Source organism: Trachypithecus francoisi, unplaced genomic scaffold (genome assembly GCF_009764315.1).
Source record: "Trachypithecus francoisi isolate TF-2019V2 unplaced genomic scaffold, Tfra_2.0 Contig01566, whole genome shotgun sequence".
In the NCBI taxonomy this organism is placed as follows: Eukaryota; Metazoa; Chordata; class Mammalia; order Primates; family Cercopithecidae; genus Trachypithecus; species Trachypithecus francoisi.
The window spans coordinates 209,524-270,471 of record NW_022681441.1 but is presented as its reverse complement, the minus strand read 5'-3'; the positions used below and the strand labels follow the sequence as shown (position 1 = coordinate 270,471).

General features: G+C 38.2%; 2 protein-coding genes across 2 annotated transcripts; one reads left to right on the top strand and one right to left on the bottom strand.

Moving 5' to 3' along the window:
• Positions 1-213: 213 nt before the first annotated feature.
• On the bottom strand, positions 214-36,982 carry CUNH4orf17 (chromosome unknown C4orf17 homolog). Its single transcript, XM_033178172.1, has 9 exons — positions 36,714-36,982; positions 34,772-34,991; positions 28,205-28,414; positions 26,600-26,664; positions 17,516-17,659; positions 4,758-4,839; positions 3,156-3,363; positions 2,083-2,126; positions 214-607 (listed from the first exon to the last, which is right to left on the bottom strand). Exons 2-9 carry the CDS (start codon positions 34,902-34,904, stop codon positions 408-410), a joined length of 1,086 nt encoding a protein of 361 aa, XP_033034063.1. The 5' UTR covers positions 34,905-34,991; positions 36,714-36,982; the 3' UTR covers positions 214-407.
• Positions 36,983-40,940: 3,958 nt separating this feature from the next.
• LOC117064072 (histone H2A.Z-like) lies at positions 40,941-41,813 on the top strand. The gene has a single exon (XM_033178161.1). It carries the CDS (start codon positions 41,056-41,058, stop codon positions 41,440-41,442), a length of 387 nt encoding a protein of 128 aa, XP_033034052.1. The 5' UTR covers positions 40,941-41,055; the 3' UTR covers positions 41,443-41,813.
• Positions 41,814-60,948: the final 19,135 nt, after the last annotated feature.

Below are 60,948 nucleotides of genomic sequence, written 5' to 3'. Positions count from 1 at the left end.
TTTGTTTGTTTGTTTTTGTGGTGATGGTGGTGTTTTGTTTTTTGTTCTTTGTGTTTTGTTCCCCCCAACAGAGTTTGGGGTAGATGTCAAAGTGTAACTGCCTAATTCTGATTATGGATGATTTTTCTAGTATCAAGGCTGTATGCTCATGTACTAATAGTGCAAGACTGGAAACATAGTATATAAATAAACATATTTCTTTTACACATAGTATTAACTACAAATGGAAATATCATTTCCAGTAATATTTATTTGTAGCATTACATACAGGTATTTTTAGATTTACATGTGCTACCATAAAGAGGACCACTTGATTCCTCAATACCAAAAATATACATTTGAAAAATAATTCGATGATGTAAATGGTAAGCTCGTATTCATGAAAGAATTCACCCAGTCTAGAACTTCTACCTTCGGTATGTTGAGGGATAACCTGCTCTTTGGGGACAGAAGTTGTATTCTTGTATACTCCTTGCTGACACTGGTTTTGCTGATCCACTTTCCTGAGTGTTAGGCCTGGGAGGAGACTTTGGTTTGCTGAAATATTCTGCAACAGGTATTTTCATATTATTTCTTCTTATAAATGATGGAGGCTTGTGCTCAGCCTCTGAAATAGAGAAAAAATCTAAATAAGACCATAATCAAGACACTGAATACAGCTTCTCCATGTTTTAGTAGTAAATTATCTACAAAAAACTATGTGAAGTTTAGGTACATCAAATATACCCAAAACTCATAAAATAATATATTCCTTTTTTTTTTTAACCACTTACTCATCTTTAATGAGTTATTTGTTCTGTAACATGCAGGATATGTTCCTTCACTCTCAAAAGTAAACATGATTTCAATTGCAATGATATAGAGTTGGTTATGGGTAAGAGTGATGGGTGAGAATGGGACAGTGAGAGAAAGAAGGAAGATCTATGGTCCTGATGGATGCAACAAAAGAAGAGACAAGCAGGCTAAAACAAGTTAATTGTGCTCATAAGGCCTACATAGTTGCACCCAAGCAGGAATAGGGATGTAAGGAGATGCTGAATATCAACAGTGGAGAGAAAGGGGCATGATTGGGGAATTCTTATACAAAAAAGTTCCAAATATCTAAATGATAAAATATGTGTGGGCCTTACAGGTAAGACATCAAGTTGAATAATAGAAACCATCACTGTCATGATGTTATAGTCCCAGGATGAGGAGTTTGGTAGGAGAGGCCAGAAACAATAGGCTGTTCTTGGGGTCTAAGTAGGGGAGTACTTTGTAATTTTTAAACTATACTTACTATTGGCTGTTAGCAGATAGTGCCTCTTTTGGGTTTGGTTAATCACAGTGGAACTTGCTGGTGTCTAGGGTGACCCCAGTGAGCTCTAATTGACTATATATCATTCCTGGTGTAAAGGGAACTTGTAGAAATGACAAGACAGATTTTTGTATAAAGCTTGTAGATACGCTTCATAGTTGTTGCTCTGTAGTCATGAGTGCTCTGCTTGTTTTAAACCTAGAAACTGCCAAACCTACAAGGATACTTTGTTTGGGCTATTTTGGACCAAGGTAGGACTTTCCACAATTCTTGATTCTCCCTGGTGCCCCTATAGACTGGAGCTGGGCTTCTGGTGGGACACAAAACTGCTCTTTTCTATTGTATTTTTGCTGTCTCGTAGGTCACCTGCTTGTGGCTGATTGCCATTTTGCCCTTCTCTCTGGTTAACTTTGTTTCCAGTGAAATTATTTAGCTCCATTAAGCTCTGAAGAACCAAAACTCTGAGATCATTATCCTTTCGTTAGGTCAATGTAGGGTTTCCCTTTTCACTGACTTGCTATAACCAAACCTATAGTTCCTGTTGTCCTGCTGACTTGCTTCTCAAAGAATGTCTGTCCCTGATCAGGCACTTTGCCTTTCAAAACAAAGGTAAATTTATCTTTATGAGAAAGTCAGCAGATACTCTCACAAGAGTTGATCTGGAAATTACTATTGTATTTTTCTGTTTTTTTAAAAGCACTGATCCTTAAAATCTGTTCCCTAGGTCATTAGTACTTACTGGTTTCTTTATACCAACTCAGTAGCTACCAAAAACTGTACTTAACCTTTTGGTACTTCCTTGCTTTCTGCAGATCCTTGACTTGACACTCTAGATCAGTTGGAGAAAGAAAAAAGTGAGTTTCACAGATACAAAAAAGTATTTTCTATAGACTACACTGTCATCAATAAGTTCAGTGTGTATGTATCTTAAATATGCTACCCCAATTCTTTGTTTTTTTTTTAATGCATACAGTGCTAAATTTACTTCCCAATGAAAACTTCTTCTTACTTTGAGTAAATATCTAACTATTGTATCATATATTAAGGTAGAGATTACCTTACTATCTTCCAGTTTCAGATTTTATGGAAACTTTAAGATAGCGACAATTAGTAATATAATTTTTTTATCTTAATGCTTTTTAAATTGACATATTTATATTTTCAAAAATGTGTTTTTCCTCTAACTTTAAGCTTTACTCAACTTTTAATTTTAAAGCAACAAGATTTTCTCTCAAAGCTTAAATAATATCCTACCATACATTCTTTCACCATGATTCTACATAAATATGTATTTTTCTTCTGTTATTGAAATTACAGCATTTAAGAAAAATTTCTCCTTCAGTAATTTCAATTATTTTAGTAGTTATTTTTCTCTCTAGGGGGCCCCAGTAGTAAATCAGAGAAAATTAAGTGAAGCAATTTATTTTAACCTTGCATTGTTCTACACAAAAAAAGTGAAACCTGTGTGATACACATTTAACAAAATATACACTAACTGTAACAATACAATTTTGATTTCCTTAATTGCATCTATTTTTAGTTAAACTATAAAAACCTTTATTATCTTAGATTTCTAGGTAGCCGTTCTTGCTTTTCCCTTAGTGGAAAAATAATTTTTCTTAAAAAGAAAGGTTACCAGATAAGAAACCAAATGCCAAAATGTTCTAAACAATAGAATTGAGAACAATTCTTATATTACATATATGAAAATGAAAGCAAATATATATTGCAGTCATTTACTGAATAAAGTGGAGCTTTAGAACCTCCTGTTTAACATTTTGAAAGGTAAATAACAAGATAATTCAAAATCTTCATATACCATAGGCCCTCCCTCTAGGAGGCCATTATATCTAATTACCTGGTTGGTTGATGCCCTTCTGTATCTCTGGTCAGCACTTTTGATTTTGCAAGTACATTTTGGGGCAATTTAACTGTGGGTGGTGATTTAACTGTGGTTGGTTTCCCAGTCTCTGGTGCTGGTTCCATTGAGGTGTTTCTTCTGTGATGAGTCAACAGGTTTATCTCAGCAAGCTCAGAATGAATCAAAGCTGAGACCCACTCTTTTTCTGTTTTAAAAGATAAAAAAGGGTGGGAGAAGTAAAGGTTGCAATTGTCATTTTGGCTAGAAACACAAGATTATCCAGCTCCTGAGTATGAAAGACTGGTCATCTATTTTCTGGATAGTTACCTATGTGGGAGTAAAGACTTCTGCAGAAAAGTTGGTTCATTTTAACATGGTTTCTGTTGACCTGTGACACTGTAGAGTGCCCAGAGTAGTTAACTCACTGAGGCACTTGTCCCTGAATAGCAGTGGAATAGTTTTAAAATATTGAGTACAATAGCCAGTCTTACAGGCTGCCACCAAAGATATAAGGATACCTATACAAAAATAAGTACAATATGATTCTGTTAAAATACAGACTAATAGGTAATAAATAGTTACAAGCATATCTAGGAAGATATACACCAAAGTATTCACTTAAATGATGTCTGTGGTGATTTTATTGATTATTTCTATTCTGTCTCGTCTCTTTTTTTCTTTCTTGTTCATCTGTTCTTTCTCCCAACAATAAGGATTTATTACTTGTATAGTTTATTAAATGTTACATTCTTAAAAAGGAAAAATAATGGAAGATAACTAAAGACCCATTGCCTCTAAGCACTTTTCAATTGCCTAAAAAGTAGTATTGAATTCCTAGAGCAAGGTAATATTTCCAAAATGCTTCCTACTTTAAAACATTAGACTGTTCCTCACACATTGGTACTTCCTAGCATTGATCAGTGCAGTGATTCTCAAAGAGTGGTCCTGAGACCAGCATTATCAGCAACACCTGGGAACTTGTCAGACCTGCAAATTCTCAAGTCCACTGCAGAGATTTTGCCTCAGTCAGTAGGATGACCAGCTACATTTGAAGATAGCTGCTCTCTGCCACTTATCAGTGTCTCGATTGGGAATGGCATGTGTTTTCATGAAACAGGACAGGAAGGGCCCAAAAGAGGTTAGGAGATGACTGAGTTGATGGTTTTGCTGGGCAACTGGAAGAGCTGTTGCAGGTTGGGTAGCTGTTCTACTGTTCTCCTTACCAAAGGAAAGAAAGAAGCTTTGTGTTCAGAGTTAACAACAGGTCAGAGGATGTGCTCAGGGAGGCCCCTGGGTGTGTGGACTCTAGAGGAGCACAAACCAACTCCAGCTGAGAATAATACCGCCCTTGGACACAAGTGTTTCATGTCACCCAAATGAGTTCAATTTAAGGCATACTGAATTTTGGGTTCATTGAATGACCCACATGCATGCAGCTGGATATGCAGAACAGCAATTACCTTATACTGAAACATTGCGGAAATAGTACTGCAACATTATCTTTGCAAACCCAACGTACAAAACTTCAGATATTGGCATATTTCCAGTTTCTGACAATAAATTGAGCTCAGTGTTTTAAAATGTGTATTTTAGTCGCACCTTTTGAACTTGCATGAAGCAGCCACTGTAAAACTTCTGCCAGAGAATCAGTATGCAAAATGTCACAGAGCTTTGCCAGGATCTGACAGAGAACATTAGAGTTACATATGAGCAAATAAATAGTACAAGGTTTATCAGTTTTCCTTTACCTTCTCCAAATCCCATCTTCCCAAATATCACTCTGTATATGATGTGCAATTAAGTCAATTGAGATTTTTAACTCAGGAGCTAAATTTCAAATAGCCCACAGTAGAATCCTAGTGAAAACAACATTTCCAGCACAATTAACAGTTTAGGGTAGGCTATGGAGTGTGTTTGTCTGAGGTTTTGCTCCTCATAAGAGGGCATTAGCTGTGGGAGTCTGCCCGCAGACCCTGACCTAAACGACGGATGAATAAAACCTACATTGACACACAGATATTCTGTCTTGCCAGTAAAGCCAAGCATCCGACTGCCTGCACACCAAGAGAGGTTTGTCACTGCGGCTGGCCCTGAGCAGCTCGCACTCCAGGCATTTATTTGATAAACAATTCACAACAGAAGCTTTGAGTAAACACACTTGCGGATAATTAACATGGTTATGAGAGTTCTAGGAATGATTAAAGCTCAGGTACCGAGGTCTAAGGTAAATATCATTAGGGGGCAATATCCCTAGTCGACCTCCCCCAAGAAGGCCATCTGGGTCAAAGGTTAGTTAATGGAGGTAGGGTAAACAGACAACTGGGGAAGCCTCTATTGTCCCTAGTATTTACCCGATGACCTAATGGTCCAAGGTAAGAACCAGCTGCCTTCAGTCTGTTCAATTATTACAAGCTATGTAACCTTCTGACCTTCCAAAAGGTTTGTGACTATTCCCTATAACTTTCCCTAATATTTCCCTTTAATATTTCCACCACCATCCTGAGTGAATCCCAGCATTTGTCTTGCTTTGTCTATTCAATACCAATGTCTTCTAGTAGGAATATACTTGTGGTGAATTTATCCTTCCCACTGTACCATAGGGTTCTAATGATAATCCATCAGTCACAGAACTGGCCCCATCTGCCCTGCTCCTCTCCATAGTCTGAGAGAGAGGGATGTGATCTGGGCTCAAGTCATCGTTGTACCTCAGTTTCTTGAACACAGTGATTGGCCCAATGGGATAGGAATGTAATTCCCTTTATTCAGAATGCTTCCTTGAGATTTTTTTAAAAACTCTGGAGCTACAGGCTTAAATGTAGGTGACAGTAGAGATAGAAATATGGAATAATTAATTCTCATAAAAATGGACTATCATAAGTATTAAAATAAAAGTACAATGTGTTAAGTAAGCACAGGTAATGAAGTTTCCTAACTGAGTCTTAATTGTGTCTGCTGTTAGAATTTAGACATATCTGATATTCATATCTATCTCCTGAACTTCAGTCCTGTATATCCATCTGCCTACTAGATGTATTCACTTAGCTATACTATAGATATTTTGGACACAAAATATATAAAACAAAATCCACATTTATTTTCCTAAAACCTGCTCCAAACTTACTTTTCCTCCTGGTTCCCCTGTCTCAATGAACAGCACCAATACATTTAACTGTCCAAACCAGATGCTGAGATTCATCCTGGACAACTCCCTTGCCCTTTTCTAAAACATAATGTCAGACAAATTCAGTAAAATCTACCTTCTAAATACTACTTTTTTTTTAAATGTTTTAAATTTTTAAATTATTATTATACTTTAAGTTCTAGGGTACATGTACATAACGTGCAGGTTTGTTACATATGTATACTTGTGCCATGTTGGTGTGCTGCACCCATCAACTCGTCAGCACCCATCAACTCGTCATTTACATCAGGTATAACTCCCAATGCAATCCCCTCCCCCCTCCTCCCTCCCCATGATAAGCCCCGGTGTGTGATGTTCCCCTTCCCCAAATCACTCCTTTTGTCTTCATCCTCATTGTCTTGAGGCAACCTAAAGCAACATCAAATCTGGTTTGAGCTACTGCAACATTCATTCTCTTAGTATTTCTGCCTGAAGTCTTAAATTATTATTAATTTAACAAATATTTGTATTAGTAATTGATCTAGATGCTGAAGATAGAGAAGCAAAATTAAATGGCTGAAAAATCAACTGCCCTGTATTGAACTTTGTTATTATATTAAGATTTCTGTCTTTGATAATGACATATTCTAAAGAGAGAAAGTTAGATTTGCTCCTAATTTCACAACAAATCAACAACTGTGGCAAAAATAGAAAAAAAGCCTCATGGTATTTTCTAAGCCACTCTGCCTCTGTGCATTTTTCATCAATATAGTGATTGCACATCACTCTTAGCTGCTTCTGTCATAGATCACTAGTTGATCAACAACATCCTAGATAATATAATTATCCTTTCAGTGAGAGGATGTAGAATATGTCTTCCTGGGAAACCTCCTGCATTCTCTGTTACAGAAACCTATGCAGATGCACAATGAACACAGTAGCTTCCAATCTCTTCAGAAAAACATTTGTTTCTGCAGCTTGGGGCAGGGATGATGACTACACCTGTAAACCAGGCTTCTTGAGCGTCAGAGATATTATAGCTTTTCCAATGGGTCACAAATCGAATCTTGATCAGATCTCTGGAGAAACGGAAAAGCATCCAATGAGTAGATTCTCTCTGTTATTCCACCTGTGGAAGTTTATTGAACTCACTCTTTGGAATCCCTCAAAAAACTTTTCATCAATGATCTCATGATTTCTAGAGGCAGAGAAACCTTAATTCCTCAAGGCAACCCCATGTTTCTTTTGCTATAGTGGTAACTGAAAACGTATATGTAGGGTTCTCTGTATCATCTTGATAGGCAAAAACTCAGAGCGGACTACCTGAAAGGTTTCTGGAATTGAAAACTTCTCTTCCAACTCCAGAGGATAGGTGCTCAGCATCAGAGATATCCACCATTATCCAGCAAAGATTCTGGGGATTCCAGCCTTGGTACCTACCATAAAAGTTGTCCTGATATCCTGTCTTTGTAGGACTTTCCAATTCTCATTCTAGCAATCATATTTTCCAAAATGGTTCTTGACCTTGAGTTCTGAGTGCCTGTCCTGAACATATTTCATGAAGTGGCATAATGTATATGATTCATATCTTCCCATCTTTATTGGCATTATTCTGTACTCACAAGTCTATGTGCTGTAAGGATGAGTGCAAATTTTAACACATGTGGAAATTCCTTAAACTTGAAATGGAACTTTTTCAATTACTCCCAATAGAGGGAAGCTCCCTGGTCATTGAACCTATTCAATTAGAAATCAAAGTCAAGGATCCATCCTCAGTTTTTGTGTGTTGTGGCTTGAAAGGGAGTGTACAAAAAACATGGTTCAGCACTTCTTTAACAATATATTTGCCCTCCCAAGTCATAAAAGGTCAGGTCTGGCAGGATTTAGTGACTTCGAATCTCTGTAAAGAGTGATCACAGGGAAAAAAAAATGATGGTATTAATGCACATTACCAGAAGAAACTACCCAAACCAGACCTGGGATTAGAGATTTGAGTGGCAATGAACTGGATTTCTAAGAAACTGTCTTCTCTGGTCAAAGAAAATTGGTTTTGCCAGGTTCTGGAATAGGAGACTTCTATCCTTATGTTTGTCCAAATTTTTTTATTTTTTTATTTGAAAACCTAGGCATGAACTATCTGACATTGTTTATTCATATTTATCCCTTAAAAGACATGTTAAATTATTTGTTTGCTGATTACTTAACTTTTGAAATGAAGGAGTTACCATTTACTCTGCACATCAGTATTAAAATAAATAAATCTAAATATATTCATTATCAACTCCAAACATTTAAAGAAGCTGAAACAATGGCCCTTGTTAAAAATTATTATCAAACTTATCAATCCTTGTCTTTTTCTTGGAATTTTTATTCTACTTGTCCTTTTGCATAGTTTTTGAGTGTACCATCTTGCTACTTGTTTTTTATTTTTTCCTTCTGTTACTGTTCCCCTTATTCTTTCCTCTGTCTCCTTTTGGATTAATCAAGCATATTTTAATATTCCACTTTATCCTCTCCATTGGCTTTTTAGCTATACTTTTTTTGTTGTTCAAGGGATTAAAATATGCATCCTTAATCTAATATAGTGTTCCTTGAATTAATATTATACCACTTAATGTATAGTGTTAGAATCTTATGAGTTATACTTCCATTTATCCCTCATCTGAACGTTGTGTTATTGTTGTTTTACATTTTACCACTCTGTTTTCTTTATAACCACACTTACCTCCCTCTCACCTATTCCTTTACTTCCGAATGACAGAACTATAAAATGTCAGCTTATCTTTAAATTTTAAGAGCTTTAAAATGTCATTTCATTGTCTTATGGCTTGCATATTTCTAGTGAGAAGTCAGCTGTCATTTTTATCATTACAGTCATGCACCATATAACAATGTTTTAGTCAACAGTGGACCACATATACAATGGTGGTCCAATAAGATTATCATACTGTATTTTTACTGTATCTTTTCCTGTTTAGATATACAAATACTTACCATTGTGCTACAATTTCTATAGTATTCAGTATAGTAAAATGTTGTATAGGTTTATAGCTCAGGAGCAATAGGCTATAGCATATGGCCTAGGTGTGTAGTAGCTGTAACATCTAGGTTCATGTAAGTACACTCTGTGTTGTTTATACAACAATGAAACTGTCTGACACATTTCTCAGAATGTATTCCTGTCATTAAGTGATGCATGACTGTATATGTAATATGTCTTTTTTCTCTTGCTGATTTCAAGATATTCTCTTTGGTTTTCTGCAACTTTATTATGATGTACCCAGATGTAACTTCTGTGTTTATCTTTCTTGGGTTTTGTAAGGTTTCATTAAATTTAGAAAAATATTAGCTATTAGCCCTTCAAATAATTTTTATGCTCTAATCTCTCTTTCCTCTTCCTCTGAGACTCCCATTGCACATGTGTTAGATCACCCAATATATTCTCACAGGTCAGTAAGCTTTTGTTTACATATTTTGAAGTCTTTTTACTTTAATTTGGATTTTTTTTAATTGCCCTCTCTTTAACTCCACTTACATATTTTTTTCTGCAGTGCCACGTGTGCTGCTAATCACATCCAGTGAAATTTTGGTTTCAAATATTGTACGGTCATGCATTACTTAATGACAAGAACACGTTTTGAGAAATGCATCATTAATGATCCAATCATTGTGTGGACATCATACAGTGTGCTTACATAAACCTAGATGATACAACCTACTATACACTTAGGCTATATGGTATAGCCTCTTGTTCCTGGGCTACAAACCTGTACAGCACGTTACTGTACTAAATACTGTAGGCAATTGTAACACATTGGTAAGTATTTGTGTATATAACTATATCTAAACATAGAAAAGGTACAGTAAAGATACCATATTATATACCTATGGTACCACTGTCATATTTATGATCTGTTATTGATGGAAACATTGTTATGCAGTGCATAGCTGTATTTCTCAATTCTAGGGTTTCCTTTTGGTCTCTTTTTAATTTCCATTTCTCTTGAGAGATGCCTCATCTATTCACTCATTATGTCTTTTTTTCCTAGAAATCTTTGAAAATCTTTAAAAACAATCTCTTTTACAGCCTTTTCTACTAATTTCCACATCTGTGCCATTTCTGTGTCTGTTATTATGAATTCTTTTTTTCCTTCTGCTTATGGGTTGTAGTTGCTGCTCTTTGCATGTCTAATAACTATTATTTGAGGGACTTTGTATATGCTACATTGTGGAGAGTCTACATTTTGCAACCTGTGGATCAGGAGGTGCCCTCATGAGCCCATGCCACAGGGCCCTGGGCATGAAACACAGAGCTATGTGGAGTCTCAGCAGAATAGCCACTCAGGTACACACAGAAACATACTCCAGCTCAGGAATCCTGGCAAGACAGGAAATCTATCTGTACATATCCCTAGGAAGGGGACTGAATCCAGGGAGCTAAGCAGCATCATTCTGTTTGCCCCACTTACGGGGGCTCTCACAAGTTAAGACCCACTGGCTTGGAATTCCAGCCAGCCAGTGGCAACAGGCTGGAGACTGCCTGTGATGGGACCGAGTTCCCAGGGGAAGGGGCAGCCAGCATCTCTGTGTTTTGGTCAACTCAGCTGTTCTAGCCTGCTGGCTCCAGGAAGTGCAGGCCATCCGGACAGAGAGGAGTCCCCACCAACAAGGCACAGCTGCTGTGCCAGATCATGCCCAGACTGCTTCTTTAAGTGGGATCCCAATCCATTCCTTCTCACTCGGTGGGGCCTCCCTGTGTTCAGCAACTCCAGCCAGGGTCATATGCACAGAGCTCTGATCTCCCCCTGGGACAGAGCCCTCCGGGGGGAGGGGCAGCTGTTGTCTTAGCATTTCAGTTGACTCAGCCATTCCAGCCTGCCAGTTCTGGAAAGTCCAAGTGGTCTGGACGAGGAAGAGATCCCCCCAATCCAGCATACCTGCTCTCCCCAAAAGCAGCCAGACTGCTTCTTTAAGTGGGTCCCTGATCCCATTCCTCCTGACCCGGTAATGCCTTCCAATAGAAGCCTCCACACACCTCATCTAGGAGCATTTGAGCCAGCAACAGGTCAGTAGCCCCCTAGGATGGAGATCCCAGAGGAAGGAGCAGGCAGACATCTTTGCTGTCTTGCAGGCTTCACTGGTGATACCTCCAGGTATGGGAAAACTCAAGGCAACCAGGGTCTGGAGCAGACCCCCGGCAAACTGCAGCAGCCCTACAGAAGAGTGCCCTGACTGTTAGAAGAAAAACAAACAAACAGAAAACAACAGCAACAAAAAAATAGATGCCACAAAAATCCCATTTAAAGGTCAGTAACCTTAAAGATTGAAGGTAGATAAGCCCACAAAGATGAAAACGAATCAATGCAAAAACGCTGAAAACTCAAAAAGCCAGGGTGCTTTTTCTCCTCCAAATGACTGCAACACATCTCAAGCAAGGACACAGAACTGGGCTGAGGCTGAGATGGCTGAATGAGAGAGGTAGGCTTCAGAAGGTGGGTAATAACAAACTTTGCTAAGCTAAAGGAGCATGTTGTAACTTAATGTAAAGAAGCTAAGAATCATGATAAAACAATACATAAGCCAATAACAAGAATAGCCAGTTTAGAGAGGAACATAACTGACCTGATGTAGCTGAAAAACACAACACAAGAACTTCACAATGTAATGTAATTGTAAGTATTAATAGCAGAAAAGACCAAGTAGAGGAAAGAATCTCAGAGCTTGAAGAGTATCTTTCTGAAATAAGACAGGCAGACAAAAATAGAGAAAAAAGAATGAACAAAACCTCCAATAAATGTGGGATTATGTAAGAAGACTGAACTTAAGACTGATTGGAATACCTAAAAGAGATGAGGAGAATGGAACCAAGTTGGAAAGCATACTTCAGGATGTCATCTAGGAGAACTTCCCCAAACTAGCAAGACAGGCCAACATTCAAATTCAGGGAATCTGGAGAACCCTAGTAAGATACTCCATGAGAAGATCCATCCTCAGGCACATCATCTTCAGATTCTCCAAGGTCAAAATGAAAGAAAAAACATTAAGGGCAGCCAGAGAGAAGGGTCAGGTCACCTACAAAGGGAAGTCCATCAGACTAATACCACATCTCTCAGTGGAAACCCTACAAGCCAGAAGAAATTGGGAGCCAATATTCAACATTCTTAAAGAGTTTCCAACCCAGAATTTCACATCTGGCCAAACTGAGCTCCATAAGCGAAGGAGAAATAAGATGCTTTTTAGACAAGCAAATGCTGAGGGAATTTGTCACCACCAGGCCTGCCTTGCTCCTGAAGGAAGCACTAAATATGGAAAGGAAAACTTTTACCAGCCACTACAAAAACACAGTTAAGTACACAGACCAGTGACACTATGAACCAACCACATAAACAAGTCTGCAAAATAACCAGCTAGCATCATGGTGACAAGATCAAATTCACACATAGCGATACTAACCTTAAATGTAAATGGGCTAAATGCATTAGAGAAATGCAAATCGAAACCACAATAAGATACCATCTCACACCAGTCAGAATGACGATTATTAAAAAGTCAAAAAACAGCAGATGCTGGCAAGGTTGTGGAGAAAAAGGAACAATTTTACACTGTTGGTGGGAGTATAAATTACTCCCACCATTGTGGAAGGCAGTGTGGTGATTCCTCAATGATCTTGAGGCAGAAATACCGTCTAATCCAGCAATCCCATTACTGGGTATATACCCAAAGGAATATAAATTATTTTGTTATATATGCATGCATATGTTCACTGCAGCACTATTCACCATAGCAAAGACATGGAATCAACCTAAATGCCCATCAATGATAGACTGGATAAAGAAAATGTGATACATGTACATCATGGAATACTATGCAGCCATATAAAGGAATAAGGTCGTGTCCTTTGCAAGGACATAGATGGAGGTGGAAGCTGTTATCCTCAGCAACTAATGAAGGAACAGAAAACCAAACACCACATGTTCTTACTTGTAAGTGGGAGCTGAACAATGAGAACACATGGACATATGGTGGGGAACAACACACACTGGGACCTGTCAGGGAATGTTAGGGGAGAAGGAGAGCATCAGGAAGAATAGCCAATGGATCCTGGGCATAATACCTAGGTGATGGGATGATCTGTGCAGCAAACCACCAGGGCATAGGTTTACCGATGTAACAAACCTGCACATCCTGCACATGTACCCCAGAACTTAAAATGAAAGTTGAGGGAAAAAATAGTGTTTTGTTCTTGAACATTATTAATATATTGGCAGGTGAACTTGATGTCCTGAAATTTTATTTTAGGATTTGAGAATCTAGCCTAGAGTAGCCTGTATTGCAGGGCTATTTTTAAGGTGTAACTTTTCTGGGGTCTGAATTGAAGTCCTGGTATGTTCCGCAAAGTATCTTCACTCCGGCGAGGTCTTTTCAGGGTTTCTTAGAACTCCAGCAACTCTAAGCTCTGTAATACCTCCCATTAGCTCTCCTTACCAGGTCTCAGAGTCATCCTGTACATGTGAGGCTTCATATTGGACTGAACACTTAATGGTACCCCTAAATTTCTGGAGCTCATTCTCTGCACAGATTTATCTTCTTCAGATCTTACTTTGCAAATTCCACCCACCTCAGCATCCCCAAATACTAAACTCTGTTTTCTGCACCTAGAGAAGTTGCTGCTGTCTGTTCAGGCTCCACTTCTCTATGCCATGATTAGGCATGTGCCCCAGGCAGAAGTCTGGGTTGAATATGGAAATAACCCCAATTGTTTCTCTTCTCTCAATGGTCCAATCTGTAGTGCCTGTTGCCCAGTACCTGAAAATCGTTTCCATATATATTTTGCTGAATTATATAGTTTTTTAAAGCAGGAGGTTAAGCGTTGAACCTAATCTATCATTTTCGAATCAGAGTCCCTTGCTTGCAACTTTGTCACCCCTTATCTCCCCAAATTAATCTGCATATTGTATCCAGAGTGGTTTTTCTAAAGTACAGTTCTAACTATGTAATTCTTATACTTACAAAGTAATACAATATCACTTAGTGCTTAAAATTCTTTATTGGCTTCCCACACCCCTTGGGACGAAATCTGGACACCTTGATAGGGCTTATAAAGTACTACACTATCCAGTCTCTTCTTAAGTCTCCAGCCCCATCTCTTGCCACTTTCTCCATGCACTGTCTGCATCAACCATATTAATTGTTGTTCGTTGTTTTAATTAAGCAATGCTCTCACACCTTAGTCTTAAGATACGAAGGTCACTTGACTGGGAAAGATCTCTTCCATACTTCTCTTTATCTTCTGATTACATCCTAAACATTCTTTACGTCCCTTTCTCCTTGAAGGCTCTCTGAGCTACAAAGTCTCCTGGTACATGTTCTTATAACAGTTGCGCTATTACTTCATAAGCTCTGTGAATGAAGAAATTGATTGTATCCTCACACTCTAGTATTTTGTAGTTTGACATTAAATATTTAAAGAATAAATAGATGTGTTTGGTCAACTTTTCTTTTTAAATTTGAGACTCAGTGGGTACATGTGCATGTTTGTTACATGGATATATTGAATAATGCTGAGCTTTGGGGTTCAGTTAATCTACCACGCAAATAGTGAACAGAGTTCCTGACAGTTTTTCCTTCTTTGCTTTCCTTCCTTCCTCCTACCTTTTGGAGTTTCCAGTGTCTATTGTTCCCATCTTTACGTCTACATGTACCCAGTGATTGGCTCCCATTTACTGGTGAGACTATGCAGTATTTGGTTTTCTGTTTCTGTATTCATTGACTTAGAATAATGACCTGTAGCTGCATCCAGGTTGCTGCAAAATGTATTATTCTATATTTTATGGCTGTGTAGTATTCTATGGTGTATATATACCACCTTTTCTTTATCCAGTTCATCACTGATGGGCACTGAGATTGATTCCATGTCTTTGCTATTGTGAATATTGCTGTGATTAACATGCCAGTGCAGGTGTCTTTTTATCTTTTAGAACTATTTCTTTTCCTTTGGGTATATACCCAGTAATGGGATTGCTGGTTTGCATGGCAATTCTGTTTATAGTTCCTTGAGAACTCTCCAAACTGCTTTCCACAGAGGCTGAACTAATTTATAGTCCCACCAACCATTTATAAGAGTTTGGAAGACATTTTGGTGTTATGTCTATAAATTCCAGATCTTTGGAAGGAAGGCTTAAAACAAAGTGCTAATAGACACGGAATTATGTTTCTCTTTCCTTTTAAAGTAATAATCATGAAACTGCATACCCTTTCACACATACCCCTGCAAAAACATTTCCTGATTTCACAGCCCATTTAGAGTTACTCAATGGATAGTAGGAAATTAGAAAATATTCCAGATTTTTTTTTGTAGGAAACATGGAAGAATAGAATACCTCCGAGATGAGCAATATTTCTGGGGCTCTTTTATATAAGCCAAAAAATCTTGATAAAACCTATTTTATTATTTTACTCCCTCTCTGTTCATTTATTTAGCAAATAGTCAACAACTATTTGGCAAAATGCCATTGTCTGTGTGCCAGTTAATATTTTTCAAGTGACGTGATGAGCACTAAGAAATCAGTTGTGAACAAGGCAGACAAGATCCCTGCCTTCAAAGAGTTTATACTTTAGTGAGTTTTATATCAACTGATGTCCAGCTAAGTTGATTTTTGTAAAATAAAAGATGCGTTTGAGAGGAGGACTCTTTCATAGATGCCCAGAAACCCAGTTCTATAGGATCATGCTGGTCTATTGATACGCCCAAGGAACAATGACAGTCTTACTAAAACTGCATTCAGATTATGGGTTATTTGAGTTGAGAACTATGTATTTAGCTGATTTTCTACAGTTATCTTTTGATCTTGAGTTGACTTTTCCTTTTAATTTATTTATTCAATATCCAACAAATACTCATCTAACAATTACTAGGTATCTAACACTCACCTAGGCACTGAAGATTAAGCAGTAGCAAAGGCAGACAAGTGTGAGATCTTATATGATTTAAATTTTAGTGGGAGTGGGGTGAGGAGAGAGAGAAAATATTGAACCAAATAAGTCTGAACATACATATATAGCATATTTATGCAAAAAATAACAAAGGGTAATGGGATATAGAGTGACTGGTTAGCTACTGTAGACTGGATTATTAGAGAAAGTATTTCTGAGTAAGCGATACTTAATCTTAATGAGAAGGTGATCACTGAGCCAATAAAGAGAAAGATAATTCTTAGAGCAAAGCTCTTAAGGTGAGAATGAGAAAATTACAGAAAGATCAAAGTGCCAGGGTGTAGCAGGTGAAACAGTGATTCTGAAGACTGTGTATAATATAAAGTCTTTAGCCAGAATCATCAGGAAATAATGTATAAACATAAGTCAAATATGTAGATACTGTCCCTTCTATACATTTCCTTCTATTCTCCTTCTCAAGTTTAATCATCAGCATGAATTATCACATCAATGTCACTATCATACTCTCGGCTCTACTTTTAAAATACTTCCTTGTTAGGCTTATTCAATAACCATCTCAACAATGTGCTCTGTTATTTGTAATTACAACTACAGATACTGATTACTTAAACTTCCAATTAGAGTCATCATCACAATCTTTTAACCCTTAGTTCATGGTAGTGGGACTTACGGTGATTCAAAATAGAGGTTATCAAAGAGATTAAAAGAAGGAAAAAATGGCAGATGACAAATATCAGCTGACTGATGTATTCTTGATTTTATATCATTCTCAGAAATAACTGTGGCTGGGGAGGGACTTTCAGGAAGCTGATATGACATATTACTATTAATATAACTAAGTTTATAACCCCAGACAGAGAAAGTTTGAAGACATAATTTTGCAAAGAAAAGAGGAAGAGATGAATGTTGATTAGAGGAATCTATGCTTTAAAATACGAGAAGTAAATGTATAGATTGCAGCAAGACATTAAGAATAGTGCCTCTCAAGTATTAAGATGATAATGAAAGATGGAAAGAATAGGACTGGGTTTGTTTGATAAACACCAGGCTTTTCATTATGTCTGAACGAAAGGTTGTGTTAATCTAAGAGTGTCAAGATTCCAAGGAAAAGTAAGACTGGAAATGAAAATAGGAATATTCCTTGGATTTCAGGCTAAGCAGTCTTAAATCAATTCAGTTATCAGTAAGGAATCATTTAAGAGTTTTAAGGACGCTAGTGGTATAAATTTTTTGTATATTCATGCTGTTTCCAAGTTATGGATTTGATAAACCTGATGCTTACTTTTATTTCCTGATCCAGATAGTTTGGTATGCAAATGGTGTTTGCTTTCACATCATTCTTGGTACTCGTCATCCCTGAAGAACAGGAGCCAGGAGTAGAGCATGCCTTTGGAGGTGATGGTGGACTTTTGGCCTTAATTTCTTCCTAAATCAAAGGTATAATATAACCAATATACATGTGCACCCATCTATATTTTCTATGAAAACTCAATGAAAAATGAGTAAGAAATATTGTGGTTAATGAGAAACACATGAAAGTAAAAAAGGTTAGTGTTATCTTAAACTATCAAATATTTATATTGGGAGACAAAACAAATAGTGATATCTTATTAACTTTTGATGAAATCACTTTAAACTCTTGGTCAAATAACAAGATAACAAATTTGTAGTATGCAATGTATAACCTTTTACATCGCAATTCCAGATAACAGCCAACTCATGACATATGAGATTTGCTGTTACGTTGGGAAGATTTCTCTTTTGTGGCCAGGAAAAGACAGCTGAGAGGTTTTATGCTTTGTCTGTGAAGCAACTACATGACGCAAGTTGCTACCTCCTTGCTCTAAGTAAGAGCTAACAGCTGGAGAGTTAGAAAGGCAAACTAAATTTCTTCCCTTGATCAGTTGGAAGGGAAATACAAAGGTTATTTTCTTGTTCTGGGAGGTAAATATACTGTTTGCAATTTTTAAAAATTAAAAGGTTGTGGAAGCTTTAAGTCCATGAAGAGTTATAGAAGCCTTAGATCCATGTGCCTGTTCCAGGAAAGGCTTTCTACCCTTCGAAGTGACTGATTTGTAACAACACATAGAACCTAGTACATAAATGAGTCAACAACCTGGGATTTTGATGATTGGAATTGATAGAACAATATTTAACTTTATGTTTAGTAAAAATAAAGCTATATTGTATTTGAGGTTTTTTAAAATTATACTTTAAGTTATAGGGTATGTGTGCACAACGTGCAGGTTTGTTACATATGTATACATGTGCCATGTTGGTGTGCTGCACCCACTAACTCGTCATTTACATTAGGTATATCTCCTAATGCTATCTCTCCCCACTCCACCAACCCCATGACAGGCCCCGGTGTGTGATGTTCCCCTTCCTGTGTCCAAGTGTTCTCATTGTTCAATTCCCACCTATGAGTGAGAAAATGTGGTGTTTGGTTTTTTGTCCCTGCGATAGTTTGCTGAGAATGATGGTTTCCAGCTTCATCCATGTCCCTACAAAGGACATTAACCCATCCTTTTTTATGGCTGTGTAGTATTCCATGGTGTGTATGTGCCACATTTTCTTAATCCAGTCTGTCACTGATGGACATTTGGATTGGTTCCAAGTCTTTGCTATTGTGAATAGTGCCACAATAAACATACGTATGCGTGTGTCTTTATAGCAGCATGATTTATAATCCTTTGGGTATATACCCAGTAATGGGATGGCTGGGTCAAATGGTATTTCTAGTTCTAGATCCTGGAGGAATCGCCACACTGTCTTCCACAATGGTTAAACTAGTTTACAGTCCCACCAACAGTGTAAAAGTGTTCCTATTTCTCCACATCCTCTCCAGGACCTGTTGTTGCCTGACTTTTTAATGATAGCCATTCTAACTGGTATGAGATGGTATCTCATTGTGGTTTTGATTTGCATTTCTCTAATGGCCAGTGATGATGAGGATTTTTTCCTGTGTCTGTTGACTGCATAAATGTCTTCTTTTGAGAAGTGTCTGTTCAGATCCTTTGCCCACTTTTTGATGGGGTTTTTGTTTGTTTGTTTGTTTGTTTGTTTTGTTTTTGTAAATTTGTTTGAGTTCTTTGTAGGTTTTCGATATTAGCCCTTTGTCAGATGAGTAGATTGCAAAAATGTTCTCCCATTCTGTAGGTTGCCTGTTCACTCTGATGGTAGTTTCTTTTGCTGTGCAGAAGCTCTTTAGTTTAATTAGATCCCATTTGTCAATTTTGGCTTTTTTGCTATTGCTTTTGGTGTTTTAGACATGAAGTCCTTGCCCATGCCTATGTGCTGAATGGTATTGCCTAAGTTTTCTTCTAGGGCTTTTATGGTTTTACATCTAACATTTAAGTCTTTAATCCATCTTGAATTAATTTTTGTATAAGGTGTAAGAAAGGGATCCAGTTTCAGCTTTCTATATATGGCTAGCCAGTTTTTCCAGCACCATTTATTAAATAGGAAGTCCTTTCCCCATTTCTTGTTTTTGTCATTTTGTCAAAGATCAGATGGCTGTAGATGTGTGGTATTATTTCTGAGGCCTCTGTTCTGTACTATTGGTCTGTATCTCTGTTTTGGTACCAGTACCATGCTGTTTTGGTTACTGTAGCCTTGTAGTATAGTTTGAAACCAGGTAGCATGATGCCTCCAGCTTTGTTCTTTTGACTTAGGATTGTCTTGGCAATGTGGGCTCTTTTTTGGTTCCATATGAAATTTAAAGTAGTTTTTTCCAATTCTGTGAAGAAAGTCATTGGTAGCTTAATGGGGATGGCATTGAATCTATAAATTACCTTGGGCAGTATGGCCATTTTCATGATATCAATTCTTCCTATCCATGAGCATGGAATATTCTTCCATTTGTTTGTGTCCTCTTTTATTCCGTTGAACAGTGGTTTGTAGTTCTCCTTGAAGAGGTCCTTCACATCCCTTGTAAGTTGGATTCCTAGGTATTTTATTCTCTGTGAAGCGATTGTAAATGGGAGTTCACTCATGCTTTGGGTCTCTGTTTGTCTGTTGTTGGTGTATACAAATGCTTGTGATTTTTGCACGTTGATTTTGTGTCCTAAGACTTTGCTGAAGTTACTTTTCAGGTTAAGGAGATTTTGGGCTGAGACAATGGGGTTTTCTAAATACACAGTCATGTCATCTGCAAACAGGGACAATTTAACTTCTTCTTTTCCTAATTGAATACCCTTGATTTCTTTCTCCTGCCTGATTGCCCTGGCCAGAACTTCCAACACTATGTTGAATAGGAGTGGTGAGAGAGGGCATCCCTGTCTTGTGCCAGTTTTCAAAGGGAATGCCTCCAGTTTTTGCCCATTCAGTATGATATTGGCTGTGTATTTGTCATAAATAGCTCTTATTATTTTGAGATACTTTCCATCGACACCTAATTTATTGAGAGTTTTTAGCATGAAGGACTGTTGAATTTTGTCAAAGGTCTTTTCTGCATCTATTGACATAATCATGTGGTTTTTGTCTTTAGTTCTGTTTATATGCTGGATTACATTTATTGATTTTCATATGTGGAACCAGCCTTGCATCCCAGGGATGAAGCCCACTTGATCATGGTGGATAAGCTTTTTGATGTGCTGCTGAATCCGGTTTGCGAGTATTTTATTGAGGATTTTTGCATCGATGTTCATCAGGGATATTGGTCTAAAATTCTCTTTTTTGTTGTTGTGTCTCTGCCAGGCTTTGGTATCAGGATGATGTTGGCCTCATAAAATGAGTTAGAGAGGATTCCCTCTTTTTCTATTGTTTGGAATAGTTTCAGAAGGAATGGTACCAGCTCCTCCTTGTACCTCTGGTAGAATTCAGCTGTGAATCTGGTCCTGGACTATTTTTGCTTGGTAGGCTATTAATTATTGCCTCAATTTCAGAGCCTGTTATTGGTCTATTCAGGGATTCAACTTCTTCCTGGTTTAGTCTTGGGAGGGTGTATGTGTCCAGGAATACATCCGTTTCTTCTAGATTTTCTAGTTTATTTGTGTAGAGGTGTTTACAGTATTCTCTGGTGGTAGTTTGTATTTCTGTGGAATCGGTGGTGATATCCCCCTTTATCATTTTTTTTTGAGTCTATTTGATTCTTCTCTCTTTTCTTCTTTCTTAGTCTTGCCAGCGGTCTACCAATTTTGTTGATCTTTTCAAAAACCAGCTCCCAGATTATTTGATTTTTTGGAGAGTTTTTGTGTCTCTATCTCCTTCAGTTCTGCTCTGTTCTTAGTTATTTCTTGCCTTCTGCTAGCTTTTGAATGTGTTTGCTCTTGCTTCTCTAGCTCTTTTAATTGTGATGTTAGGGTGTTAATTTTAGATCTTTCCTGCTTTCTCTTGTGGGCATTTAGTGCTATAAATTTCCCTCTACACACTGCTTTAAATGTGTCCCAGAGATTCTGGTATGTTGTGTCTTTATTCTCATTGGTTTCAAAGAATATCTTTATTTCTGCCTTCATTTCATTATGTACCCAGTAGTTATTCAGGAGCAAGTTGTTCAGTTTTCATGTAGTTGAGTGGTTTTGAATGAGTTTCTTAATCTTGAGTTCTAGTTTGATTGCACTGTGGTCTGAGAGACAGTTTGTTATAATTTCTGTTAAGTTTATTATACAGTCTTATTTTTGGAAAAATAGTAACACATTAAGTCCTTAATGTTGTTAGTAGCTCTTAGAAACTGACTTTACATGAGATGATATATAACAAATCCATTTTTTTTTCTCATCAACTGATATGGTTGGCTCCGTGTTCCCTCCCAAATCTCACCTTGAATTGTGATAATCCCCACATGCCAATGATGGGACCTGGTGGAATTAATTGAATCATGGGGTCAGGTTCCCCCATACTGTTTTCATGAAAGTGAGTTCTCATGAAATCTGATGGTTTTTATAAGTGGCCTCCCCCTTTCCTTGGCTCTCACTTCTCTTGCCTGCTGCCATGTAAGACATGCCAGTTTTGCTTTCTGCTATGATTGTAAGTTTCCTGATGCCTCCCTAGCCATGCAGAACTGTTAGTCAATTAAACCTCTTTTCCTTATAAATTACCTAGTCTTGGATATGTCACACAAATAAAGTCCAGCAATTGAGTCATGAGTCAAAGAAGTTTGAACTCAGTGAAAATGGTATGTACAAAAATTGTGAGAGTGGCTAAAGCAATTTTAAGAGGGGAATTTATAGCTTTAAAATACATGTATTAGAAAGATAAAATGAGTTGGAAAAAGAGCAATAAAGTAAAGTATATAATAGAAAGAGAAAACTAATAACAGCAGATATTAATAAAATAGAAAATATACAACATAGATAATCAAAAATCATGAAAATCAACTCTTCGATATACTAATAAAATCAATAAACTTATTGAATAAACTTTTGTTGAAAATTATAAACTTCTTTTAATTGAGAAAAACAAAGACACAAATCAACACAACTAATATGTAAGAGGGTACTTCTTACAGAACCAGCAGATATTTTTAAAAGAATATAAGGATATTATGCATAACGTAGTCAATAAATCTGAATATTTAGATTGAATAAACAGTTTTTAGAAAAGAATATATTACCAAAAATTGAATCAAGGAGAAATAGAAAATCTGAACAGTTTTATAACAAAATAGATTTTAAAGCAAAGAATAGTGTTGGGGCGAAGACAGTAACTTTATAATGATAAAAAGATCATTTTATCAAGAAGATGTAGCGAACCTAAACAGTTTTATGCCTAATAAGAGAGTTTCAAAATACGTGATTAAAAACTGGTAGAAATGGAAAGAGAAATTTAGAAATCCACAATTATAATCAGAGATTTCAGTACCTCTCCCTCAATAATTGGCAGAAAAAGCAGCAAATCAGTAAGGCTACAGAACGAGAGTCCCCAAATCCCTGGACCACAACCTGCTGCACAGCAGAACGTGAGCGGTGGGAGAGCAAGTCAGCATTACCGCCTGAGTTCTGCCTCCTGTCAGATCAGCAGCGGCATTAGATTCTCATGGGAGTGCAAACCCTATTGTGAACTGCGCATGCAAGGAATGTAGGTTGTGTACTCCTTATGAGAATGGAATGCCTGATGATCTGAGGTGGAACATTTTCATCCTGAAACCATTCCCCCCATCCCACCATAGGTCTGTAGAAAAATAGTCTTCCAAAAAAGGTTGGGAGTTGCTGCTACAGAAGACTTGAACAACAGTATCATCTAACTTGACCTAATTGATGTTTATATTGCGTTCTACCAAACAACAGCAGAGTGAACATTTGTTTCATGGGTACATGAAAAATTTATTAAGGTCAACAATACTCTAGGCCATATAACAAGTCTCAATAAATTTAAAACATTACAAAGTATACAAAGTGTGTTCTCTGACTACAGTGGGATTAAATTGGAATTAATAACATAAAGATATCTGGAAAATCCCCCAAATATTTAGAAAGTAAATAACATGATTTTAAGTAACCCATAGGTGAAAGAAGAAATCAAAAAGGATATCAGGAAGTATTTTGAACATAATGAAAATGAAAATTCAACATAGTAAATTTTGGGGGATGCAGGCAAACTAATGCTTATAGGAAAAATGTAATAATAAATGCTTATATTGGAAAAAAAAGTCTCAAATCAATGACCTAAGATTTTACTTTCTATAAAGATAGGAGCCAAAGTCAGTGAAATGGAAACAGAAGCAAAACGATAGAAATACTCAATGAAATGAAATATTGATTCTTTAAAATGATCAATAAAACTCACAAACCTCTAGCTAGACACATCAGGAAAAAAAGAAGACACAAATTGCCAAAATCAGGGATGAGGAAACAAACATTAAACATTATAAAATAATAAAAGGAATATTTTATGAAAAACTTTATATCAATAAGTCAACAACTTAGATGAAATGGACATATTCTTTGCAAAATACAAACTACCAATGCTGGCTAAAGAAGAAATAGACAACCCAAATAGCCTATATCTATATATATAAAAAAAAAGAAATTGAATTTGTAGTTAAAAACCTTGACTCAAAGGAAATATCAAGCCTAATATCTTACTGAAGATTTCTACTAAACTTTTAAGGAAGAAATAATATCCGTTCTACATAAAATCTTCCAGAATATTAAAGAGGAATTCCCAGTTTATTCTATAAAGCCAGCATTATGCTGATATTAAAACCAGAAAAAGACTTTATAAGAAAACTATAAACAAATATTCCTCATAAACATAGACACAAGAATGCTAACAATATGTTATGAAATTTTAGTATATAACAAGGATAATACATCACGACCAAGTGAGGTTTTTACCAGATGTCCGAGGTTGGTTCAAATTTGAAACATAGCCGGGCGCGGTGGCTCAAGCCTGTAATCCCAGCACTTTGGGAGGCCGAGACGGGCGGATCACAAGGTCAGGAGATCGAGACCATCCTGGCTAACACGGTGAAACCCCGTCTCTACTAAAAATATAAAAAACTAGCCGGGCGAGGTGGCGGGCGCCTGTAGTCCCAGCTACTCGGGAGGCTGAGGCAGGAGAATGGCGTGAACCCGGGAGGCGGAGCTTGCAGTGAGCTGAGATCTGGCCACTGCACTCCAGCCTGGGTGACAGAGCGAGACTCCGTCTCAAAAAAAAAAAAAAAAAAAAAAAAAAACAAATTTGAAACATAGCCAGTGCAATTCACTATATTAACAGGCTAAAAAAGAAAAATCATTTGATCATCTCAGCTAGATACTAAAACAGCATTTGGCAAAATAACATCTCTCCCCATTTCTGTTAAAACTCTCAGCACACTAGGAATGGAAGGGAACTTTCTCAGTCATATAAAGGGCATCCATAAATAAAGTAAATTAACATAATACTTAATGGTGAAAGTCTGACTGCTTTCCTCCTACAGTCAGGTACAAGGCAAGGATGTCTGCTCTCGTCACTTCTATTCAACATTGTACTAGAGATTCTAGCCATTGCAATAAAGCACAATACAGAGATAAACAGCAAGCAGATGTGAAGTTATAGTGGAAAAAATTATAAATTTTTGAAAGACACCTATCAAAAAAAGAGCAATCCTCAGACTGTAAGAAAATATTTGCAAAAACATGCATGTACAAAAGATTTAATCTAGAATATATGAAGAACTTTTAAAATGTCATAATAAAAAAGTCAACAACCCATTTTTTTTTTTTTTTTTTTTTAAACGGAGTCTTGCTCTGTCACCAGGCTGCAGTGCAGTGGCACTATCTCGGCTCACTGCAATCTCCACCTCCTGGATTCAAGCAATTCCCCTTTTCAGCCTCCCAATAGCTGGAAATACAGGTATGCACCACCATGCCTGGCTAATTTTGTTTTTTGTATTTTAGTACAGACGGGGTTTCACTATGTTGGCCAGGATGGTCTCGATCTCCTGACCTCATGATCCGCCCACCTCAGCCTCCCAAAGTGCTGGGATTACAGGCGTGAGCCACTGCACCCAGCCAACAACCCAGTTTAAGAAGTGGGCAAAATATCTAACAATATATTTCCCATGAAAAAATATATACATGACAAGTAAGAATTGGAAAAGATGTCAACCTCATGAGGAAAATGCAAATTAAAACCACAATAATATACTACTGCATACCCACTAGGTTGGCTAAAAATAAAAAGACTGACCATTCTAAGTTTGGGGAAGACATGGAGAAAAGAAAAGTCATATGCTGCTGGTGGAAATGTTAAATGGGACAATCATTTTGGAAAACAATTTGGCTATTTCTTAGAAACTTAAACATACAACTACTATAAGACACAGTTATTTCACTCATAGGAATTATCCAAGAGAAAAGAAAGCATATATCCAAACAAAGACTTGTAGACAAATGTTTATATTAGCTTTGCTAGAAATTGGGAGTGACCTAAATGTCCCTCAACAGGTAAATAGATCAACACATTGTAGGATAACCATACAATTGAATACTACTCAGCAATAAAAAGGAATGAACTACTGATGCACTTAAAAACATGGATGAATCTTAAAATAATCATGCTGAGTTAAAGAAACCAGATTTTAGAAAGAGAATTCACCATATGACTTTATTTTTATAAAATCCAAAAAAGTCCATGCTAATCTTTAGCGACAGAAAGCAGGCAAACATTTGCCTGTGGGACAGCCAGAATCGTGAGAAAACTTTTGGGAGTGATGAGGATGTGCATTCTCTTGACAGAAGTGGTAGTTTCCCAGGTTTGTATTTGTCAAAGCTCATTAAATTGTGCACTTTGAATAGTGTATCTTATATCATGTTAATTAGACTTTACTAAAGCTGTAAAAATATTGTGAAACATGGTGACTTTTCAGAAAGGTATGTAAAAAAAAGGAGAGGAACTGACAGAAGTCAAACTAACTAGATAGAGGTACATAGCTGTTCCTTACCTTTTTAATTACTAAGGGATTCTCACTGGAAGTTTTGAAGCACTCTTTAATTTTTCTGCTGGGCTCTGAAATAAAATTGAGGAAAAATATATTTAAACTGAAAAAGAATCTATATCACATGATATATGTGTCAATTGCTGAAATCAATGAGAGTATTTCTGACTTTAAGGTCAATTCAGGAATCTGTTTATAAATATTAGGAAATTTGCGGGTAAATGGCATTATAATAACATAAAATATTTGCATTTAAAAACTAGTTCTATGCCCAAGATGATGATATAAGAACACACAGAAAATGCTTTCTTGATCTGGTTAAACTGGTTTAAAAAGTATATATTTTAGTATAAGACATATTTTTCTCTGTTTCCTGTCTATATAAATGTCACTTTATCTAATTAAAGAGAATTTTTTTTTTGTTATTTGACCTTTAGACAGAAAGATGGTTTGTGCTGAGTTACAATTACATTCTTTATTTTCTTTCTTCTTTTATCAGCCTCTCAACCCTACCCATTTCATACTCAGTCATATAACTAAATCCCCCTAAGTTATGCTAAAACCACTTAAAGTTTTACTTAATTTCCCTTTACATTAATATATAGATAAAAGAAAAAGATGACCTTTTCCCACATCTGCTATAGAAATCTTATTAGGTGGTGACACCTGATTCCCATCAAAGGCCTCTTCCTTGCAAATGTAGTTTTTAAGTTTCTAGGTTCTATGGTATAAAAAGAGACATGAGAAATAAGGGAAAATAAGTGAGTTTTGACTCTTCATTGCTAGCGGAAGGGAGGGAAGAGAAATTCTTGAAAGGATGAAATAAGTGTGAAGACTTTAGAATGGTATATGTCCACATAGTGAGTACTCTATAATTGACCAGTCTTATTGCTATCTTTAGAAATATATTTTACTACATTATGCCGTAATAATTTTCTTGTATCCTGACAGTTTTAGTAACAGCATGTAAATTGTATAGGGCAAGAAAAAGAGAAGAACTGGATATAATTTCTACCATGCAGAATTCCTTCCTTCTATTTTATCTTGCTCTTTGGGTTTTTCCACACTTTACTTTGATCAATGCCTTTTTCCTTCAATTCAGTACAAATTAATTCAATTGTTTACTAAGGACCAGGCACTGAGCCGGGACCTGGGGAGAAAGGAAGGATGGCAAAAACACAGAAAGCAATAACACAGGGCCTGACCTTAAGGAGAGGACAGTCTCATGAGGACAGTATAAACATGCAATTTCATTCTTACTGTGTTTCCTGGACTCGATTTTCATCTGACATAGTTTCCCTATTAGTGTTGGATCAACATTCATTTCTGTCATCTTTTAGCTAGTTTTGTAGGGATTAGAGAATAGGGCCACACCAAATATGTCTTAGGTACTATTAATAATAATGGTAATAACATTTTTGACATCATCGTGCTACTGAGAAGAGATTAGAAGAGTGAAAAAAATTATAATATACAACAAAATTTATGCTCCTCACAGTGAGGAAACTTTATGTAAAAACCACTGCAGCTATTTTAGCATCATATAGACTCCCCACACCCTTGTTTGCAGGAAGCATAAGGAAACATTTCATCAATTCTAACTCAACTCACCAGAATGAGGCCGTGGAGGCACTTTGGCACTATTTGGGGCTGGTGACACTCCTCTTACAGGGCTCTCCGGGACTGCAGTGCTGGGTGGGTAACTGCACTTGGCAAATGGTATTCTGTTCTTCTCTAAGTGGTTAGACTGACCAGCTCCCCACAATGTTCCAAATGCATTCTCATCATCATTCACAGTACAGATTGGAATGTTATTCAAGCCTAGTTGAGTAAAGATTATAAAAAGAGAAAGATCAAACAACCAGATTAGATGTTTGGAAGGTTTTCTTTGAATGATCAACAACTCCTCAACCAAATATCGTTAAATGTATGTAAAACGTTGGACTTCAAATTGTATGAACCAAAAAAAAAAAAAAAAATGTATTATGAACCAGTGCAAGGCAGACATTCTTTGAAAGTCAGTGTAGCCGATTACATGCTTCCTTAAAATCTCTTGCCATTTTGTCAGTACTGAGAGCCAGACCACATCTTGGATCTTGGTCTGGGATTCAAGTGGAGTAGACCTTCTTTTATCCCAGACAAATCTCTCATTTCCTAAAGCTTGATAATGACTAGGAGGGTTTGTGCTGGCTCTTTTCAAGAATGTCAGATTTAAATTTTTTAAAGCATCCAGAATGCCTCAATGTAAATAGGTCTTCTAGAAGAGATACCCTGGCTCCCCCTTTGTCCTGGCAGAAGGTAAAAAGCTGTAGGAGCTGGAAATAGGAGCCAGGATAAGGTAGATTGTGACAGAAGGAGGAAGGAGAAGTTGGTATAAAAGGAACTCCTTCCTCATACGAGAGATTTCTGGGTTCAGTCACTTTCCTAAAAATAACTCTTCACTTTTGGCTCAAATATAGGATTTGGTTCAAATATTAACTTATAGAAAGGTTCTCTTTGCAATATCAATGCTATGTCATGTGAAACTGGACAGCTTAGGAAATGAGGGTGTGCTGGGTATTGCTTTCTGTTAATCAGCGAGTTATGAGACGTAGTAAAAGATGACTGCTTTGTCTTCCCAGAAATTGCCAGGCAAGCTTCTGGGTAGTGTTTTCTACAATTGCTTATTTTTCCATATCTCCCTCCAGTACCACTGTTTCACCTCATTCTGAATTGTCTTCTCCAATAACATCAAAATCATCTTTGCTGGCAACTCTGTCTGAAATGTGCCCGATCACTCTCTGTCCCTTTATGTGCTTTTATTTTTTCCACAGCATTTGTCACATATCATAATACATCTGTTTGCACATTGCTTATCTGAGCTGCATTAGAATGTAAGATTAAATTATTTATCGATCTTAAATACATGATATACAATGATCACAAATTTAAGATCTGCATCTTTTTTTTTTTTTAAGATGGAGTCTCGCCCTGTCCCCCAGGCTGGAGTGTAATGGCATAATATCAGCTCACTGCCACCTCCGCCTCCTGGGTTCAAGCGATTCTCCTGCCTTAGCCTCCTGAGTAGCTGGGATTACAGATGTGCACCACCAAGCCCATCTAATTTTTTGTATCTTTAGTAGAGACGGGTTTTCACCATGTTGGACAGGCTGGTCTCAAACTCCTGACCTTGTGATCCACCCACCAAAGTGCTGGGATTACAGGTGTGAGCCACTGTGCCTGGCCTGATTTACATCTTAAATACACATTTAAGCTAATGCTTATTAGCTAATTTGGAATATTAGAATATCTAACAAATTAGCTTTGGAATTACAGTTTAAAATGTTAAAATGATTTTACATTTCTGATTTTAAGTAGAACACTATGAAAATATTATTAAGTTGGTAAACAGTAAAGAAATGGCTTAAATTATCTATATTTATAAGTATAATTTATTTAACTTACAGGAGTTATTTACAGCTTAGTGAGAATTTGATAAGTATGTAAAACATTTTTAAAAATCAAGTATATTTAATGAATAAGTGTTATTTAAAGCTTTTAAAGGTATTTAATTAACAAAGTTTGTAAATGGGACCAAGTGTTAATCAAAGATTTCCCCCCACCCCAGAAGTGAGTGTTAAAATCTGCTAGATTTCTAAGGCAGACAAATAATGTTGGAATTGAAAATTTTCTTTCAATTGAACATATATTACTATGAGCATGGCTTTGTGGCAGGCATTAGAGGAAAGTTGAAGACATAAAAATTAGTCCCTTGCCTGCCAATAGTTTTATAGTCTATGATAAGAAAATTTGAAGCAGAATGTGAAAGAAAATATAGAAGAGGTATATATCAAGTGCTTTGAAGTATATAAAACCAGAAAAAAAATATTCAATTTAATACTATTTGTTCTTCATAGAGAAAAAAAAAACAGTTTCAAATAAAAATTAAATGTGGGTTTTGGGGTTTTTTCCCACGTGTAGGTTGTGAAAAACCGCGCCCTCAGGTTTGGTCAAGACAATGTATTCCAAGGCCATCTATGACTTCTTTATAGTGACATCTGTTTGCTTCCCCTTGGCCTTCATTTTCCTAATCTCCTTTAGGAATATGACTTTGCTAGTCACCTAGCCATTTTCCTTGAATTTGTTTCCCTCTGCTGGTTCTCTCTGTGCTGCTTAGCTGAACTTTCCTCACTCTACCCCAAGTTCAACCTTCTCTGCTCCTCTCTCTGCCCTGGCCTGTCACTCATTCCTTCCCACTTTGATGACTGAGTCAGTCTTCTAACCGATCTCCCAATGTCTAGTAAGGTCCTGCTCATCTTCCACTTTCTACAATACAGCTAGAATGATTTTTTGAATGAAATCAATTCCTCAGGGACACAGAACTATGAGACTGCTGGTGGGCCATCAAATCAAACCTAAAGCCCACCTCCCTTATTCCAGTTACTTGAGCCAGCAGATCCTCTTTGCATTGGATTTGTCAAACTGAAGGATAGTGGTAAAGTTAGCAAGCCCAGCCTGTGCAGAATGGTGGGTGAAAAGGCCAGGCTTCAGTGGGCTGAAGAGTGGCTCCAAGGAGAGGAAGTAAAAACATGAATGTAGACATTTCTTTTGGTTGTGAAGAAATATAAATTCCCTAGCATGATATCCAGAGCCTGCCTAAATCTGGCCTCTTATCCACTTCTCCACCCCGACTTTCCATTATCCCTTCCCTCCTCCCCACATGCTCCATAACAGGCATATGGAGCTTCTTCTACAAAGTTTCCTAATATTCCTTTGCTGTTCCCTTTGCCTTTCTTGTTTGTATACTTAACCCTGATGTAGGTATTATTGTTACTAATGTCATTTCACGGAATAACTTGACCAGCCAGATAGTCCAGCTCCTGAGGGCAGGTTCTTGCCTATATTTTCATTCCAAATAAATGTTTGTTGAACGAATGAATAAACGTATAGATGGCTGAATGAATAAAGAGATGATCAGTAGTCGTGCCTTTAAATATCACTTCTATGCTGATGACTCCCAATGTGCATCTTTACTCCTAAGTTCCCATTTGAGACTCAGACGTAGATTTCTATTCTCAGTTTGGGATGTAGGCAGCCCATTTCCATTTGGATGCCTGATGTTACTACACGTGCAGTATGTATACCGCTGAATTGATTTTATTGTCTGATGAGAATGTGAGCTTCATGAGGGTAGGGACGTTTTTTTCCTCCCTCAGAAACTTTGCTCTCTCTCCTACATCTAGAACAAAGTTTCTTATATATTAGAAATTGAATAAATATCTGCTGAATGAAATGACTTCACTTTCTCCCTTTCAGCTTTCCTGTTTCATCATTTTTTAGTTATAATAACTAAGGGTGGGGAAAGGTGCAAAGGGTGTGTGATTTATTCTTCTTCACCTTCTATACTAATCAGTAACCAGCACCTTTTCATTTCTTCCCTACAAACTCTGTCTAGCCTCATATTCTGCCATTGCTTGGTCCTGCTGTCAAGAGCATAGCGGGATGCTTGTCCTCGTGTATCTGCACAGGTGCAGCAGCCTCCTAATTCTCTTCTCTATCTCCAGGCTCTGCCCTTTTTTCAACAAAGCTTGGTTTATTTCTATCATGGCATTGTTTTTTTAATATTTAATGTTTTTAATAATTTATTTTTATTTCAATGTTTTTGGGGGGCACAGGTGATTTTTGGTTACACGGATAAGTTCTTTTTTTAACTTTTATTTTAAGTTCAGGAGTGCAACTGCAGGTTTGTTACATAGATAGGTACACTTGTGTCATTGGGGCTTGTTGTACAGATTATTTCATCATCCTGGTGGTAAGCCTAGTACCCATTAGTTATTTTTCCTGACACTCCCCTCCTCCCAGTCTCCACCCTCTGAATGGCTCCAGTGTGTGTTGTTCCCCTCTATGTGTCCCTGTGTTCTCATCATTTAGCTCCCACTTACAAGTGAGAACATGTGATATTTGGTTTCCTGTTCCTGCATTAGTTTGCTGAGAATAATGGCTTCCAGCTCCATCCGTATCCCTACAAAGGACATGATCTCATTCTTTTTATGGCTGCAGAGTATTCCATGGTGTATATATACACGTTTTCTTTATCCAGCCTATCATTGATGGGCATTTAGTTTGATTCCACGTCTTTGCTGCCATGAATAGTGCTGCAGTGAACATACAGGTGCAGGTGTCTTTATAACAGAATGATTTGTTACTGAATAAGTTCTTTGGTGGTGATTTCTGAAATTTTGGTGCACCCATCACCCAAGCAGTGTACACTGAACCCAGTATGTAGTCTTTTATCCCTCACCCCCTTTTCAACCTTCCCACTGAGTCCCTAAGTTCATTATATCATTCTTGTGCCTTTGCATCCTCTAGCTTGTGTTTAAAAACTGTATACTTTACAAGCTCCCACTTGTGAGAATATATGATCTTTGGTTTTCCATTCCTGAGTTACTTCACTTAGAATAATGGCCTCCAGTTCCATCTGTTTGCTGTAAAAGACATTATTTCATTCCTTTTTATGGCTGAGTAGTGTTCCATGGTGTATGTATACCACATTTTTTTAATCCACTTGGTTAATGAGCACTTAGGTTGGTTCCATATCTTTGTAATTGTGAAATGTTCTGGTATAAACATGCATGCACATGTGCCTTTTTCATATAACGACTTATTTTCCTTTTAGTAGATACCCAGTAGGGGGATTGCTGGATTGAATGGCAGTTCTGCCTTTAGTTCTTTAAGGAATCTACATACTGTTTTTCCATAGTGGTTGTATACTAGTTTACATTTCCACCATAAGTGTAAAAGTGTTCCCTTTTCACCATATCCATGCCAACATCTATTGTTTTATGACTTAATTATGGCCATTCTTATAGGAGTAAGGTGATATCTCATTGTTGTTTTAATTTGCATCTCTCTGATAATTAGTGATGTTGAGCATGTTTTCATATGTTTGTTGGCTGTTTGTATATCTTCTTTTGAGAATTTTGTGTTCTTGTTACTTGTCCACTTTTTGATCGGATTATTTATTTTTTCTTGCTGATTTCTTTGAGTTCCTTATAGATTCTGGATATTAGTCCCTTGTCAGATGCATAGTTTGCAAATATTTTCTCCCACTCTGCGTGTTGTCTGTTTGCTGATTATTTCTTTTGCTGTGGATAAGCTTTTTAGTTTAATTAGGTCCAATTTATTTATTTATTTTTGTTTTTGTTGCATTTGCTTTTGTGGTGTTAGTCATGAATTATTTGCCTGAGTTAAATGACATTGGTTTTTAATATCACTTTTTCTGTCACCTCAGGAATATGACACATTTCCATCTGCTGGGGTTCACTATGGCAGCATTTTTCTTGGGGATAAGAATCTCAGGGATAGGCATAAGGGTCTATTTAGATTATACCCAATAGCCAATGTTGATATGCTACTTTGTCAGGAGTGGTATCACACAGTCACCCCATCCTAGGTGAATTGGCTGGTTCACCCTGTGAAGTCCAAACAATTCTGCTTATTTTCCATATATTTAATAACCTTGAGAAATGTACCCCTCAAAACATCAGAACCCTTTTCTCTTTGTACCTCTCAAAACATCTCAGAATGCAAGATGTATTTAAAAACTATATACTTTTAAAATTCTTCAATCCAAGCTCAATTTAACTGCCTCCCTCAAAAAGGAAATGCTGTTATTAATGTCTAATTTTGAGTAAATCTATTGTATAAAGTTAACGTAAAAGGTAGGAAAGGAAAGAGAAGAAAGGGAGGAAGGGAGAGGGGGAATGAGGGCAGGAGGCAAGGAGGGAGGGAAAAAAGACAAGACAGAAGGGAAGGAAGCAGGAGTAAAACATACGCTTCCTTAGGAATGATATTTAGCATGTAGATGTTAGCATGGATGTGTGGATTGTTAAAATATTGAAATATTTTTATATCAATGGGTCAAGGCTGCCCTGAGCTCCCTGAGTGGTCCTCCACTTTGGCCCCTCTCCAGGTCCCTATCCTAACAATCAAGCAATTTAAGTGTTACTGTATGACACAGAGAGGGACTGCAGGCCTCTGCTGTCACTCCACTGCTGGCACCTAGTCCCAATAGTCGATGCCCATACCTCTCCAGTGGTTAAATATTTTGAATAGCAGCCTTGTGTTTACCTGCCAGAATTATCAAATAGCCCAAGTGTAGAGAATAGAGACACATACTAGGACCTTAAGTCACTTTACCTTTGATGTGGCAGACTCTTCTGGGATGAGGGGTGTGTCTGACTAGAAAGCAGCTTACATTTCTAGCCATAATATGGCTGCCTTTGCCCTCGATCTGAAGAGCTGATGTTGGGGGGTTGAGGTTCATGTTCATGGTGTGTTTATTTTCCCCTCTCCACTGTTGTCACAAAAGTTTTTGGGGTCTAACTTGATTGACCTCACTTCCAGATGTGCTCAGACCCTGAAATCACAAAATGACAAACATTCTGACAAGAGTTTCTTGTCATTTTCTTGTATATCAAACATTTCTTCATCTTCTTTGCTTGAACTAAATTGTTTCCCATGTTACAGCAATGTGAGGCTATTTTGTTTTCAGACCAAATTTTTGTAAACGTTGAAAAGCATAGGCATGGGTAGATCATAAAAAATTTACCTAGGGGAAAATCAAAGTGTTTGATTTTGAAATATTTATATTATATTTATAAAAAGCATAAGGTATATTCTGTTTTTAATTTCATTTGAGCTCACTTTGTTGGCTTACCAACAAAAAATGTATTACATGATTATCAATTTTGATATAGTAAATTTAAATGATGACTTTTAAATACAGTACTCACAAATGCACTTTACATTGAATTAATTTTAAGTAAAGACCCTTCATATTGTACTTATAAAACCCAGCATCTTAAAATGTGTATCATCTTCTCAGAGAATGGTAAAACCCAAAGGAGGAAAAAAGTCCAAAAGAGTAATATATCTGGAGATGATAAACCAGACAACCTTTGCCATATTGTTGTTTGCAATATTGAGTAACAGTTAACATTTTTAGACACCTACAGTGTCATAGACCGGGGAGATTAAAGATAATGTTATGTATCTTGGTGAATTCACAACCATGTGAGAAAAAACTTTTCTGGATTAAGAACATAGAAAGTCATTGTTTAAACTTTCTTGAAAATAGTATACAATTTTGAAATCTAAGAAGGATGATTTTCTGGTGCCTGTTGCATTTTTTCTATCTTACATGGAAATCTTATTCATCGTAGCAGAATTGGGAAATACGCGTTTTATTGATAACCATGGCAGAGATTTTTTGGGTTAGAATAATTTGCAGTGTTTAAAACATGTTCATGTTCTAGAAATTGATCTCAGGATTTTGTTGGGATGGATGCTTTTAGATCGTTGACTGCCTTTTTGGACCAAAGCAATCTATGTTTAAGTGCTTCATGCTATATACTTAGAGTATATGGTGTATAAATTCCCAACCTTGTTGCCACAGAACAACTGGTTTTCAGAAACTTCAGTTTGATATACATAAATACTAAAATTATCCTAGGTTGGGTAAAATATGTGTAGATATTAAATCCAGAAAATATCTATCTAGCAATAAAAAGTGTATTTTCATATTGCTCTTTGTGAATATCACAGTGAGGAGCTAGTTCTGACCTCTTTGTTTAAATCACACTTTAGACTTACTCATTCTTTTGGTGTGGGGCCTTTTGTACAATTGAGCCAGTAAATTTGCTTTTTACTTGTATTGAGGGGAAAGGAGCACAGCAGGCAATTTGGAGAGTGAAAAAAACATTAAACCAGAAATTTAAAGATAGGATTCATGGTCCCAGATTCGCCATTAACCAGCAAAGTGACCACAGATTAATTGTTTTATTGCCTAGATTTCAGTCTGTTTATCTATAACCTGATGAAATTGACTTAAATGTTAGCTGATATTATTTAGTTAATCTATATATGTCTGTCCCACATCAATTCTCTTAGATTAAAGGGTAGTGATACACTTCAAATTTTGAAAAAAAAGTCAACAAGAAAACAATGTGTATTTCATTTTCTTAAAAGAGACTTATTTGGCTTTTACATACTCTTGATAAAAGAATGAACTTGAAGACTATTAACTAAATCATACCTAAAATTTTAGAACATTATTCTAATGATGAATTTAAAATTATACCTGAGGACAGTATTAAAAGCAGGTGACCTTGCTGACAGGAACTCAAGTCTGTTGATACCCTCCCAGCCTCATAATATGTCTAGACTGAGTTTTTGTTAATCTCCTTAAATCTCTGCACTTAAGCTAGAAGTTTTTAGTTGGTAGAGACAGACCAATCTCGAACGCTTCCAAAATAATACAGCTGTCTTCATCCAGTTTCTCACACTCTTATTCCAAGGAGCCTATGTGGCTCCCTGGTTGTCAAGATATGTTACATAGCTTGGTAATGTGGTAACATTCCTTAGAAAAATCTGAGTTCTAGAACCTCTCACCTACTATTCTCAGACCTCCAGTTACCCACTTGACAAAACCATGTGGCCACAAATGGCTTTCCTCAATTTTGAACATATAATAGAGTTAAATCCAATGCAAGAGAAAGAAAAAGAAGAAAAATAAAACAAAGAGCAATATAAATCAAATTTATAATTTTTCCCACAATTCTGCTTAAAGAACAGTTATGATATAACCAAACTTAGCTTAATCCAAAACCAACGGGGAGAAGGTATACATGCTTTGAAGGAGTTTCTAATAATTGTGAATGGAATACACTGCTCTGGTAGTCGGGATGTCTGTGCTGGTGACCTGTTCAACAGCCATGAAAAAATATTGAAATGTGTTTTTTTTTTTTTTTTTTTTTGAGACGGAGTCTCGCTCTGTCGCCCAGGCTAGAGTGCTGTGGCTGGATCTCAGCTCACTGCAAGCTCCGCCTCCCGGGTTCACGCCATTCTCCTGCCTCAGCCTCCCGAGTAGCTGGGACTACAGGCGCCTGCCACCTCGCCCGGCTAATTTTTTATATTTTTTAGTAGAGACGGGGTTTCACCGTGTTAGCCAGGATGCTCTCGATCTCCTGACCTCGTGATCCGCCCGTCTCGGCCTCCCAAAGTGCTGGGATTACAGGCTTGAGCCACCGCGCCCGGCCTGAAATGTTAATGAGAAGTCATAGAGAAACATACACACATGTACATGTGGTGCTTCACAAGACTTTTCAGAATACACATGATTTTGAATTTCTGAATTACAATCTCTGAAAGCAATATAGACAATTTCTGAAAGGCAAATACTAGCTTAAAACAATGCAAGGATAGAGCCTAATTGGTCTGTTTTCTTGACTGGCCCAAGATTAAAGGCTGAATTGCCTTTGCCTATAACCCATTCTTATGCCTTATGCCTCCCTGTTTTACTGTAGTTTATGGGGGATTTTATGGGAGATCTAATTGACTTTCTAAGGTAATTTTCATATTTTGAGATTTTTAGTTTTCACTTTGTATCAGTTGAGAAACTTTTTTTTTTTTTTTTTTTTTTGAGACGGAGTCTTGCTCTGTCGCCCGGTCTGGAGTGCAGTGGCCGGATCTCAGCTCACTGCAAGCTCCGCCTCCCGGGTGTACGCCATTCTCCTGCCTCAGTCTCCCGAGTAGCTGGGACCACAGGCGCCCGCCACCTCACCCGGCTAGTTTTTCGTATTTTTAGTAGAGACGGGGTTTCACCGTGTTAGCCAGGATGGTCTCGATCTCCTGACCTCGTGATCCGCCCGTCTCGGCCTCCCGAGAAACTTTTTTACACAGCTAATAACAGAGAGCAGAAATAGTGTTTTAAGTAAGATAGAAAACATGTATTTCTTCCTCACATGAAAGAGTTCAGCCGTCTAGGGTTGCTATAGAAGCTTTATGAAGCATCATTATGGACCTTGGCTTCACCTGTGTTTTAGGTCCATCTTTCTTAATATTTGGCTTCCATTTTTGAAATTATCCCTTGTTCAAGATGGTTCCTGAAGTTCCAGTCATCCAAGATGGCTGCTATATTTGCACATATCAAATCTGTACTCCAAGCAGGAAACAAATGGAAGGTTGGAGAGGTAAGGGCTGAGAAGGGCACATGCTAGCTATCTGCTCTCTTTGTAAGAGCCTTCTCATGAGTCTCAGACAATAATCTAGGTTGCATTGGCCATTTATAGCTACAAGGAAGGATAGAAAATGTAGTTTCTTAACAGGGTACACTGACATCCCATTCTAAAACAGGGGCTCTAACAAGAGAGGGAGAAAATGTATATTGGGTTATAAAAAGCAATCTCAACCACAGATCCTGACATTAATACCTAATTCTGTGTAGGAGAAGTCTACACTGTGTGTGCTGTGCTTTCCCTTAGAGAGGGCCACTAGAGATCAACATGTACTTGGCTATGTAACTATGTTATTTTCTGTTTATGAAGCCCCATGGGGAATTTTCTTGTCTCATTACTAGGGAAAAAAAAAATGATTCAACTGGGTTGTTTGCATTAATTCTGTCAGAATAAAAAAGACAGGGGTTTCTCTGCTGCACTTCTCAGGGTAGCACAGGTGTCCTTGTTGCCTTGGATACTCTATTATTTTAGCAAAGAAAATAGATGGAGAGTTTTTTTTGGAATATGTGCATATATTTATGAATGGTAATTAGTGATTTTTAAACATTATCTGGGGGTCATGATAAGCAGGAAATCCACAGGCTGTTCATTGCCCACAGACATTTTGAAAATTGTTATGGACTGAGTTGTGTCCCCCAACAAATTCATGTCTTAATCTCTAACTCCCAGTGTGACTGTATTTACAGATGGGGCCCTCAAGGAGATCATTAAGGTTAAATAAGGTTATAATGGTTGGACCCTAAGCTTATAGGACTAGTGTCCTTATATGAAAAGGAAGAGACACCAGACCCCTCTCTGTCTCCTTGCATGAGCTGGTCATGTTAGGACAAAGCAAGAAAGGGACATCTATCACCAGAAAGTGGCCCCTCACCAGACATTCAATCTGCCAGTGCCTTTATCTTAGCCTTACCAGCTTCCATAACTGTAAGAAATAAGTTTCTATTGTTTCTAAGCCACCCAGTCTAGGGTATTTTGTTATAGCAGCCCAAATTGACTAAGACAAGGCTTCACCAAAAACTAAGCCTGCCAGTACCTTGATATTGGATTTTCAGCCTCCAGAACTTTGAACATATAAATTTCTCTTGTTGAAGCCACCCAGTCTATTGTACTCTGTAATGGCAGCACAAGCTGACTGATACAAGTGTAAATATGCAGGAACTCTGTAAGGTCTGTTCTTTCCATGAATATTCAGTGTGGCCACATCTCAGAGCTGTGAACTAGTTAGGCCTATTCACTTTGATCACCTAAAATCTTTCTCACTTTGCATTTACTATAAAAATGTCACAGGTGTCTGATTAACATATGAGAAAGCATTGTAAGTGATTTCTGAAAGGAAAAGGTGCTAATTTAACATAATGGAAGAATAAAATTTAATTTCATCTGGTACCTGGACTACCTATATTCTGTTCTGTCAATTTTGAAAGCATATGGTTCAGTCTCGAATTTGTAACAAATATCTACAATCACAGAAAACAGTACTTTTCACTCTGTGATCTCCAGAGCACAACAAAAATGCTGACATAAGTGTCATAGAAAGAATTCTACAATGGCCACCAAGACCTCCCCCCCATGGTGTACATACTCTGTGTTATCGCCCTCTCTTCAGTGTGGGTAGACCTAATAATATGATGAATATCACTCCTGCAATTAGGTTGCATTTTCTGGCAAAGATGAAGAGATTTTACAGATATAAAGTCCCTAATCAGAATGACTTCGAGTTTATTAATCTCTGTTAATCAAAAGGAAATTATTTTGGCCTGGCCCAACCTAATCAGATAAGCCCTTTAAAATAAGATTTAGGCCTTCCCCACTATCAGAGATGCTCCCTTGCTGACCTTAAAGAAGCAAAGTATTACGAGTTCTAAAGCTGGGAGGAAATGAACCTGCAAACAACCATGAGAGTTTGGGAGAAGACCTCAAAAGAAGACCCAAGCCACAGCACATACCTTAATTGCAGCCTTTTAACAGTTCTCACCCAGCCTTTTCCAAAGACTTCCTGTAAGTCATGCCTTCCTCTAAGAATATGAGTAACTGAAAACTTCAAAAGAATTAAAAAGAAGCTCTTCAGAAAAGGTGAATACACCCTTAGAGTTCTCTTAATGGGTTAAAATCTGGGTTCACATAGGATAGGTAGAAAATATAAAGCTTCACACCAGGCATGGTGGCTTATACCTGTAATCTCAGTGTTTTGGAAGAGTGAGGTGGGAGGATTGTTTGAAGCCAGGAGTTCAAGACCAACCTGAGCAACATAGCAAGACCCTGTCACTACAATAAAATTTTTTTAAAAAATATATAGTTTCGGCAGTTTGAATCGCGGTGCGACGACGGAGTAGGTGGTGGGATCTCACCGTGGGTCCGATTAGCCTTTTCTCTGCCTTGCTTGCTTGAGCTTCAGCAGAATTCGAAATGGCTGGCGGTAAGGCTGGAAAGGACTCCGGAAAGGCCAAGACAAAGGCGGTTTCCCGCTCGCAGAGAGCCGGCTTGCAGTTCCCAGTGGGCCGTATTCATCGACACCTGAAATCTAGGATGACCAGTCGTGGACGTGTGGGCGCGACTGCCGCTGTGTACAGCGCAGCCATCCTGGAGTACCTCACCGCAGAGGTACTTGAACTGGCAGGAAATGCATCAAAAGACTTAAAGGTAAAGCGTATTACCCCTGGTCACTTGCAACTTGCTATTAGTGGAGATGAAGAATTGGATTCGCTCATCAAGGCTACAATTGCTGGTGGTGGTGTCATTCCACACATCCACAAATCTCTGATTGGGAAGAAAGGAAAACAGAAGACTGTCTAAAGGATGCCTGGATTCCTTGTTATCTCAGGACTCTAAATACTCTAACAGCTGTCCAGTGTTGGTGATTCCAGTGGACTGTATCTCTGTGAAAAACACAATTTTGCCTTTTTGTAATTCTATTTGAGCAAGTTGGAAGTTTAATTAGCTTTCCAACCAACCAAATTTCTGCATTCGAGTCTTAACCATATTTAAGTGTTACTGTGGCTTCAAAGAAGCTATTGATTCTGAAGTAGTGGGTTTTGATTGAGTTGACTGTTTTTAAAAAACTGTTTGGATTTTAATTGTGATGCAGAAGTTATAGTAACAAACATTTGGTTTTGTACAGACATTATTTTCACTCTGGTGGATAAGCTCAATAAAGGTCATATCCCCCCCCAAAAAAAAAAATATATATATATATAGTTTCTTGTTAGAAGAGCACTGTAGCAAAACTCCTAAGCCCAGTTACTTACCTTGTTATTGTCCAGTCATAGCCAACCCCATATGATCATCTTAGAGCCTCCTTTGGCAGGCATAGGAGTCCCTGTGGCTTATAACATTCTCTGGCTGATAACATTGACTTTTCTGTTCTTCTCAGGAATTATGTAATTAGATGGATTAAGATTATCTCTAGAGTCTCTTCTGGCACTATGATTTGATTTTGTTTTCTTCTGTGAGGTAGAAGAATATTATTTTCAGACACAAAAAAATAAAAATACAGCAAAACTGCCTTTGAAATTTGTAATTCCTTGGTATCAAAAGATGATGGAACAGGAAGTTCTAAGCCCTTATCTCCCCACAGAAACAATGAAATACTTAACAATGATAAATTAACAATGATATGCAGAGCAAAATACCTTTATACATATTTCAGATTACAGTTAAGAAGTACCCTCTGATGAGCAAAAATACTGATATCGGCCACACTGAAATGAGTTGAAAGAGCAATTTTACTTTACCATCAGCCCCTCCCCCAAGTTGGCACAGCTCTGTGCTGGGAGAAATTGCCTCAGCTTGTGGATGCTCCATTTAGGAGTAAAAAGAGAGTGGAGCATATATTCATCATTCCTGGCATTTTGTTTGGCCCAGTGCCCAAGGGACTTCTTTCTGCCCTGCCTCACTAAGAACACTCAGAGAATGAGAATAGTTTAAATTCCTAGGGGAAGTCAAGAATAAAGAAAAGAAGTGAGTAGTTCACCGCAGCTGGCACAATTCTGCAAGATTGGGAAAAGATACATAACCCTTAAACATCTTCCCCAGGAGGGGAGGAGGGAAGTGAAGTATACATAGCCCTAGAAAAAAATGAGAGGCTCCCAAAATCTCTAGCTAGGCTGATTGGTGAAGGGCTTTCCATGTTGAACTCAGGCCTAACGAATGGGAGAGGTGGACATTTCTTCAAATATACAGACACCAACACAAAGCTACAAGAAATACAATGAGTTGGACAACTATGACACAAACAAGAAAGAAAAGCACTAGCAACTGGTCTTAAGAAAAGAGAGATCTGTGAATTGCCTGACAATTGAAAATATCATTTCATAGAAACTCAATGAGTTATATATGGCAATGCAGATAAACAACTAAATGAAATCATAAAAATAAAACATAAACAAAATGAGAATATCAAAAACTATAAAAAAGAACCGAACAGAAATTCTAAAGATAAAGAATATAAAAATTGAACTAAAAGTTTTACTAGAGGGACTAAACAGCAGACTAGATCAAGCAGAAGAAAGGCTCAGTAATTTTTGAATACATGTCATTTAAAATTATCCAGTCAGGCTGGGCATGGTGGCTCACACCTGTAACCCCAGCACTTTGGAAGGTTGAGGCAGGTGGATCTCCTGAGTTCGGGAGTTTGAGATCATCCTCAGCAACATGGTGAAATCCTGTCTCTACCAAAAATACAAAAAATTAGCCAGGCATGGTGGTGCCTCTGTGATCCCAGCTCCTAGGTGGGAAGGAGGTGGGAGAATTGCTTAAACCTGAGAGGTGGAGGCTGCAGTGAGCCAAGATTGTGTCACTGTACTCCAGCCTAGGTAACAGAGTAAGACCCCTTCTCAAAAAAAAAAAAAAAAAAAAAATTTAAAAGTATCTAGTCATAGGAACAAAGGTAAAAAGAATGAAAAAGAGTGAAGAAAGACAAAGGGATTTATGGAACACCATCAAGCAAATTAATATATGAATTATGAATGTTCCAGAAGGAGAAGTGAAAAAGAAAGAGGCAGAAAGCTTACTTAAAGAAATAATGATTAAGCCAGGTGTGGCATGGATGCCTCTAGTCCCAGCTACAAAGGAGGTTGAGACAGGAGAATGTCTAGAGTCCAGGGCTGTAGTGTGCTATGATTATGTCTGTGAAGAGCCACTGCACTCCAGTCTAGTTAACGTAGCAAGATCTCATCAAGAAGGAAGGAAGGAAGGAAGGAAAGAAGGAAGGAAGGAAGGAAGGAAGGAAGGAAGGAAGGAAGGAAGGAAGGAAGGAAGGAGGGAGGGAGGGAGGGAGGGAGGGAGGGAGGGAGGGAAAGGAAGAAAGAGAAAGAAAGAAAGAGAAAGAAAGAAAGAGAGAAAGAAAGAGAAAGAAAAAGAAAAGGAAGGAAGGAAGGAGAAGAGAAGGGAAGGGAGAGAAAGAGAAAGAAAGAAAAAGAGAGAAAGAGAAAAAAGAAAGAAGAAAAAGAAAAGAAAGAAAAAAAGAAAGAGGAAGGGAGGGAGGGAGGGAAAGAGAAAGAAAGATAAAAAAGAGAAAGAAAGAAGAAATGAAAGAAAGAGAAGGAAGGAAGGAAGGAAGGAAGGAAGGAAGGAAAAAGGGAGGGAAGGAAATGGAATGGAGAAAAAAAGTAGAAAAACAAAGAAGGAAGGTTGGTTGAAAACTTCTAAATCTGGAGAGGGAAATCGTCATCCAGACTAATGAAGTTCAAAAGATCCCAAACAGTATAAACCTAAGCAAATCCACACCAAGACACAATATAATCAAATTTTCAAACATGAAAGAGAATGCTGAAGGCAGCAAAAGAAAAGTGACTCATGATGTACAATGCAACCTCCATAAGCCCATCAGCAGATTTTCCAGAAGAAACTTGCAGACTAGGAAGGAGTGCAATGATATATTCCAAGTGCTAGGGGAGTTTGTTATTTTTCCCCAAGATATCAGATTGGAGGCATTGTTAGCTTGCCTCTGCCACTTGGAAAGACAAAATAGTGTGTAGAGATTCACACATGAACTTTCTTCCAAGAAGCAAACACAAGAACGTAATAAGAAAATTGAAAGTCACAGACTATTGAAAGAACCACTGGGCTGTAGCTTACACTGTGAGCCAACTAGAAAACTGGAAGTCCCCAGAATGTGAGAAGGGGATAGACTACCTCTGGAACATACACTCCCACTGGGAAACCTGGCAATCCAGGCCATGGAGAAAGATCTTAACTATACCAAGTGCTGGAGCTGACTTAGTGAGTGGTGGGGAGTGTATGAGAAGAATTGGCATTAGGACAGGCTTTATATTCATTTTCAGTCTCCAGCAGGGATGGAGGGAAGCCATTCCTGATCCTACCTCACAGGGGACCTTGCAGAAATCTACCAGCTAACTCAGGTGGTGGTCACAGGTAGAAAGAAGCTCCCAACTGAGATCCATGATACGATCTTCAATGGAGACAAACCCCCTTGGCCAGAACTGAGGTTTGAGTGGGAAGTGTGCTGCAGCTACAAGCACAGGAGCTGGGCGCCCCTGCTTCACAGGCACAAGGAGAGGCATGGCCTAAAAACCATGGTTGCTGTCTCCTTGGGAGAAGAAATATGACCTGGGGCAGTTTTGAGTTCTGAGCACAGTCTATGTGGAACCTAGCTAGCTGCTGCTAGTGGAATGCTGCAAGTGTGAGACTGGCCTTGCCTAGTGAGTGGGAGCTGGGTGGAGCTTACGGCCACCTTCTACTCTCCAGTCTCCATGTGGACTCTACTGTACAGTAGAGGCAACTGTGCTCTTCCCTGGAACATTACTCTGGTGGCTAGAGAACTGCTCTACAGTCACCAATGGGACCACTGCTTTTGCTCACATGTGGAGAGCAGAGCGCAGACTTGCCTGACCCAACTCCCATCTGCCTTTGCCCTTCCAACTACCCTGGCAGCTTAACACAAAGGACAAAAACCTTTGTGGGTTCTGTGTGGCCCCATCCATTTCCTAAGTCACCAGAGTACGTCTTCTGGATAACATAAGGCAAACACAAATCCCTCTGCTACCACTGCAGCTGGTGCTCCTTTACAAGCGCCACCTCCTGGCTGGAGGCCAAGTGCCACAGTTCATTACAGTCTCTACAGGCACAATGATGGTGTGCAGGATGGAGAAAATTTGTGTGTGACCTCAGCTATCACCATTGCCTGTATCATCCTCACTAACCAAGAGGTCCTGAGTCTGTCCATGTGACCAGTTCCTTACTAATACAACTGACATTTGAGAAAGCCAACAATACAGTAAGGCAACTTGTATTCAAGGAATCTCACAAACTCTATGTCACTCCGCTGCCACCCTTTTCAGAGCTGGCGCTGATACCCACTGCTTGGCACCCTGAATACAGATCACATCACTGGACCCCTTACAGACATTCCCCAACACTGCTCTGGAGTGTGGCAGCCCCACTGGGCAGCTAGACCCAGAAGAGCAGCAACATTCATAGTAGTCTGGCTCTAAGGGACTCCCACTCCTAGGGGAAGAGGAAGTGCACCACATCAAGGGAGCACCTCTTAGGACAAAAAAAAAAAGAAAAATCTAGGCCTTGAGGTATGGTAGGCCTTGAGTTCTAGAATTTTCTACGTGTGGGAAGTTTCTTTCAGCAGAGGCAGAAGTGCAGTGCTGGGCTCGGTGGAGAAAATCTGCAGCTCCACTCCAGCAATGAGACAGTCCTTGTGCTCCTGAAAGGTCTTGGAGAATGGGACTTCTTTTCCCCTCATCCATTACTGCAGATACAGCTGGGGCTCCTCCCACAGGAGCTTGGCATGGATGTGTCTGTAGACAGCCTTTCTGGAACACTTCAGGGTGTCTGCAACCTCACAAGAAGAGTGCCTTCCAGGTGCAGGCTTGCATCAGGGCTAGAGTCACACTCCCTCTCTACATGGAACATCGGCATTCTTGCAAATGAAAAGAGGTGCCTGCCTGCTCTGAATAGCCATGACACTGCATCAGGAGTGTGACTGCCAGGTGGATTGCCTTCCTACTAAAGTGAAAGGGGAGCTGAGGTGGCTCTGTCCCTTCCCCTGAAAAGACCTTAGTGCATTTCACAAAGAGCTGCCCCAGCTGTCTCTATCAAGGCTGGGACCTCTGCCCACGATTGGGTATTGGGTTTTCCAACCTGCGTTAACCACAGCTGGTTTTAACCCATGGATACCTCCCCTCCTGGCCTGAAGCCTGAACTTTTCAACCCAGTAAATAAAATGCTGGGGGAACATAAATAAACAAAGTACCTACCACTGGAGAATGAGATAAGCTTCAAGAGACCTCTGCCATTCCAATCACACAGGACACAGTGAACCTGCACACAAACTAAGCACATTACTACTACAACCAGCATCTGAAAAGCCACCATACGAAGACTCTATATAACCAAGGAACTCGTTTAGAGTCTCCACCCCTGAAAGAACCCAGAGCTGAACTAGATTACCATAAACTAAAAACATTAAAGTAACATCCTCAAGGGGGGAATTTTTTTTAAAATCACAGTCAAATACAAAAGAACCTGGGTCCTCACATTTAACCCTCTATCTTGAGCACACTATGGAAAATTAGCTCATTGGATTAGCTAGTTAAGATCTTGGAAAGGACAAAGACTTGTTGAGACGTGGGACCAATTGGTTTTGAATAGTCATGTGACACAGTGGGAAAAGGCTGGGGAAAAATGGCATTAAACCTGGATAACTAGGTGAAAGGAGAGAGGGGATTGCTTGAGGAGGGCACTGCACCCTAGGAGTGGATGGGACAGGCTGACACAGGCTGGTGTGTGTAGTGCGTGTGTTCTTTCTCACACCAGATAGTGAGCCTCTGAATATCAGGCCCTGTGTCTTACACACCTTCGTATTCCTTGCTGTGATCTACACACAGCAGTACTGCACATACTGCATGTAAGTTAGTTGAGGTCCTGAAAAGGGAATATCCTAAAAAAGACTCTGATAAAAGGAGAAAGATGGGAGAATTCTGAGATAGACAGAGCAGTGGGAGAGGGGTCAATTTTGAAACAAGAAGAAAGGGAAAGGCCTTAATAAAAGAACGGAAGAGAAGGAAAAAGAACTGACAATGACAGAAATAGAGGTAGAGCAGAGACTGAGATGTGGAAGAGTCAGTTAGTAGTGGACAAAGAGAGAGAAAGCAAGGAGACTGTAGATGTGGTTGCTGGATCAGTGTGCCCCTTAGACTGTTGCCTCAGAGGGGATAGAAATGGAACGCACAGCAAATAGTTGTCACTCATGGTGCTTCATCTGTATGAAACCTTTTACCTCCATCATAACATCTACTTTTTAAAATATCTTATGAAGCAGCTATTATCTACATTGTAGAGATTAGAAAACTGGCACTCAAAGAGGTGAAGTAATTTGCCCTTATAGCAAATGCATTAAACTGAGCTTTACCAGATTCCAGATCCAGTGCTCTTACCGGTGACAAGTGGACAGTGAACTGCTGCCAGACCCATGCGTCCAGATTCTGCTCTGGTGGAGAGAATTGACAATGCTGTCTGAATACAGCTCTGAGAGTACCTCCCGAGAGTAGTGCAGGGATTTTTGTGACTTACAGCTTTCTCCTCGTGCTAAGAATCCTATACAGTAAAGAGCAAGGCTATCAGAGTGAGACATTGGAGCTTTGACTCTGCCAGTTACATGTGACCTTTGACTTGAGCACTTGGCCACTCTGCATCTATTTTATTATCAGAAAAAGAAGGATCTGAGAGGACCTATTTCATTGCATTGGCTTGCAGAGAAGCCAGCGTTTGTAAAGTTCTTAGCACATAGCCTGCCCAGGTGTAGTGCACAGGGCCACTACAAATATTATAAACTTCCCCCCCCCATAGTCTATAGAAGGAAGTCAATAGGCTCTGTGGGGGCTGCAGGTTTGGGAAGGGAACCTAAACACCTGAGTTTAGGTCAGAGCACAGTGAATAAGACCAAATTAAAGGGAAAATGTGTGGAATGCTGTAGCCAGTTTGGGTTTTGGGATAGACCAAGAAAATATGTTTGACAAAGTAGGAAGAGTCGAAGTAGATATTGAGAGATATCTAATCTAATCTTGTGGGAGAGGTTGGAAAGTGCCTCTTCCAATTATATTGTGGCCAGACAGAATACAGTGGGTGGGATCCTTAAATGCTTCTCCTCTTTTTCTTATTGTATTGTGTCTGACTTCTTTAGCTTAACATTTTATTTGTAAAATTTACCCCTGCTGTTGGGGGCAGTTTTGGTTGATTTTAATTTCTGCATAATATCCCATTATAGAATATGCCATAATTTGTGTATTTATCCATTCTCATGTTGATGGACATTTGGATTGTGTATAAATTTGGCTGTTATGAATAATATTTCTATTAAAATATTTGTGCATGCATTTTAAGTGGACACATATTTAGAAATGGACTGCTAAGTCATAGGTTGTGTATCTTCAATTTAGTAGATAAGGCCAAAAGTTTTTCAATCCAGTAGTATCAATTGATGTTCCTGTTATGGTGTAAGAGGATTCCGGTTTTTCCGTATCCTTACAAACAATTGATATTATAAGTCTTTTTAAATTTTAGACAGTTTAGGTAGTGATTAGTGGTATCTAATTGTGAATTATAGATTTACAATTTTTACTTATTTGAAATATAATTTGCCTATAAAACTCATCTTTTTATAAGTGCACAGTTCAATAATGAGTTTTGACAAATGTATTCAGTCATATAATACCACTACAATCAAGATATAGAATGTGTCCTTTAATACAAAGTTCCCTCCCTTTCCTTGGCAGTAAGTTCCCTTCCCTCATATCTATGACCGTGCAACCACTGCTAGGACTGAATGTTTGTGCTCCCTTAACATTCATATGTTGAAATTCTAACCCCCAAGGTGATCATGTTAAAAGGGGCCTTTGGAAGGTGATTAAAACATAAATGGATTAGTCCCCTCATAAAAAAAAACCCCAGAGACATCCCTTGTCCCTTCCACCATGTGAAGGTACAGCAAGAAGACATCAACTATGAAGCAGAAAGTAAGCCCTCACTACACAATAAATCTGCTAGCACCTTGATCTTAGACTTCCCAGGCTCCAGAACTGTGAGAAATTAATTTCTGTTGCTTATAAACTACTCTATTTATGGCGTTTTGTTATAGTAGCCCTAACCAATAAGAACAACCACTAATCTCTTCTGTTCATATGATTTTACATTTTGAGAATATTATACAAACGGACGGTTTGTAACTTTTGGATATGGCTTCTTATATTTTGCACAATATTTTGGAGATTCATCTGTGATGCTGATTATATTGTAGTTATCTCCCTTTTATTGCTGGGTAGTATTCCATTGTTGGGATACACCACAATTTGTTCATTCATATACCAGTTGATGAATATTTGAATTGTTTCCAGTTTTTGATTATGATTAATAGAAGTGTTATGAACATTTTTGTGCCAGTTTTTGTGTGGAAAGTATGTTTTCATTTCTCTTGGGCAGATACCTAGTAGTAAAATTGCTGTGATAAATTTGCATGTTATCTGCTCTTTGGAATAGGAAACTGCAGTGGAAGTGTATCTGCTCACTTAAATATTTCCTTACTATTACTATTGGCAATGACAAAACCAAGTACATAGAATATACACATCATTTTATTTAACATACTAGCTTACATACAAGACATCTATGACCTAGACAAATCCAGGGACTTATACAAGGTGACAAAGACCTTGTCAGAGTTGAAATTCCAACTAAGGCTTATTGAACTAACACTCATATTTTATTCCCAGTCTCTGTTCCACACAGGAAGTAATTGTTGTTCAGATTCCTGCAGATTGATTTAAAGTATCAGCCAAATCAATAATGGATGTAAAAGTGCTCTGCAAATGATAAAGCAATATGCAAAGTTTGATGTTACTATGACATGAAGAATTTGATTAGAGGTGCCAGATGATACAACAACTCAACAGACTTGGCTGCAGAGCACAATAAAGCCGTGAGGGAAATGGTTAATGATTAAGAGCATGGACCTTATAATTAGACAAACTTGAATTTGAATCCTGCCTCTGCTTTGTACTAGATGTCTGGTCTTATAAAATTATGTAAACCCTCTTTAGGTTAGATCTTCACTATATACAGGAAAATAAAACCTGTTGGATGAGGATTCCATGAAGACTGAAAGAGATAATATTCAATGGCTGGCACAGAGAAAACTTGCACTTAGTATATAACAATATTTACTACTGGTTGATTCTTTTGAATCAAATATTTTTCTAAGAAGGAAGTAGATTAACTGTTCACAAGTAGCATATATCAAATTTATATTTATTCAGATCCCTGCAAAGACATGAAATCAGAGGAAAGGAAACGTAAGCACTGCTGGGAGCCCTTTAACCTTAAACCATTTTAGTTATCCTTTTAACTATGAGTTACTCTATGGGAAGGCTTAGTTGACAACCACTTATGAACAAGAATAAAATATAGATTATGGACTTGGAAAGAAGAATCAAAAAGGTATGAGCAGTTATAAAAGGGAGCCCTTGGCCTCTTTCCCACTGTTGATTACTGTTAGTTTTGAATCCAAATATCTTCTAGGTCATTTTTATCATATTTGACAGAGGTTGCCTATCATTTACTAGTAGTGTGACATAGGGGAGTAACATTATATGAGCATTCAATCAGTGTTAACTACAGGTGTTGAGAGTGTGGGTGAGTAGTAAAGGGACCTGACTGAGAAAACTGACACTATAGATAGATGGAGCAATTTGGCAGCCCTTCTGCTCAATGAACATCTGCCTTAGAGTGAGAGTGACAGGAGAGATATGAATCTGTCTTTCACTGAGCAGATCTCAGTTACCTTGCAGCTCCCATGGGGCAATCTTGTTGCTTCATTCCTTGATTCTAGTGTTTAAAGATCAATAATTTTTTTTTGTCACATGATCATAAATAGAAGTTAACTTCATGATCTTGTGCTCAAATGAAGAAATAGAAAATCTGTTTCAAAACTGATAGAAAACTAGCTCTTAATAAACTGAGAAACTGAATATCTGAATACTATAATTTATGAATGATTTAAAAGAATTTCAAGGGTGGTTCTAACTTTCAAACCTATTCTCTGCTTAAGGTATATCTTCATTGTAGATCAAAGACAGAATCCACATTATAAGATTCTCCTACATTGTATGGTACAATTTGTGTGACTATAATGTATTTTATCATAGCAGCTTGCTGTAGTTTAATCAGCCTACCCATAAACTAACATGAACCCACATGATAATACCATTCATTATCTTTTGATGCCTTCCAGTTATTGAATGCAAGGCACTTGTGGTATGGGAACCAAACATACCCATTTCTATTCAGGAGCTGAGTTGCCCATCTCAAGGATCATGATATTCAAATAGAGACACAGTGCATACTGCATATCTGAGGACTAGGCTGGACCATGAGGCACCTATACCCCAGCACTGTGAAAACATATAGAATGGCCTCTTAAAACTTTCTACTTAAATAATACCTTTGGTTCCATGGCTGAACTTGTTGGGAATAAGCCCCCAAAATCTGGCTATAAACTTGCCCCACAGCTGGCCATAAACAAAATCTCTGCAGCACTGTGGCATGTTCATGATGGCCATGACGCCCACGCTGTAAGGTTGTGGGTTTACCAGAATGAGGGCAAGGAACACCTGGTCCACCCAAGGCAGAAAACCGCTTAAAGGCTTTCTTAAACCATAAACAATAGCATGAGTAATCTGTGCCTTAAGGACATGCTCCTGCTGCAGATAGCTAGTCAGAGCCCATCCCTTTATTTTGGCCCATCCCTTTGTTTCCCATAAGGAATACTTTCAGTTAATCTATAATCTATAGAAATAATGCTTATCACTGGCTTGCTGTCAATAAATACATGGATAAATCTCTGTTCAAGGCTCTCAGCTCTGAAGGTTGTGAGACCCCTGATTTCCTACTCCATACCTCTATATTTCTGTGTATGTTTCTTTAATTCTTCTAGCACTGCTGGGTTAGGGTCTCCCCAACCAAGCTGGTCTCGACAAGTGGTGCCCAACATGGGTGAACTGGTCTTGGCATGAACTCAGTTAATGTTTGTTTATCACTCTAACAAAATTCCTGCAGTACATTGGTATCCTTAATAAAGAAGCTATTGCTTGTAATTTTATTATGCATTCTTTATGATTGTGGGATCTGACTATGCAAGTTAGAGATATGTAAGACAGACTGGCATGCTAGCAACTCTAGAGCAGGAGCCAATGCTATGGTCTGCAGGTGAAATTACTTTTTCACCAGGGAAACCTCAGTTTTACTCTTAAGGCCTTTCAACAGAGTGGATGAGTCCCACCTACTTTGTTGAAGATAATCTTTACTTAAAGTCAACTGATGGCAGATGTAAACCACATCTACAAAATACTTTCAAAGCAACACCTTGTGTCTTAAGTCCATTTTCTGCTGCTATAACAGAATACCACCAACTAGGTAATTTACAAACAATGGAAGTTTATTTGGCTCACAGTTCTGGAGGCTGGGAAGTCCAAAAGCATGGTGCCAACATCTAATGAGGGTCATCCAAAGGCAGAAAGCAGAAGCAAGCACAGAACAGAGAAAAGGGGAGCTGAATTTGTCAGGAGACCACCCCCATAGTAACTAACCTACATCCACAATAATGGCATTAATCCATTCATGAGGGCAGAGCCTTCATGGTCTAATCACCTCTTAAAGGTCTCACTTCCCAGTACTATTGCATTGAGTATTAAGTTTCCAAAATGTATACTTTGGGGGGCATGCTCAGACCATAGTACCTACTTTAATTGAATAGCTGGGCACTATAGCCTGGCCAAGGTGACACATGAAACTAACCATCACAGTACATTCCTGTCAACATGGCATTCATACACATCTTAAACGCTGCGTAATCTTTAAATGATAACAATAAATTCCCACCAAGATGGCTGACTGGGAGCAGCTAGTGTACACCACTCTCATGGAGAGAAGAAAGAATGGTGAGTCAACACTAGCTCTTCAATTGGATCATCCAGGTGGACACACTGGGAATCATCAAGAAAGCAATGCAACCCACAGAGAATGGAGAAGAACAAGACAGGACAACCTTTGACCTGGGAGTGGTGCAGAACCAAGGGAGGCTCCCCACTGTGGTGAAATGGTGAGTGAGAGTTCCCAGGGACCCACACTAACCCCATGAACCTTTGTGACTCTAGGCTCAGAAAATCCTCCATTACCTCCATTACCCTTCACTCTGGGGCTTTCAGATCGATATGAAAGGGTATGTGGAGTCTTAGCAGAGCTGCCATCAGGCACATGAGTGACTCTGCATTTCTCTGAGGTGGACCTCCCAGAGGCAACCAAAAACCTCTTTGCCACTACCCCCACTGCCCACAGGCTAGGGAAGGAGCAAAGATCCTGTGGGCTTTACCCACACCTCCAGTAAGCCACAGCTACCCTAAGAAGAAGAGGCCAATCTGTCTCCCTCATGATCCCCCCTCTCCCTTGTTTGTCACCAGGCAGAGGATCCTGGCTTGGGCCCACAACACAGCTACCCTACTCCAAGTCAATCACGTCAATTGGTAGTGACTCTGCAATTCTCTGGGTTGGAGCCCCAAGAGACAAGTAAAAGGCCCTCTGCTACAGTGACAGCCAAGATTTCTTCCCCTGCTGCCTCCAAGCTGGGGAGGGAGCGTAAAGCCTGAGCTTCCCCCCACAGCTGTGGTGTGTAGCCCAGGAGTGCCAAGCCAAGATCTGTAGCCAGAACTCAATGGGGCAAGGAGCCCACACTTTCAGAATACTGAGAGGAAGCATGGTTGCAATCATGAGGAAACACAGAGTGAAGGGGTGACCTGCCCCTTCACACCTGTGGGTGTTTCTCATCAGGTGGGACAAGAGACTGAGAAAAGAAAGAGACACAGAGACAAAGTATAGAGAAAGCGGGCCCAGGGGACAGTGCTCAGCATACGCAGGACCCCACGCCGGCACCAGTGTCTGAGTTCCCTCAGTATTTATTGATCATTATCTTTACCATTTTGGAGAGGGGGATGTGGCAGGACAATAGGGTAGTAGTGGGGAGAGGGTCAGCAGGAAAACATGTGAACAAATGTCTCTGTGTCATAAACAAGGTTAAGAAAAATGTGCTGTGCTTTGATGTGCACATACATAAACATCTCGGTGCATTAAAGAGCAGCATTGCTGCTAGCATGTCTCACCTCCAGCCCTAAGGCAGTTTTCTCCTATCTCAGTAAATAGAACATAAAACCGGGTTTTACACCGAGACATTCCATTGACCTGGGATGAGCAGGAGACAGATGACTTCCTCTTATCTCAATGCAAAGAGGCCTTCCTCTTTTACTAATCTTCCTCAACACAGACCCTTTATGGGTGTCAGGCTGGGGGACGGTCAAGTCTTTCCCTTCCCATGAGGCCATATTTCAGACTATCACATGGGGAAATCCTTGTACAATACCTGGCTTTCCTAGGCAGAGGTTCCCTGTGACCTTCCTCAGTGTTTGTGTCCCTGGGTACTTGAGATTAGAGAATGGTGATGACTTTTAACAAGCATACTGCCTTCAAGCACTTGTTTAACAAAGCACATCCTGCATAGCCCTAAATCCATTGAACCTTGAGTAAACACAGTATATGTTTCTGCAAGCACAGGGTTGGAGTTAGGGTTACAGATTAACAGCATCTCAAGGCAGAAGAATTTTTCTTAGTACAGAACAAAATGGAGTCTCTTATGTCTACTTCTTTCTACATAGACACAGCAACAGTCTGATCTCTCTTTCTTTGCCCCACAACAGAGGAGTCATGTAGCTGAGCAAGAGCCTACCCACTGGCCATTAAACTTAAGCACCATCTACTGGATCACAGCCCAAAATTCAACATCAAAATTTTTACTAATATACCCCCCCCCACAACATGAAACTGAGGATAAGAATTTGGCTACAAATATGACCCTGCACAAAGCCTCAGTCCTCTGAAAACATCCAGAAAAGAACTTAATTGACTGTACTCAAATTACTCCACCATGGTTAAAGGAACATCAGCCCACATAGATGAGACAGAACCAGTGCAAGAACTCTGGCAATTCAAAAAGCCAGATTGTCTTATTTCCTCCAAATGACCACACTAGCTCCCCAGCAAAATTTCTTAATTAGACTAAAATGGATGAAATGACACATATAAAATTCAGAATATGAATAAAAGCTAAGATCATCAATATTCAGGAGAAAGTCAAAACTGAATCATAGAAATAGGAGGATTACAATAAAATAATACAGGAACTGAAATATGAAATGGACTTTATAAGAAAAAACCAAACTGATCTGATACAGCTGAAAAAAGACTGCAATAATTAATAATACAGTTGCAAGTATTAACAGCAGAATAGACCAAGCTGAGGAAAGAATCTCACAGTTCAAAAATAGGTTCTCTGAACTAACTCAGCCAGACAAAAATAAATTTAAAAGAATAAAAAAGAATGAATGAAACCTCTAAGAAATATGAGATCATGTAAAGAGGCCAAATGTATGACTCATTGGTGTCCTTGAAAGAGAGGGAGAGAAAACAAGCAAGTTGGAAAACATATCTGAAGATATCATTCAAAAAAATTTCCCCAACCTCACTAGAAAGGCCAACATTCTAGTACAGGAAATCCAGAGAACCCCTACAAGTTACTATATAAGATGACCATTTCCAGGACATGTAATCATCAGATTATTCAAGATCAACATGAAAAAAAAAAAAAAAAAAATATATATATATATATATATATACACATATATATATTAAAGGCAGCTGGAAAAAAGGAACAAATCACCTATAAAGGGAAAACCATCAGGGTAACAGCACATTTTCAGCAGAAACCCTAAAAACCGGAAGAGATTGGGGCCTATATTAAACATTCTTAAATAAAAGAAACTCCAACCATGAATTTCGTATACAGCCAAACTGAGTTCCATAAGTAAAGGAGAAATAAAAATCCTTTTCAAACAAGCAAATGCTAAGGGAATTTGTTACCATCAGACCTGCCTTACAAGAGGTCCTTAAGAAAGTGCTAAATATAAAAACAAAAGACCATTACCAGCTACCACAAAAGCTTACTTAAGTCTACAGACCATTGGCACTATAAAGAAACCACACAATCAAATCTGCATAATAACCAGCTAATAATGTGATGGCAGGATCAAATCTACACATATCAATATTAACCTTGAATGGAAGTTGGCTAAATGCCCTAATTAAAAGGCACAGAGTGGTAAGTTGGATAGAGAAGCAAGACCCAACTGTATGCTGTCTTCAAGAGATTCATCTCACATGCAATGACACCCATAAGCTCAAAGTTAAAGGGATGGAGAAAAATCCACCAAACAATGGAAAACAAGCAAATAAACAAAAAGCAGAGTTTGCTATTTTAACTTGAGTCAAAACAGCCTTTAAATAAATAACAAGAGACAAAAATGGGCATTACATAATGGTAAAGAGTTCAATTCAACAAGATCTAACTATGTTAAATATGTATGCATCAAAGACAGGAGTACCCAGATTGATAAAGCAAGTTATTAGAGACCTACAAAGGGTCTTAGACAATCACAGAATAATAGTGGGAGACTTCAACACCCCACTGACAGTATTAGACAGATCATTGAGGCAGAAAACTAACAAAGATATTCAGGACCTAAACTCGACACTTGACCAAAAGGGTCTAACAGATATCTACACAACTCTTTCCCCAAAACAGCACAGTATACATTCTTGTCATCTGCACATGACACATACTCTAAAATTGACTACATAAATAGCCATAAAACAATCCTTAGCAAATTCAAAAAAATCCCAGATCATACCAAACTCGCTCTCAGACCACAGTAAAATAAAAATAGAAATCAATACTAAGGGCCGGGCATGGTGGCTCAAGCCTGTAATCCCAGCACTTTGGGAGGCTGAGACGGGCGGATCACGAGGTCAGGAGATCGAGACCGTCCTGGCTAACACGGTGAAACCCCGTCTCTACTAAAAAATACAAAAAACTAGCCAGGCGAGGTGGCGGGCGCCTGTAGTCCCAGCTACTTGGGAGGCTGAGGCAGGAGAATGGCGTAAACCGGGGAGGCAGAGCTTGCAGTGAGCTGAGATCCAGCCACTGTACTCCAGCCTGGGCGACAGAGCGAGACTCCGTCTCAAAACAAAACAAAACAGAACAAAACAAAACAAAAAAAAAGAAATCAATACTAAGAAAATAATTTTTAAAATGCAATTACATGGAAATTGAACAACCTGCTCCTGAATGACTTTAAGGTAAATAATAAAATTAAAACAGAAATTAAATTCTTTGAAACTAATGAGAACAAAGATACAACATATAAGAATCATTGGGGCATAACTAAAGTGATGTTAAGAGGGAAGTTTATAGCACTAAATTCCCATATCGAAAAGTTAGAAAGATTTAAAATTAACAACCTAATGTCACACCTAAAGTAACTTGAGAAATAAGAGCAAACTATCCCCCAAACTTATAGAAGACAACATGTAACCAACATTAGAGAACAATCAAAATCATCTGTTTGTAGATAATGTGATTCTATACCTAGAGAACCCCATAGTTTCTGCACAAAAGCCTCTAGATCTGATAAACAACTTAAGCAAATTTTCAGGATTCAAAAACAATGTACAAAATTAAGTAGTATTTCTATATACAAACAATGTCCAAGCCGAGAGCCAAATCAAGAACAATTCCATTCACAATAGCCACAAAAAGGGTAAAATACCTAGGAATACAGTTAACCAGTGAGGTGAAAGATCTTTGCAATGAGAATTACAAAACATTGCTGAAAGAAATTAGAGATAACACAAACAATTGGAAAATTATTCCATGCTCATGGGATAGAAGTATCACGCTGTTAAAATGGCTATACTGACCAAAGCAATTTGAAAACAGTATCAAACTACCAATTTCAAACAATATCAAAACAATATCAAACTACCAATGACATTATTCACAGAATTAGAAAAAAACTATTTTAAAATTCATATGGAACCAAAAATCAACCCAAATAAACAAGGTAATTCTAAGCAAAAAAAAAAAAAAAAAAAAATGAAGAAGAAGCTGGACTTTGTTCCCATCTTCAAATTATACTACAAGGCTACAGTAACCAAAACAACATGATACTGATACCAAAATAGACACATAGAGCAATTGAACAAAACAGAGACCCCAGCAATAATGCCACACACCTGCAACCATCTGATCTTTGACAAAATTGACACAATTATAAAATGGGGAAAGGACTCCCTATTCAATAAAAAGTGCTGAGATAACTGGCTAGCCATATGTAGAAGATTGAGATGACCCTTTCCTTGCACTATATACAAAAATCCACTGAAAATGGATTGAAGAGTTAAATGTAAAACTTAAAACTAAAAATAATCCTGGAACATAACCTAGGAAATAACATTCTTCACATAGGCCCTGGAAAAGATTTCATGATGATGCCAAAAGTAATTGCAACAAAAACAAAAATTGACAAATGGGATATAATTAAACTTAAGAGCTTCTGCACAGCAAAAGAAACTATCAACAGAATAAACAGACAACCTACAGAATGAGAAAAAATATTTGCAAACTATGCATCTAACAAAGGTCCAATATCCAGAATTTATAAGGAATTTAAACAAATTTATAAGCAAAAAAAAAAACAATCTCGTTAAAAAGTGAGCAAATGACATGAACAGATCTGTATTAGTCAGGGTTCTCTAGAGGGACAGAACTAATAGGATAGATGTATATATAAAGGGGAGTTTATTAAGGAGTATTAACTCACACGATCACAAGGTCCCACCATAGGCCATCTGCAAGATAAGGAGCAAGGAAACTAGTCAGAGTCCCAAAGCTGAAGAACTTGGAGTCTGACGTTCAAGGGCAGGAAGCATCCAGCATGGGAGGAAGATGTAGGCTGGGAGGCTAAGCCAGTTTATCCTTTTCATGTTCTTCTGCTTGCTTTTATTCTGGCCTCACTGGCAGCTGATTAGTTTGTATCCACCCCAATTAAGGCTGGGTCTGCCTTTCCCAGCCCACTGACTCAAATGTTAATCTCCTTTGGCAACACCCTCACAGACACACCCAGGAACAATACTTTGCATCTTTCAATCCAATCAAGTTTACACTCAGTATTAACCATCACAAGACCCTTCTCAAAATAAGACATACATGTGGTCAAAAAGCTTATTTTAAAATGCTCAGTATAACTGATCATTGGAGAAATGCAAATCAAACCCCAATGAGATTACCATCTCACAGCGGTCAGCATGGCTATTATTAAAAAGTAAAAAAATAGCAGATGCTCTCGAGGTTGCAGAGAAAATGGAACGCTAACACACCACTGGTGAGAATGTGAATTAGTTCAACCTTTGTGGAAAACAGTGTAGCAATTTCTCAAAGAACGTAAAACAGAATTACTATTCAACCCAACAATGTCATTATTGGGTATATACCTAAAGGAAGAGAAATTATGCTACTATAAAGACACATGCATGTGTATGTTCATAGCAGCACTATTCATAGCAGCAAAGACATAGAATCAACTTAAATGACCATCAATAGTAGACAGGATAAAGAAAATGTGGTACATATACACCATGAAATACTACACAGCCATTAAAAAAAGAATGAGCTCATGTCCCTTGTAGCAACATGGATGGAGTTGGAGGCCATTATCCTGAGCAAACTAACACAAAACAGAAAGCCAAATATCACATGTACTTACTTATAAGTGGAAGCTAAACATTGAGAACATATGGACACAAAGAAGGCAACACTAGGCACTGGGGGCTATTTGAGGATGGTGGATGGGAGGAGGGAGAGGATCATAAAACTACCCAGGAGGTACTATGCTTAATACCTGGGTAATGAAATAATTGTACAACAAACCCCTGTGACATGCCATTTGCCTTTATAACAAACCTCCACATGTACCCCCAAACCTAAAATAAAAGCTTTTTTTTAAAAAAAGAACAATAATAAAATTGTATTTTCACTTAACAGATGTAACTATTCTGTATACAATAAAAAATGTGCTAATAGTTTCCCCCCAAAAATATGCAATGTCCTTGGGTGATGTTCACTATTCTCACTGATCTTCTCTTAACTTATATACTGTAATGGAAAATTAACTATCACTAATACATTTTAAAAGATAAAGAGATGAGTGTGCAAAGGAAAATATTTTTATATAGGCATATATATGTGTATATATATATATATATAAACAGACTCATACCAAAATAAGAAGAAGTATTCATAACAACTATAGTCCTCATTTCTACAGCTGGTCATATGATTGT

What these genes read in the sequence shown, in the direction of transcription:
- CUNH4orf17 (XM_033178172.1), bottom strand. Translation starts at nt 34,904, where the DNA reads ATGAACATGAACCTCAACCCCCCAACATCAGCTCTTCAGATCGAGGGC. An exon ending in GCTTCATGCAAGTTCAAAAG is followed by an intron (nt 3,364 to 4,757) that starts GTGCGACTAAAA and finishes CTTTTAAAACAG; the next exon opens with AAAAAGAGTGGGTCTCAGCT. An exon ending in GAAGGGCATCAACCAACCAG is followed by an intron (nt 2,127 to 3,155) that starts GTAATTAGATAT and finishes CAACTGATCTAG; the next exon opens with AGTGTCAAGTCAAGGATCTG.
- LOC117064072 (XM_033178161.1), top strand. Translation starts at nt 41,056, where the DNA reads ATGGCTGGCGGTAAGGCTGGAAAGGACTCCGGAAAGGCCAAGACAAAG.